This window comes from Pinus tabuliformis, chromosome 1_2, assembly GCF_031772625.1.
Source record: "Pinus tabuliformis cultivar Carrire ecotype Pingquan chromosome 1_2, CPIR1, whole genome shotgun sequence".
NCBI classification, from domain to species: domain Eukaryota; kingdom Viridiplantae; phylum Streptophyta; class Pinopsida; order Pinales; family Pinaceae; genus Pinus; species Pinus tabuliformis.
The window spans coordinates 223260552-223332640 of NC_142298.1; the positions used below are offsets into that span (position 1 = coordinate 223260552).

The following is a 72089-nucleotide window of genomic DNA, read 5'->3' on the forward strand; positions in this document are numbered from 1 at the left end:
TAGGCGCAGGCTTGCTACATGGCCTTTCACTAGCCCAAACATAGTCTAATCATCAAAGTATACTTCCAGGAACTTATGAATAAACTCCTTAAATGCAACAAAAACTGTGCCCAAGAAAATTGTAGGTGCATTCTTTAATCCGAATGGCATTACAGTGTACTGGAAACAACCCCACTCAGTCACGAAGGTTATCTTTCTCCTATCCTCCTTGTCTTTCTCCTATCCTTCTCTTGTGCTTAACAACAACCCCCCCATTTATTATTGTTAGTAATAACATTAATAAATGGGGACCCTTCTAAAAAAATCAAATTTTAGTATCTAGCCATGCCTTTTTATTTTAGAGTAAAATAAGATATGAAAGTGGAACTTTCTAAATCATGCAAAATTACCTTTGCATACTTTAGGCGGATAGAATTTCACAAATGATAAGTTTCTTAAATAAAGAACGACATGATAAAAGGCATAAGCATAACTTTATACCCCGAAAGTCATGAATACCAAATAAACCTTGAAAAGACCCTCTTTAAGGAGATTATTCTCGCATCGCAAAAACAATTACGGCAGACCACCCTTATAAAAGTTACCCCATGAAAATGCGATCCGTGAAATGCAAAATCTTAAAATTCTGATAACCTTCTCACATCACAGTTTTAAACCATGCGGCGTTCCTTGATAAAACATAAGTAGATATTGTGAAATGTGATAGCATCGCATATCACATATCACATCAATTCACATGGTGATAGCTATTAACGAAAACAAGTTTTTGCGATATTGCGATCTATGATATTGCATAGCAAGTCGCAAAATCTCTTTTATCACAACTCAAAGGGCTCATAGTTCTAGGAGAGTACTTCCCGACTTTCAATGTGAAGTTATGAACATTAAGTTAGGCATAACGGTTCATTAGTGGGCATTTATTAGAAAGTGACGACGATTAGTTGTGAAAGGCCATTTAACCTAAGTTGATATCTTTTGAAGTAATTTAGCATTAAAAAATCCTCTGTCACCTTATTTGCATTCTTATATTGATTATTTCTGAATTCACTATCATTTTTATCCTATTCTGTCTCTTTTTGTGACTTTCAGGAAGAACACATAGAGTAGGACATCTGAAATGGTGAATAAAGGAAAAGCTCCCACCTATGAGAAGACAGAAATGACCCCACTATTCATAGACACTACCTATAATCGAGATGCAGGGACATCCACATGGGAAACCATGTATCAGTTATTGGAGGAGGAACAACCGAGAATTATGGAGACAATGGTTATAACAGATGGACACAGTTCTTCTGATGCTTCTTTGACTGAACTTGCATGCTCATTCTTCCACCACATTGGTGCAAGACCAAAGATACTCCCTTACACCAATATGGTTAAGTGGATTATTGATGATGCAGACATATTTGACAGAGAATTCAAGACAACCAGTCAAGAAGTCACCGGGTAATTTACTCCAGACAACCTCAAACTTATGTGCCCTTTACCAGAACCCCAGGCCATCTATAATAAGAAATTTGTCGAGAAGTTCACAAAGGAGAATGAAGACTTGGCAGAATGCATGAAGAATTTGTCAAACAATGAGGAAAGGCTCAAAAAAGATAAAAACGGTATGTATGCCACCAGTTTTCTTTGTTCCCCTTACTCTTTTACTGTCACCATGTTATGTAGATTGTTTGGTAAACCAGATAGCACTAAATTTTCATCAGAATGGTTACCCCTAGTAGATGAAGCTATCAATGCCACAATAATGAATTGAGCACCAATCCTGTTAGATATAGCCACTACAATTTTAAGATACAAAACAAAAAGAATTTTTGCTTCGAGGGTTTACCCTGCATTTTTTATGAGCACCTATGTTATGGATGCAATTTGTTTTGGTTCCAAATTCCCCATTATGGGATGGAAGTGGACTGCTCAGAATCCACTTCCCATTAAAATATATCACAAAGTAATGTGGGAATCTAATTTCATCCCACATTTCTTCAAAATTTGTCACAGAGTTATGCTCTCGATTCATAAAAAGGTTTACAACTGGGATGCCCCAAGGTTTTCCCTAGAAGCTGAGGTAGATATTCTCCCTGTAGCTAGATGGTTCGGGGAAGAATTATTCACATATATCAGAGTGTTCGGAAGTATCGCCTCACCCCATGTTGTACCTTTTTATGTCCCAGACAAATTGATGGCTAGGGAGATAGCCTATAAGACATGCAGCGAGCAAGGAATGAGTAAAATACTGAAAGATTCCAAGAAGGCCATTTGGCCTTAATTTCTTGTAACATGCAGAGCATTTGCATTGCATGACTTAAGGCATGCTTTCAAAGAAGTTAATAGTGTATTATCTTTACAACTAACCAAGTTCCCGGGAAGGCAATATGACCCCTTCGGTATTGTAAAAGATTTTAATATGATGGTTAAAATAAGAGTGTTTTCCCATGAAAAAGATCCCTTTGATGATGTTTTCTTGCAGAAAATCACCATCAAATGTGTTCTGCATATGGCACAAATTATTTTTGACCAAGAAGGTCTCCAAACCTTTGCTAATTACAAAAAACAAAGCTTATCTGAGGTCCCATTGGACCAATTACTCATTGAACCAATAAGAGAACCTACTCCCAGTATAAGCATAAGTGAATATTCAAAAGAGAAATCCAAAACAAGTTCTGGAAATGAATCAATGGAAAATTCTGGCGATCAATTTGAAAAAACATCAAAAACTGAATGTAGCAAAATTGAAGAGTCAATAAAAGACACAACTCAGTCCACAACAAAGTCTAATCAGTAGACTTCAGTTGTGAAAAAGCTGAAGCGTCAACTTCCCTTGCAAAACCGCTCGTGATTGATCTAGAAGGGGAATGGGAAAATTTGAATAAGATAATGAATACAGAGGAACAAAATGTAGAGCCACCAACAAACCAACAACAGACAACCGCAGAAATGGTAATAGAAAGGGCTGTTAGCACTCAGGAAATAGAGCATATTCCCATTGCTTCCACATCTGAGATTGTATTGAGAATATAGGAAATTCCTCCTCTAGATGTATTCTATAGCCCTCAACATAAAGCCATTGTGAGAAGACAAAGAAAGAAAATAAAATTGGATTCTGTGCTCACTCCCAAGGATGAACCTCTAGATGTTCTCAGAAAGACCCATCTACAGATCCATCGACAAATCTCACTAGGCTCTCGTAGGTCACAAGCGCATACGCTTCGGCAACCATTGATAAGGAAGCAAAGGTACAACTACTACTTAAATAAAAATAAGATAGGATTTTGTTATTGGAACAACAATTACAACAGGTCAACATTAATCAACAAGTGGAAATACAGTAGGCAAAACTTCAGCAATACTTCCAGCAAATACAGTTGGCACATCAAAGCAGCTTAGCTAGTAAAGAAGAATAGTTACAGAGCTTAACAGAGCTGCATAAAGATGATCCCAAAATAGAACAATTTGTCACAGAGCCACTTGGTCTCAATTCCCAGTTGTTACAATAGAAAGAACTATTATGCCAGAAGATTTCATAGTGGAATTCTCACTGCGAAATGAGCGATAATATAACAAATCAAGATGTAGAATTATGGCTTGAATATGATTCAATTTTTAAGAAAGTATCAGACTTCTTGAATTGGCAGAAATCCAAAGAAGGGAAAAGAGCAAACATTCCCAAAATTGATGAATCGCACAAAGAAATTTTATTTGTGAAATGGGATTCTCGGTTATGAGAGGCAGAATAGGCAATGGAGTATGCAGCAGCAGCAACAAATAGTGTCATCGAGTCCATAAATGAAAATCTACAGAAGGCTAATCTGGTAGCAGAGACCACCCCTGGATTTCTTCCAAAAGCACAACAGCTGCAAGCAGTATGGAAACAGGTAGCAGAGGAAAGGACAGAGGCAATTAAATAGGTAAACAGGTTGAACTGGGAGGCATATTGGCAATACCTCGTGAAACCTCACTGCCAATGGATGACCCTAAAATGCCTGATTACTTCTACCAAAAAAATAGTGCAATCGCTCACTAATGCCGTATTTGCAGGACAACTAAAAGATGAAGTCAACCAACCTACACTCTTAAAACTGATGCTGGATATTTGCGATTTGAAAGACCACATGCAAAATTAATCATAGACATATTTTATTTTTGTTTATTTTTGCTTAAAATGAGGCGGGTCATTTAAATCTCCTCATCTATTTTTGTAATTTCTATTTTTAAGTTTAATAGACTAGTATTTAAACCCCTCTCATGCATTTAGAGAGGGGTCCAGAAATTTTATAAAAAACATTCTTCAGAACATGCATTTGGCCCCCCACTAAGGAGGTCTTGCTAAAATTAATGGAACGAGAATTATTTTCTACTTGAGTTTAGCATCTTCTACTGAAATTGCATTCTGTACTCTTAGTTGATGTTAAGTGATTTGAAGATAGATCAATATTGCTGAAGCATATGAGTAGGACGAATTACAAATGATACTTCTATCTCTTAAAACTTTTTACTTGTGTGTCAAGCGATAAATCATTTTCAAAGTTATTTATGTATGAAAGTCTAAATTCTTAGTTATCATTATTTCACTTTTGTGTGATTATGATTTATTCTTTATGCTGAATATGTGAATGAATCTTTATGCGATATATCTCTCATATAATTTCGGCTAATGTTTTATAGAAAACGATCATTGTCAAATGGATTCTTTTCTTATCATGATTGAATGATCTTTATTATCAATTACTTTTAGAAATCATTTTAGATCGCATATATGAACGTTACTCCCGGGATAGTCTTAAAGTTAAATGTTTTCTTTGATTATGATAGATCACATATGTTAGTTAGAAGATAGAATAAGTATTCACCCCATAAAACTATAAAAAAGAAAAACATCACCCCATTAGCACAAACATCATGAATAGATTGGGAAACTGGTTCCATCATCCCTGGTCAGAGCCACTATTCCAAACGGAAAAGGAGTTGTCTCAAGGTTCGGAATGGGTGGTTATCCCCCTTGTTGGAGTCCTGATTTTTCAAGCCTTCAACATATTTGGCGCTAGAAGGAGGGCCTGACTATGAATGATAAGAAAACCTACATCTTCACACCATTCTAAGAGTAAAACTCCCTCACCATCACCCTCAACTTCTTGTTCACATTCCAAATCTTTTATCTTTGAACCAGAAGTTGAAAAGAAAAATAGGGAGCACATTACTGAAATCCTAAACAAGCCAAATCATTCTTCTTTAGATTCCTCTGAATTACAAACTTTAATTATTAAGTTACAGGGGATTTCAATATATCAATAAGAATCTGAGTTATCCCAAGGTAGTGTCACTTCTCATCAAACCCCATCTCAATGACTGACTAGAGTGCAAAGTGAAAAGCTAGGAATCCTACTAGTTGAGTTTCCATTATCGAGTCGTAAGAAAGCTAAGAAAACACCCGTAAAATCTCAAAGTGGGGTTCTATCATCATTTTATTCCACCATCCCATCCATATCCTCACATGGTCACTCATCCATCCCTCAACTCCAGATCGTGGTTCATACAAGTACAGGAGAAACATCCTCCTCTACCCAATCACCTTCAACTATTACCACATCTTCTCCTACTCATACCTCGACGATGGCAGGGAATCCACCACCAAGGCCATGGGACAATCCAAGGCTTATAAGAATTCTGACACCTTTGTCTCAATTACCAGCTCATCGTGAGAAATGGTTGCCCAAATTCAATCCTAACAATGGCCAACTAGTTGAGGAACACATAAATAATTTTATGTTAATTGTTAATTTGAATGGACTAACGTAGGAGGATGCAGTTGTAAGATAATTCCCCTATACTTTACAAGGAGCAGTAGGATCATGGTATTTTTCGTTATCATTAGGCTCCATTAATAATTGGGATACATTTCAAGATCAGTTTTTAACAAAATTTGGGGATGATATGTCAACAACAACCTTAATAAATGATCTCTCCAATTTAAAAGTTGAACCAAAGGAACCAATTAAGGATTTCAACTCTCGCTTCAATAAATTATTGAACAAAATACCAACAGCGTCTAAACCTAGCAATGAATTCCAAAATGAATGGTATATTTCTACTTTACCTTCAAATTTAGCCATCTTTGTAGACAGAGCTGCCAAGCCAACATTAGCAGAAAACATGAAAGAAGTGATAGCTGTAGAGAAACGTATCCTAGTTGTAGAAAAGAAGAAATTTGTAGAGGAAAGAAAATCTAAAAATTTGTCTTTTAGAGATGATTCTAAGAAGAAACAATCAAAATATCCTTTTGATCTGGAAGGATTGCAAAAAGTTTTAAAGTCCGTGTCCAATGAAATGGTTGATATAAAGAAGCAAGTAGCAGAAACCTCTTCCAAGAAACCTTTTAAACCCTTTAAAAGAAACCCTCCAACCAATCCTAAACCTCAAAATGCTATAACAAATGCATAATCAAAAGATGAAGAAGTTTAAAATGAAGAACAAACTGACGATGAAGAAGTCGTAGAATTACAAGGAATGTGGGATTTCATTCTTCTAGATGAGGAAGATCAAGATGCATTACCTGTTGCCACTAGGAGTAGAAATCAATTTGATCCTCCACAATCTAGTGCTAAACAAAAGAACCCAATTCCATCTCCCAAAGATAAAATAGTGGGTAAGAAATCCTTGTCGAAGTCTACTCAGACAAACCCGATTCAATCTGATTTGACATCTTCATCTAAAACAATTATCATTTCAGATGAAATGGAGTACAACATTGTTGAAGATATGAAGAAAACTAGAGCAAACATCACTCTTCATGAGCTCAGTAAATTAAAACATCAACAAAAATTTCTCTTGAAAGAACTCAATGCAATACCTACTATGCCTCTTCCCAGTGTTGTGATTTTACAAGGTACTCATGAAATGGGAGACCTCCGACTAGCATGGTGAAGAAAATCGACCCAACTGACATTTCTTTGATTAGCAGAAGTTCCAAATACCATACTCCATTTCTTCTTAATTTTTAAGTTTTAAACAAAAATTTGCACAACTGTCTAGCTGATTCCAGTGCATCATCTAATATTTTACCTAAGATAGTGTGCGCTAAGAAAAATGTCCAGCGTCAGAAATATGCAGTATGAATAGTACAGCTAGATCGGTCACAATTCAAAGTCACCGGAGTGCTTAATTAAGTGACCATAATACTTTCGTCAAACCCAAAGTTATGTCAAGTTATTTATGTACTTGTCACAGACATAACTGAATTTTATGGACTGATCCTCAGTAGGGATTGGTTAGAAAAGCTTCACAGTTACTTTGTGACTGATTGGTCTCATATGTGGCTCCCCTACAACGACAAACCAAATCAAATTAAAGTTGAAAGAGAAAAACATCAAAAGTACATAGTGACAGAGTTAGAAGGAGAAAATGAGACTATAGCATACAACAACAACATAATCAGAAACTATTCTATTGAGTCATTCTTAAGAAATTTCAATGCTCATACTTCACCTTTTTTTAAAAAGTTTGTTTTATCTTGGATAGAAAATTTCTCTCAGATTGACACTTCTAGATGCATCAATTTTGTAGATAAACTTGTAAATAAAACTTTGTTTTGGAAATTATTTTTTGATGGTTATAAATCTAATGATGAGCAGGAGTAGGTTGTATATTAGTGAGTCCAAAAGGAGAAAAAACAATGTTAGCATGTAGACTTGAATTCGATTGCACAAACAATACCATTGAATATGAAGCATTGGTTCAAGGGTTATACAAAGCAATCGGACTTAATATTAAGTATCTTCAAGTATTTGGAGACTCTGAGATTTTCATTAAACAAGTGATAAATACTATTCACTGCCTATTGAGCCATTTGAAACACTATCAATCCTTAGTAAAAGCCCTGACCTCACACTTTACAACGTTTGATATTTCATCTATTCCAAGACTCCAAAACTCTAGCATCGATATTCTTGCTAATGTAGCTTCCAAGCCTATTCCATCAGAGGAATACATCCCAGGTAGGTTCTCAATTGAATTAATTTTTAGACCCTCTATTCTTGATATCATTACCAACTAGAGAGTCTTCAATAATGACCCTGATATCGTGAGTTTTCTGACTTTCAAAGGCTCTTACAATAATCAGATAATTGATGAAGATCAACATGACAAACAACTGGAACAAGAAAACAACAATAACGCTATACCAAAATCCGTGGTCAAGTTAGAAGGCCTGTATGACTTAAAGGACAGATTTAAACGATCTACCAATTCAAAAATCCAGAATTCAACTCTGAGATATGAATTAGTCAATCTGGGGACAAACATGAAACCATAGAACATCAACTTAGGTCTTGGTCTCACATCTGAGGAAAAATTAGCTTTTATCCGATTGTTGAAACAGTACAAAAGTGTCTTCACTTGGAATTATGATGATCTTAAAACCTATGACACTTCTATTATCCAGCATACAATTCCTATGATTTCCAATGAAAATCATATTTAACAGAAATTGAGGAAAATACATCCCAATTTGGAGAGCCAGATTAAGTCTGAGCCGAACAAATTACTAAGAGCCAAGATTATTTTCCTACTAGACATTCCAGATGGGTCTCCAATGTTGTCCCAGTAAGAAAGAAAAATGGTGATATTAGAATTTGTATAGACTTCCGCAATCTGAATAAAGATTTCCGAAAGGATAATTTTCCACTGCCCCCCATGGAACAGATATTACAATCAATTACAGGGTCAGAGCTAATGTCCTTTTTATTCTGCTTTTCAGGGTATAATCAAATCTTAGTCCACTCGGATGATCAATTGAAAACTACGTTCAGAAAAAAATGGGGCACTTATGCTTACCAAAATATGCCATTTGGGTTGATCAATGCAGGTGCCACGTTTCAAAGAGCCATGGACATTGCGTTTAATGGGTTAGTAAATAGGTCAGTGGTAATTTACTTAGATGACATAATGATATATTTAAAAAGACGTAGTAATCATCTAAGAGACTTAAAACAAATCTTTCAACGTTGTCAAAAATATGGAATTTTGCTTAACCCCAAAAAATCCTTATTTTGGTTAAGTGAAGGAAAACTTCTTGGATTCATAGTATCCAAATCAGGAATCCATATTGACCTAGATAGAATCAAGGAAATCTCTGAGATATATTTACCCCATAATAAAAAAGCATTGCAGTCTTTCCTTGGTTAGATCAATTTTGTTAAGAGGTTCATCCCTAACTTCTCAAGAATTGTGTCACCTCTCCAAGACATGATAAAGAAAAACTCTCTCTTCAAATGGGGTCATTCAGAACATGAAGCATTTAGCTTGATAAAACAAGAAATTATAAAATGCCCCATCTCTCACAACTCCAAATTTTTCCAATCCCTTCACCCTATATACATTCACCTATGAGAAATCATATGTTGCCATACTCACACAAGAAAATCAAGATAAGGTTGAAGCCCCAATTGCTTTCTTCAGTTCCAATTTGCAAGGAGCTAAATTAAATTACTCTGATGTTGAGAAACAGGCTTATGTTGTTTTTAAAGCAATTAAGCACTTTAGACCCTTCCTTCTCAAGACTCACACCAAAATTATAGTACCATTTCCAGCAGTAAGAAATCTTTTGGTACAAAGAGATGTGGGTGAAAAGAGAACAAACTAAGTCACAACCCTGCAAGAATATGACATTGAAATTAAACCAACAAATATCGTAAAAGGTCAAGGTTTTTGCAGGACGTTGGCAGAAGCATCGAATATATCAGATTCGCGGTCTCCAGATAGTGAAGTACAAATTTATGAGGTAAGCCTAAAGGACTCTGAATCAAGGTATGTTGATATCATTTTCTACCTAAGAAATGGATATGCCCCTTCACATTTGAGTTACACAAAGAAAAGAGCTCTGAGGCTAAAAGCTAAACAATATCAAATCGTAAATGATGTACTATTTACAATGAATTATGATGTTGTTCTCGTTAGATGCCTTGAGAAATCTGAAGCAGAAAAAGTATTGCAGGAACTCCATGATAGACTAGCAGGTGGACACTATGCAGGAGATGCAACAACACACAAAATCCTACATGCTGGCTACTACTGGCCAACTCTATTTAAGGATGCACATAGTTACGTAAGGAGATGTCAGATTTTCTAGACTGTTGCTGGAAGACAGAAGAATCCATCATTTCTTACAGCCAGTCAACATTGATCAACCATTTGAAAATTGGGGATTATATATAATAAGTGAGATCTTTCCTCATTCTTCTAAATAGGATAAATACATCCTTACAGATACTGACTACTTTACCAAATGGGTAGAAGCAGTTCCACTCAACACAACCAAATCTAAGAGTATCATCAATTTTATAGATCAACTTATAATCACCAAGATTGGCTTTCCTTCTGCCTTAATGTTTGATAATGCATCTTATTTCTCAGGTAATGCCATGAAATTTTTTTCTCTCAAAATAGGTTTTAAACTCAAATATTCTGCTAATTATTATCCACAAGGAAATGGATTAGCCGAATCAACAAACAAAAACCTTACTAGAATTATTAAACAGACTATTGATCAAAATCAAAGAAACTGGCATAAGTATTTAGTGTATGCTCTTTGGGCAGATTGAATAACTCAAAAAGCCTCCATTGGCACTTCTCCTTTTAATTTATTTTATGGGAAATAAGTGGTCTTACCAACAAATCTAGCTATTCCTTCACTAGCCTTAGTTCAATTCATTGAAGAAAATCCTTCCTCATTCATGCAATTAAGATAGTTACAAATTCTTAAACTTGAGGAGAAATGAGAAAAGGCCAGAATCACCCACATGCATCATCAAAAATTCGTGAAAGCTTCTTTTGATTCAAACTTAGTGTCTAGAAAATATTTTCAACTTGGAGACTTAGTATTGAAATGAGATAAATCCCATGAAAAGAAGGGAAAGCACACTAAATTCCAACAGATGTGGCTTGGACCATTCCAAATTGTCAAACTCATTGTCCCATCAACTTTCATGTTACAAGACTTAGCAGGGAAAATGGAATCTTTACCTGTTAATGGACAGATCCTAAAGAAATAGTTTCCATAGAAGATGATCTCTTCTATTTTTCTGTAGATCGTAGTTTTAGTCAAGTTTTCTTTATATAATAAAACAAGTAGAGAAAGTTCACTTTTGGTTTTATGAAAAGAATAGTCTCTCTTTTCAATTTTGTTTTTTTGCTTGTATAAGTAGGAATGGTTATGAAAATTAATCTCCATTTATAAAACATATGGGTAAGTGCTATTATTTTGAAAAACATTGCATGTCCTTCTATTACAACTATCTAAGTTTTGGTTAGAATCAACCTTAGGAGGAAATTTTCCTTACATTAGTCACAAAAGGTGTCAATAACAAAGAAAAGTCTCTCTACAGAAAAGCTATTTTTAACTCTACAATTGGCGTCCAGGAAAATTTTTAAAGAACCAATGACTTCCACCCCACTTGACGAATTTTTAGATTCAAGGAGTAATCCAATTTTACACTTTAAACTTAAAGAATAAGAGGTCTCATCAAGAGTCGTCTTATCATGATCATAAAGATTATAACTAACTGACATTGCCATACTGAATATCAAAACATAGTAATGGCTCGAGATTGTTTCAATCGAAAGACAAGGGGTCTCATCAAGAGCTAGCTTATTTAGTTAAGTTATAGATCAAGTGAATGGCACTGTCAATTTTGGCCACCAAACCAAGACATTGTTCTTTAAGAAATAAAAAGAAAAGAAAAAGCAATAAGTATATATGAGGATTTATATTTGAAAATTGCATCTTTCTCAAGTGGGACACTAGATCATTGTTGGGTAACAAGTAACCCTGTCGAGGCTATAAATGTCTGCTGGCAGCAGAGGCTCTACCTACGACAAATGAGATGCTTTGTTTTATCTTTATAACCAAGTAATGACTGATGTGAGTAGAATGAATGACTCTGAAAAGAAAATAATCAGAATAAAGATAGTTAGAACAAGATGTTGTTATTAGTAAATAGCACTGTTTACCTTATATTTCGTACAATGTAGTTTCATTTTCAAAACCATCTCTATTTTTGAAGTTTTAGAAAATTCAAAAAACCCTCAGAGATAACTGATTTTTCCAAGTGAAACGCCAATCATTCTGCTTATCAACAACCCCCCCATGTATTAGTGTTAGTAATAAAATTAATAAATGGGGACCCTTCCAGAAAAACCAAATTTTAGTATCTAATTGTGCCTTTTTATTTTAGAATAAAATAAGATATCAAAGTGGAACTTGCTAAATCATGAAAAATTACCTTTACATACTTTAAGCGCATAGAACTTCACAAATGATAAGTTTCTCAAATAAGGTACCACATGACAAAAGGCCTAATCATAACTTTATACCCCAAAAGTCGTGAATACTAAATAAATATTGAAAAGACCCGCTTTAAGGAGATTATTCTTGCATTGCAAAAATAATTATGATGGACCGCCCTTATAAAATTTACCCCATGAAAATGCGATCCGCGAAATGTGAAATCTTAAAATTTTGATAACCTTCTCGCATCGCAGTTTTAAACCATGCAGGGTTCCTTTATAAAACATAAGTAGATATTGTGAAATGCGATAGCATCGCGTATCACATATTGCATCAATTCACATGGTGATAGTTATTAATGAAAGCAAGTTTTTGTGATATTGCGATCTGTGATATTGCACAGCAAATCGCAAAATTGCTTTTATCGCAACTCAAAAGGCTCACAGTTATGGAAGAGTACTTCCTGAATTTTGATGTCAAGTTATGAACATTAAGTTAGGCATAATGGTTCATTAGTGGGCATTTATTAGAAATTGAATACGATTAGTTGTGAAAGGCCATTTGATGTATGTTGATATCTTTAGAAGTGATTTAGCATTAAAAAATCATCCATCAAATTATTTTCATTGTTCCATTGATTATTTATGCATTCACTATCATTTTTATCCTATTCTTCTCTCTGTTTGTAACTTTTCTGAAGAACACACAGAGCAGGACATCTGAAGGAATGGTGAAGAAAGGAAAAGCTCCCACTTCTGAGAAGACAGAAATGACCCCCCTATTCACGGAGGCTACCTGTAATTGAGATGCAGGGACATCCACATGGGAAACCATGTATCAGTTATTAGAGGAGGAGAAAACGAGAATTATGGAGACAACAGTTACAGCAGATGGACGTGGTTCTTTTGATGCTTCTTTGACTGAGCTTCCATGCTCATTCTTGCACTGCATTGCTGTAAGACCAAAGATACTCCCTTACACTGATATAGTTAAGTGGATTATTGATGATACAAACATATTTGATAGAGAAATCATGACGGCCAGTCAAGAAGTCATGGGGTCGTTTACTCCAAACAACCTCAAACTTATGTACCATTTACGAGAACCCCAGGCCATCTATAACAAGAAATTTGTCGAGAAGTTCGCCAAGGAGAAAGAAGACTTGGTAGAATGCATGAAGAACTGGTCAAACAATGAGGAAAGGTTCAAAAAAGATAAAAATAGTATGTACACCACCGATTCTCTTTGTTCCCCTTACTGTTTTGCTACCACCATGTTATGTAGACTGTTTGGTAAACCAGACAGCACCAAATTTTCATCAGAATGGTTACCCCTAGTAGATGCAGCTATCAATGCCACAATAATGAATTGGGCTCAAATCCTGTCAGATAATTTAGCCACTGCAGTTTTAAGATACATAACAAAAAGAAGTTTTGCTTCAAGTTTTTACCCTCCACTTTTTATGAGCGCCTATGTTATGGACACAATTTGTTTTGGTTCCAAATTCCCCATTATGGGATGGAAGTGGACTGCTCAGAATCCACTTCCCATTCAAATATATCACAAATTATATTAGAAGATTATATATTATAGAGAAATGGAACACATTAGAATATAGCGAAAATATAAACACAAAACGCATAAAACCAGAGAGACACAAATATATGTGCTTCACCCAGTTTGGGCTACGTCCACCTGTGAGAGAAAACAGAGAATATTACAGCAGATCTGTTGTAGGTTGTGTCTCTTCATTTTGCTAGATAATAAAAAGGAAGGACTGGTTGTTCGGGGTGGACGTAGCCCAAACTGGGTGAACCACATATATCTGTGTCTCTCTGGTTTTATGGATTTTGTGTTTATATTTCTACTATATTCTATGTGTTCCGTTGCTCTGTAATATAAAATTTTCTAATAACTGGTATCAAAGCTGAAGGTCTATTTGGCTGACAAACTCACAGGAGAGAAGGGTTCCCGATTCGAGTGGGAGCAATGATGGAAGATGGTAAGTTTAGGGTCGATAAAGCTAATAGCCAAAACTTCTCGCTGTGGAAGATGCAAATGGAAGATTATTTGTATCAAAAATATCTGCACCTACCATTGGGCGGAAAAACAAAGATGTCGATGGGTATGATAGATGAAGAATGGAACCTTTCGATAGAAAGGCACGCGGAACAGTGCGGTTGTGCCTCGCAACGTCATTCACCTTCAACATTTCGAAGGAAACAACAACAAAGGGTTTGATTAAGGTGTTGGAGAAGCTATATGAAAAAACCTCGGCCTCAAACAAGGTATTTCTTATGAAAAGGTTATTTAATATCAAGATGTCGGAAGGTGGATCTGTTGTAGACCGTTTAAATGATTTTAATAATATTACGTCAATTAAATTCTATTGGGGTAAACTTTGATGATGAAGTTAGAGCTCTGTTATTCTTGTGCTCATTGTCAGAATGTTGGAATGGTTTAGTAATGGCCATTAGTAACTCTGTTTTTGGATTTAGTACTTTAAAGTTTGATGATGTTGTCTGTGCTATCCTTAGCGAGGAAATGCGACAGAAAAGCTCCGGTGAGACATCGGGTAATGCTTTAAGTGCAAAGTCTAGGGGAAGAAAAATGGAAAGAGGAAAGAGCTCAGGATATCATAGTAAATCAAGGAAAGGCAGATCCAAGTCCAGATTAGGGATAGTGTGCTGGAAATGCGAAATGAAAGGACACCTAAAGAAAGACTATAGATCTCGGAAGGGGAAAGAAGGAGATGCACATCAAGAAAACAATCATGAAGTAAATGTGACAGGTGAGGTGTTACAAGAATCTTTGATTCTTTCTTTCGAAATTATTACTGATTCTTGGGTGGTAGATTCAGGGGCCTCATTCCATGCCACACCTGATAAGAAATATGTTCATGACTATGTTCAAGGAGATTTTGGACAAGTCCGTTTGGGTGATGATAAACCCTGTAAAATTGTTGGAATGGGTAAGGTTCTTGTAAAACAAAAAAATGGAAACCAATGGCTACTAAAGGAGGTAAGGCATGTTCTATATCTGAAGAAAAATTTGATTTTAACAGGGCAGTCAGGCGGTGAAGGTTGTGTGACAACTTTCACGGAAAAAGCTTGGAAGGTCACCAAAGGAGCCCTGGTAATAGAAAAAAGCAAAAAGGTTGGTACCTTGTATTTATGCAATGGTATTTCTAACTCTGTTAATGCTTTAACTTCCAAAGGAGTAGATGCAGCATTATGGCATCATAGACTCAGACACATGAGTGAGAATGGGATGAAGATTCTTCACTCAAGAAATTTTTTGTCGGGTTTGAAGAATGTTGATTTGGACTTCTGTGAGAAATGTATTTATGGAAAACATAAGAGAGTCAGATTTCTCATATTTGGGAAAGAAAAGAAAAGTGAAGAATTAGAGCTTGTGCATACAGATGTATGGGGACCTGATCAGGTATCATCTCTCGGTGGCTCTCATTATTATGTTACTTTTATTGATGATGCAACTAGAAAAACTTGGATTTATTGTATTTAGAATAAATCTAATGAATTTGATACTTTCAAGAAATGGAAAACTTTTGTTGAGATTGAGATAGGAAAGAAATTGATGTGTCTTAGATTAGACAATTGAGGTGGATATTGCAGCAAAGAGTTTGATAGGTATTATTCAGAGCATGGAATTCGTAGAGAGAAGATAGTTCCAAGAACACCACAAGAAAATGGTGTGTTAGAAAGGATGAATAGAACAATCATGAAGTGTGCAAGGTGCATGAGATTGCATGCAGGATTGCCTTTACAGTTTTGGGCAGATGCTGTAGATACTGGTGTTTATATAATAAACAGAGGGCCTTCAAGTTCCTTGGATGGTGGTGTTCTAGAGGAAGCATGGATAGGTAAAAAGGTAAACTACGCTTTTTTAAAGCCTTTTGGTTGTGAGGCCTTTGTCCATATTAATAAAGAAAATAGAACAAAGGTTGAGGCAAAATCAAAGAAATGTACCTTTATTGGATATGGTGTTAATGATTTTGGTTATCGCTTATGTGATTATGAAAATCACAAAATCATTAGGAGTGGAGATGTAATATTCAATGAAAAGGTCTTGTATAAGAATCAGTTGCAGGAAAAGAAATACGAAAAAGAAAACAATGAATACATAGTTCTTGATGAGATCACTGAAAAAATAAAGGTACCTGAAAATAATAATAATTAACAACCACAACATCAACAACCACCACAACAGCAATAGGCACCCCAAACATTGAAAGTGGTGTTAGAATATATACTAGGATAAGTATACCCCCTGAACAATACTCTCCTTCATTATATTATTTATTGTTGACTGATTCTGGTGAACCTGAATGTTATGGAGAAGCAATGCAGGTTGAAAGCAGGAAGAAGTGGGAGCTTGCCATGGAAGAAGAGATGGGCTCCTTAATGCATATCAGACTTGGGACTTAGTCAGGTTGCCTGTAGGTAAAACTACATTGCAGAATAAATGGGTTTACAGGTTGAAGGAAGAAGATGGAGGAAAACAAAGGTACAAAGCTAGACTTGTGGTGAAGGGGTTTGCATAGAAGAAAGGTATTGATTTTGATGAAATATTTTCTCCTGTTGTTAAAATGACTTCAATTAGAACTATTTTAAGTCTAGTAGCAGTTGAAGATTTGCATCTTGAGCAGTTAGATGTAAAGACAAACTTTCTCCATGGGGACTTGGAGGAAGAGATATATATGCAGCAGCCACAAGGATATGAGGTGAAAGGGAAGGAGAAACTAGTGTGCAGGTTGAAGAAGAGCTTGTGTGGCTTAATATAGGATCCAAGGCAATGGTATCTAAAATTTGACAAGTTTATGTCTGAACAATGTTATACTAGATGTCACTCTGATCATTGTGTTTATCTGGAAAAGCAAAATGATGGCAGCTATATTACATTGTTATTATATGTGGATGAAATGCTTGTTGCAGGGTCTAATATGCAAGAAATAAATGTGCTCAAAAGAAAATTGGTAAATTCATTTGCAATGAAGGATTTGGGAGCTGCAAAACAAATCCTTGGTATGAGAATAACTAGAGACAGGAAAAATCGCAAATTAAAATTGTCTCAGAATGAGTACATACAAAAGGTGTTGAAAAGATTTAATATGCACAATGCAAAACCAGTTAGTACACCTTTTGCTAGCCATTTCAAACTTAGTAAGGAAATGTGTCCAAAGACCCAATAAGACATGGATTATATGTCTAAAGTTCCTATGCATCAGTAGTTGGAAGCTTAATGTATGCAATGGTCTACACAAGGTCTGATATTGCACATGCAGTGGGAGTTGTAAGTAGGTACACAAACAATCCAGGAAAGGAACATTGGATGGCAGTGAAATGGATTCTCAGATATTTGAAAGGTACCACAAATCAAGCATTATGCTTTGTTGGTTCAAACATTTCTCTACAGGGATATGTTGATGCAGATATGGCAGGTGACAGAGATAATATGAGGAGCACTACAGGATATGTATTTACTGTAGGTGGAACAACTGTCAGTTGGGTTTCAAAAATCCAAAGTGTTGTTGCAATTTCAACAATAGAAGCAGAGTATGTTGCTACCACAGAGGCTAGTAAAGAAATGATTTGGTTACAAAGGTTTATGGGTGAATTGGCTAAGAATAATGATAAGGGCACGTTATACAGTGATAGCCAAAGTAGCCATTCATCTTGAAAAGAACTCAACATTTCACTCCAGGACTAAACACATACAGCTCAAGTACCATTTCATACGATCAGTGTTGGAAGATGGAGAGTTCATGCTAGAAAAGAAACACACTAGCCAGAATCTTGTAGATATGCTAACAAAAGTTGTAACTAGGGAGAAACTAAGAATATGCTCAGTTTCAATTGGTCTTCAAGGATGACGATGAAGATGAGAAACAACCAGGTACAAAGAGGAGTCGTTGTCCAGCAAATGAAGCAACGATGGAGTTGCTACAATCATTCTCCAAGTGGGAGATTGTTGGGTGTGGAGCATGATTATTTAGAAGTGTTTGTTTCAATTAGATGTATACCCTAGGCAACCCCTCTCTTTATATGAGGGCATTGTATTGAGGTTGTATAATATATGTGTATTCTCTGAGCAAGAAACAAAGAGGCGAGACTGTGAGAGAAAATACAGGATATTACAGCGGATCTGTTGTACGTTGTGTCTCTTCATTTTGTTGGATAATAAAAAGGAAGGACTAGCTATTCAGGGTGGATGTAGCCCAAACTAGGTGAACCACGTATATCTGTGTCTCCCTGGTTTTATGTGTTTTGTGTTTATATTATGCTATATTCTATGTGTTCCATTGCTCTGTAATATATAATTACCAGTTGTTAGAAAATTATATATTACAGAGCAATGGAACACATAGAATATAGTAGAAATATAAACACAAAACACATAAAACCAGAGAGACATAGATATACGTGGTTCACCCAGTTTGGGCTACGTCTACCCTGAATAGCCACTCCTTCCTTTTTATTATCCAACAAAATGAAGAGACACAACCTACAACAGATCCATTGTTATATCCTTTGTTTTCTCTCACAATCTCGGCTCTCTATTTCTCGCTCGGAGAATACATATCTATTATATAGCCTCAATAAAATGCTCTCATACAAAGAGAAGGGTTGCCTTCTAGGGAAAAAAACCAGATAAGTTCTACCGTCAGATCATTCGCCTAATGAACGGCTAAGATTGACTAGAAATTACTATACTTTTACAAGGCAATTTTACATCTGTTTTTAGCTTTGGGGGCATGCCCCCAAAACCCTTGTCGGGGGACCGCTGGCCCCCAGACCCCCTAGTTGGGGGGTATCAGCCCCCCTGAAACCCCGCGGAGGGAAAAAGTCCCCCCCTCACCCTCCCCCTACGTGGAGGGGTGTACAAACTTCCTGGGGTATACATCCAGCTGAAACAAACACTTCTAAATAATCATGCTCCACACCCAACAAAGTAATGTGGGAATCTAATTTCATCCCACATTTCTTAAAAATTTTACACAGAGTTATGCTCCAGATTCATAAAAATATCTACAACCGAGATGCCCCAAGGTTTTCTCGAGAAGCTGAGGTAGATATTCTCCCCATAGCCAGATGGTTTGGGGAAGAATTATTCACATATATCAGAGTGTTCGGAAGTATCACCTCGCCCCATGTTATACATTTTCATGTCCCAAACAAACTGATGGCTAGGGACATAGCCTATCAGACATGCGGTGAGGGAGGAATGAGTAAAATACTGAAAGATTCCAATAAGGCCATTTGGCCTCATTTTCCTATAACATTCGGGGCATTTGCATTCCATGACTTAGGGCATGTTTTCAAAGAATTTAATAACGTATTATCTTTACATCTACCTAAGCTCCCGGGAAGGCAATATGACCCCTTTAGTATTGTAAAATATTTTAATACGATGGTTAAGATAAGAGTGTTTTCCCATGAAAAAGATCCATTTGATGATGTTTTCCTGGAGAAAAACACCATCAAAGATGTTCTGCATATGGCACAAATTCTTTTTGACCAAGAAGGTCTCCAAATTTTGATAATTATAGAAAACAGAGGTTATCTAAGGTCCCATTGGACCAATTACCCATTGAACCAATAAGAGAACCTACTCCTAGTATAAGCATAAGTGAATATTCAAAAGAGAAATCCAAAATAAGTTCTGGAAATGAATCAGTGGAAAAGTCCAATGATCAATCTAAAAAAACATCAGAAAATGAATGCAACAAGAGTGAAGAGTCAATAAAAGACACAACGAAATCCACGACGAAGTCTAATCAGCAGAATTCAGTTGCGAAACAAGCTGAAGCCTCAACTTCCCTTGCAAAACCACTCATGATTGATATAGAAGGGGAATGGGAAAATTTTAATAAGATACTGAATACAGAGGAACAAAATGGAGAGCCACCAACAAACCCACAAGAGAAAACCGTAGAAATGGTAATAGAAAGCGTTATTACCATTCAGGAAATGGAGCATATTCCCATTGCTCCCACATCTGAGATTGTATTGAGAATAGAGGAAATTCCTCCTCTAGATGTATTCTACATCCCTCAACATAAATCCATCTTGAGAAGACAAAGAGAGAAAAGAAAATTGGATTATGTGCTCACTCCCGAGGATGAACCTCTGGATGTTCTCTGGAAAGACCCATCTACAGATCCATTGGCAAATCTCACTAGGCTGTCGCAGGTCACAAGTGTCAAGCAGTAAAAAGGGTCTTTTTCACATATATTTACCCTACATTAATTATCAATCCAGGTATGATTTTTTATCTCAAAGAGTGTACTCAGTCTGAGGTGGTCACTTGTCAAGAGTAATGCTAGTAGTATAGTGCTTTTGCAAAAGTAACTAAATGCTGGAAACAAACTCTAAATGTAATGACAAGAAGTTGAAATGCTTGTAACTAAATCATTCATTTAAGAAACTACAGCACTTCATCAGTCAAGGGTGCAGTAATGATAACTCTTCCCTTTGTAAACTGATGCAATTGAAAAGAAATCAAGGAGAAGATCATCAATCTAGGAACTGGACAACAATAGTCAATGTTCACTACAGTTTCAAATCATTCTGTTCACACCAAAGCAATTACTTGAAATGATAATTCAAATAACAGGAAAGGGAACAACAACTAATCTACTTAAAAATATTGAACAACAAAGCTTTAACCTATAGAAATGAATGAAGCAATAATTGTAATCTACAGGAATTAAGCAACAACCTTTATCTCATAAATGATTTGAACAACAAACCAAAAATGGAAGAGCAAACTAAAGTGAGTTATGAAATATAGAACAACAACTTGAATCAAATGTAAATGTACAACAAACTAAATCAAATATTACACACGACGCATCTATAATGAAGGAAGCAGTAATCTGAGTTTCAGCATAACAAATAATAGTCATGGTTCTGGAGAAACAACAATTGCGGTTACAAGGGAACAATAATACCAATAAACAACAATCACACTTGGAGGTAAACCGTAGATAAATAAGTAATAGTACTGATTTATAAATACACAACACTGTTACTCTGTAAACGAACAGTAATGGTAATCTGTAAGGAACAACAATGTTATACAATAATATCAATATGTAAAGGAATGACAATGCAATATAAATTCAGAATGAACAACATAACATTTCAGTTGTAGAGGATAGCCTTACTATTCAAATATGAGTGAAATATAACAGAGCTAATACATGAAATAATAAGGAACAACAGATTACTGAACAAAGTAAATAAGAGAAATCAAACCACACACGACTTGGAATTGGAAAACAATGGTACAGGAAGCAAGTGATCCACCAGGGCCAGGCCCTTAGCCTTCAGGGATGCACTGTTGTGATTACTCCAGAATCAAAGACGGAACAGCAAGAGAGTTTATGTATTAGTCATCAAAATAGAGTTACAGTAATCACTCTTTAAAGAGAGTTGATGATCAAGGTTTAAGTTACAATAGTGAATTTCATAAAACAACAATAATCTACCCCTTGGGCTAGCAACACTGTCCCTCTTTATAGCAGCCGGGTGGAAATACCAAAGATACAGATATTCTTTAAGGTAGTGATCCCTCAGGATCAAAGGATCCTGAGGGATTCACCATACCATTATTTCTCTGTTATCCCTTCATTCTCTTGCACCGATTTGGTATCTCCTCTTCCTTTTCCTAGCTTATATGCTCTAATCTGGATTGCCTCGTTTGGATGCAGTTCCTTGTCAAAGGGACAACAATTGATTTCATCTTGTTTTTTCCTTTGGAATGGCAATCTTCCATTTTCTTCCTTTTCTGCATAGGAAAAAGTAATAATTATTCATTTTACGTTACTCACAAATTCTTCTAAACTTTATCATAATCTTTCACCATATGGCCATTTCATAATGTAAAGAAGTTATGAATTAAAGGAAAAGATAATGAAATAAGTGGCAATTACATACCTTCTCTAATGCCAACAGCAGGTGAAAATGCTTCAGAAACCATTGATAATGTAGAAGAGGTACAACTACTGCTTAAATAAAAAGAAGATAGGATTTTGTTATTGGAACAACAATTACAGCAAGTCAGCATTAATCGACAAGTGGAAATACAGTTGGAAAAACTTCAGCAAGACTTTCAGAAAATATAGTTGGCACATCAGAGCAGCTTAGCTAGTAAAGAAGAACACTTACAGAGCTTAAAAAATATGCATAAAGATGATCCCAAAATAGAATAGTTTGTCATAGAGGAACTTGGTCTCAATTCCCAGCTGTTACAACAGAAAGAACTATTATGCCATAAGATTTCGTAGTGGAATTCTCTCTGCGAAATGAGTGATAATATAACCAATCAAGTTGTAGAATTACATCTTGAATATGATTCAATTTTTAAGAAAGTCTCAGACTTCTTGAACTGGCAGAAATTCGAAGAAGGGAAAAGAGCAGACATGCCCAAAATTGATGAATTGCACAAAGAAATTTTATTTGCAAAATGGGATTCTCGATTAAGATAGGTAGAACAGGTAATGGAGGATGCGGCAGTAGCAACAAACAATGTCGTCGAGTCCGTAAATGAAAATCTACACAAGGCTAATTTGGTAGCAGAGACCACCCCTGGTTTTCTTCCAAAAGCACAACAGCTGCAAGAAGTATGGAAACAGGCAGCAGAGGAAAGGACAGAGGCAATTAAACAAGTAAACAGGTTGAACTGGGAGGCATATTGGCAATACCTACTGAAACCTCCACTACAACAAAACCAGCGATTAGCGTCCCTTTTTACTTCTTTTTTTGCATCTAGAACCCATTTTTGGTGCTATTTGCATCCATTTATCAAATATGGTGCAAAACTTGACACAAAATTTGCATCAAGTTTTGCACCAAATCTTACACCAAGTTTAGCACCAGGTATTGCAATAGGTTTTGCACCACGTTTTGCACCAAATTTTATGCCAAGTTTTGTGTCATCCTTTACACCAGGTTTTGTTCCAGGTTTTGCATCAAGTTTGGCACCTAATTTTGTTTGACATACTTTTGCATCCTCATTTGCATCCACTTTTTGCACCTACACTTGCATCAACTTTTGCATCGACTTTCGCATCCTTTTTTGCATCATTTTTTAAATCATTTTTTGCATCCATTTTTTCATCCATTTGTGCATCCCTTTTGCGCCAAGTTTTACATCGTGTTTTGTGTCTAGTTTTGCATAAAATTTTGCATCTACTTTTGTTGCATCCACTTTGCCCTCTTGTTTGGCATCCATATTTACATCCTCTTTTGCATCTATTATTGTACCCACTATTGCATCTAATATTTTTGTGCCACAATTAGCACCTAGTTTGGCACCTCCTTTTGCACCCACTTTTGATTATAATTTTGCATCCACGTTTGCATCCTCATTTGCGTCTAGGTTTTCATCAACTACTACATCTATTTTTGCATCCCTTTTTGTATCCAATTTTGGACCGGGATTTGCATCGGGTTTTGTGTCTTGTTTTGCATCTACTTTTGCATCGACTTCTATTGCATCCACTTTTGCACACAATTTTGCATCCACTGTTGCACCCATTTTAAATTTCACTTTTTGCATCCCTTTTTACATCTTCATTTGCATCATACTTTGATTCTTTTTTTGCATCTATCATTACATCCACTTTTGTTATGCCACAATTTGCACCATGTTTTGCACTCACTGTTGTATCCACATTTGCTTCCAATTTTGCATCCATGTTCACATCCTCTTTTGCATCAAATATTGCATCTATTTTTGCATCCACTTTTATGTCAGGTTTATGCATTGGGTTTTGCATCTCGTTTTGTATCTACTTTTGCATCTACTTACATTATATCCATTTTTTGCATCCAATTTTGTTTTGCCTGTTGCATCAATGTTTGCTTCCACTTTTACATCCATTTTTGCATCTTATTTTGCATATTTTTTGTCTATTGTTACATCCGCTTTTGTTGCACCATATCTTGCGCCTACCATTGCAACCACATTTGCTTCCACGTTTGCATCTCCTATTGCATCCACTTTTGTTTCATCCATTTTTTCATATACTTTTGTTTCCGTTGTTGCATCCACATTTGTTTCACCACAATTTGTGCCAAGTTTTACACCTACCATTGGACCCATGTTTGCTTCCACTTTTGCCTTCATGTTTGCATCCAAGTTTGCATTGACAACTGCATCTACTTTTGCATCCACTTTTGTGTCAGGTTTTTCATGTTGTTGTGCATCTACTTATGTTGTATCCACTTTTCATCCAATTTTACTTCTATTGTTGCCCCCATTTCTATGTTCGCTTTTGCATCCCTTTTCCAACACTCATCATATTTTCTGAATTGATGATATTCCTTATGGCATTGACAATTATGAACAATTGATGACAATGTCAATAATATTGGCAATGATGAAAATGAAGATGATGGCGATGACATGAATTGTGATTATGATGATAAAGACGATAGTGGTTACAATGACAATGATGATGATGGCAATGATTATGATGATGATGATGCTAATGACGTTGGCGAATCTTCCCAATTTTAGATGTTGTCATTGTCATAATCATAAGCATTATCTTTGGTGTCATGATCATCATTTTCATCTAGGTCATCATCAAAAACAATAATGGCATGAATGATGATGATGCATGATTACAACAATGTCGATAGAAATTACATTAATGATGATGATGGGGATGATAAAAATGATAATGGTGGTGATGATGATGATCATCGATCATCTGTCAAAAATAGAGTTGTTATTTCTCTTACGTATATCAATGTGTCCTAAACAACCCTTTTCTAGCACTGATCACATTTTTTGGGTTGATGATATTTCTTACAACATCTACAATTATGAACAATTGCAAACAATGTCCATAATGATGATGATGATGGCATGAATGGTGATTATGATGATAATGTAATGATGGCAATAACAATGACAAGGATGATGGTGATGATGATGACAATGATTATGATAATGAGAATGACCTTACAATCTTATGGATTCGTGAACAATTACTAGTTTCAATACCATCTTCTGGATACGTATTACTATCATACTTTTTAATTTTTCTGTCTCTCTTGAGGTATCTTACTATAATGGTGTTGTCAACACTAGAAAGATATCTTGTTGTAATGGTGGTTCTAATGTTAGCACTAGCAAAGTTTAGTAGGGAGGATGCTATTACAAGAGGAATTCCTTCTAAGTGACTATGGCATTCAAAATGAGGCTTTATGGGCTGCTTGTTAACACATGTTCTCATGCTCATATAAAATTAATGTGAAAAGTTGCTTTAATTGGTTCCCATGCATAATTGATATTGATAATGGGGTGGTATAAAATTGTAATGGGCATATACGTTAGTTAGTTATGATGGGTCAACAACATTGAAACCATCCAAGTGACATTTCACCTTGGAACAATCGTCGCTCGTGCGAAAACACGAAGTTTATGTAAATGAAAGTTGTGATTGTAGTGGAATTAAAACCATCGAGAAATATCAAAGAAGACGCTGCCTACCAGTTTTGAAAGACAACCAAGGCATTGAACAACTATTTGCGTTAGGATGTAGTGAGGGAATCGAAGGAAATTTGGCAGCCCTAAGTTGCCATTACTATTGCCAATCACACATTCAATAGTAACCATAAAAGGTAGCCACATATAAACAGAACCTCGAGGTGTTGATAGTCAGAATCTATTGTAATAGCTTTGACGTATATATAGTTTTGTGTTTAGATGAGAATGAAGTGGGCTTCATCCAGGGTTCGGCTCAATCCTCGTCCATTCCATGCAGTGGTGTTTAATTCGCCAAGCAAGAGAATATTACGTGAGTGTTTAGAGTTAAATCAACAGAAATCAAGGACGTGTGATTGTCAAATTATTGCTCCTCCCTTATGATTGAGCGCTTGATGCGATGGTCATTATCCTTGGGTGATACTTTTATTCCCCATTTTCTATTGAAAAAGTAGCGTTTTTCTGTTCGATTATGATAGGATTGGATGAATGCCGGTTTGGGTGGATGTAGACCCATGTTTTTTTGTGGTGATCTTCAAATGTCTTGAGGATAAGAAAAAAATCCTTGACCAAGGTCCATGGTTTTGGGGATGAGTTGGTCTTCTAGTGAAGCCATGGTTTCCCAACTTCCATCCTCTCACTATGTTGCCGATGACTACTCTAGTATGGGTAAGATTCCCAGTTTTCCCATTCACTTTACCCATCTAGATCTCTTAGAAAAAGTGGGCAATTTTATTGGAAGATTCGTCAAAGTAGACAGGGAAAGACTTTTGAAAGGCATTTTCACCTATGTTTGCATATGTGTTTAGGTAGATCCCAATGAAGTTTTGCGAGATAAAATTGAGCTCAAGTGGATGGGAATTGTGTATTCCCAACCCCTGGACTATGAAAATACAACTTTTCGATATAGGAATTACCAACAAGATAGACACCTTCAAACTGTCTGTCCCTTTCCAATAGGGGCTTCCTCCTTACAGTCATCTAAGAACTCTAGCTGCAGTTGGAGGGATCTTAAGGAAAGAGAGGGATCCAAAATGTAACACCCCTCCCTTGTGTGTCAAACTTTTCAAACCTAAGCTGAGAAAAGCTAGGTATGATGTGTAATATAAAAAGTAAATACATTATTAATAAATTAATCACTTGGAAAAGCGAGACACCAAGAGATGAGATTCTTGCCAAATCACATTGGTGAATGGGAAATGATAATTCTTTCATGGTAAAGCTTCTCGATTTAATTCTAGATAAGTTGGATGGATTGGAGATAAATATCCATTGAGAAAAACATAAAAGTTGTGCGGGAGAGAAAGGCAATCTTCTATGAGGAAAATCCTCATGGGAGAGAAAGGTGAGCTTTTATGAGATAAGCCTACGCAAATGGATAAAAAGATCCATAAAAGCGAGACACCGCTAATGGAAACCATATCATGAAAGAAGGTATTAAATACCCATTGAATAGATCAATTGGAGGCGGTTGATCCATGGCAAGAACCTCGACTCGGTGGTGAACTGAAGAGTCATTTCTAGGTTGGGTAGCGGTGCTCTGTTTTCCAAGTGTCGTTCTCTCTTTTGATCTAGTTTGACTCACTTGCGTGGATTGTTCTGTATGTTGGTTTCTTACCCTCTATGTTATAAATTCCTTAGCATATGAGAGAATTTGCTTGAGTTTTAAATGCACTGCATGTGGCGTTAATGAGATGATTTTATGGATGCACATAAATGAAATTCTAATTACAGTCACAGTATGTGGATCTTATGTAGAATTGGTGTTAACCTGTCTTTTGTTAAGATAGTGAATAGTCGTGCTTGAGCCGCTATGCAAATTTGTTAACTATGGTTAAGGCTCGACTGTATAAACTATGGTACAAGTTATTTGTGCTATGCATCCAATGCTGCGCTTCTGATTAATTGTGCATAATCCCTAAGATACACATGTTAACGTGTCATGCAACTGTGGCAGACGGATTATTGATTATGTATGATAAATGATTTTGTTTTGAAACGGTAGAGCCTATGGTTCGGGTTATCTAATATATGCATTATGCATTATAGGATGAATTGCATCCATTGAGGCGTTCTAATTATTTATTCGTATTGCATAAGATATATGTCGGTGGTACTTTCGGCCATGACAATAGGAATATGAACATGCTATATGGCAAAGCTAGTTATTGTAAATGGATGACCTGATCTCCATAAATGTTGGATTGAATCCTCAAAGGAGGGATACTCGAATGCGGGATATTGAATAATATTGATTGATTCCTCCTCTGTGATGTGATGTAGGCATGGGTAGAAGTGCTTGTGTTAGCTTTGTTATGAGGTAGTTGTATATGAACGCGTGTGACAACCATTACATCTAAATTTATTACAAGCTAAAATTAGTAAAGGAAACCAATATGTTGCCTTTAATACTGTGGCTAGGAGGTGTCTACTGAAAGAGGACCCAAAGTTGATCATAATTCATGGAACAAGGTACCAATCAACCTTAAGCACAATGAAAGAATAGGATGAAAACCTTAAGCATGACCACCAACTCATCGAATGGCCTTGAGGCTGCAATATGCAAGAAGAGGATGAAAAACATTGACTTTGAAAGCTTTTACAACTAGAGAACCTTAAAACCCCAACTCCCTCCTTAGGACAAGTGTATTTGAGTTTACCAAGAGTTGGCTTCCAACACACCCAACGCTCAATGCCAAACATGACATGGTACACTAAAACACAAAGACCGTAAAACCTTTCAACATATCGACAAAGTACACATTCTTCCTTGAAATACACATTCTAAGGAAACCCACAAATGACTTCTCCTCATTTTGAGGATGGTACCTAAGTTAAATTGGATTGCATAGGGATTTCTTAACACAGGGTTCAAAATTATTACAACAATATACTCATTAATCACTAAATATGTCATTTGTAGGAATTGCAGTTAGGTGGGGAGGATAACACTCCTATCCATTTTTAAAGCTACACCCAATTAATAAGTTCTCCATATGCCACAATAAATGCAATTTTTATGACTATAGTGACACATCCCTCGAGATTTCCTTCCACACCAACACTTTTATCCATGAACTAAAGAGTGACTATTTCATTATTATATTATACATACATGTTAATATAAGCATTAAAATTTGTATTCCTTTGTAAATAATGCTAGTCCAAGAGATACATTTGATCACCTTGTCTTGTATCCAATATCCAATGTTGACCCCTATATCCTTAGATCTAGAGTGAAGGTTTCATTTCTAATGTTGTGTTTGAGCTTAAATTCTAATTAAATATTTGGGTTAGCCAAGGTCATTACTTAACTTAATGGATTTGTAATATACAATGTATCATATTTTTTTTAAGTTCAATTGGTGAGATATGTCTGGGGGATTGAACTTTCGATCACTTGGATACACAAGGGCTTGCCAACATGCTTTTTTCCAATTGTGCTACTACCCTCAGAAAATATACAATGTATCATATTAACATCCACTTAAACCAAATTGAATTTTGGGACACATGTCTCTTTGATGATGAAGGGAATCCAATTATGTGATGTCAAACACATTCCCTCACAAACACTCACAAAGACCCTACACTTTTTAGGGTTCGAACCTAGGTTGTCTGTTATGAAACCAACTCACAAAAAGATAGAAAAGATAGATCAACAAATTAGAAATCAGCCTCTTCGAGGGGGCAACCTCCTTTACATTACACAAAAGAACAATTATTGGATGATACAAATGACAAAGCCTCATTTCTATATATAGGAGTCTAAGGGGTCACAATATAATCAAAGTCAACATAACAATAATAATATAAGGGCACAAAAATAACAATAGTGGGCTTCTATGGGGCACAATAATAACAATATGGGGACAATAAGGGCACAACAATAACAGTAAGGGCCACAATGACACTAGTAATGGGGGAATCACTAGTGTTATAGGGACCTAACATTGTCTATATGGAAACACTGTATAATTTTGAATTTATTTATTGTAGATTTGTACATAGATGGATATTCCTTTCTTTGCATTTATCTTTTAGACTTCTTGCTTTCACCAATTGATTTAGAGCTTATGGAGTCTCAAGTAGCACCAATCCCCTTGCTTCTATTGGATTGAATAACATGATTTCTCTTTTGAAATCCATAATATCTCATTCACATGCTTCCTATTTCTCCCATAAGACTTTAGCACAGACTCCATGATCATGTTTGTGTCCCTCTTAATAACGCACTCCTTGGAAGGGGCCATAAAATCTTTTATTAGGACTAAACTTGGATGTCTCTTCTTTCTTGCCCTTTGATTCTTCATTCAATCATACCACCCATCAACTTGTTATTTTTCCATTTTTCTTATAATGACCTTTGTTGTTGGGAAGGTGCCTTTCAAGTATTTTGTCTTTGCATATAGATACACATAAAATATCATTATTTTAATCTAATGGACGTGGTTGTTAAAATCACCAATATTTAATTAAATATGCATTGTTATACCTTTGCTCAAGTCAACTTCAATTCAAATTCTAACACATGTGTGTATACCCTTCCTTGCTTAGTTTGTATATTGTTGTAAGTCCCCAATATATTTATGTTGGCTTTTGAAAGATCATCTCATCCCAAAATAAGTAGGGGGGATTCAATATTCAAATCCGGCAGAGTGGGGTTGAAGAAATGGATATTGAAGATGGATTCAATTATAGAAACTATCTTTTGAAAAAAGGTTAGTTTTTCCCCAAAAAGAAAGTCCCTCCTTTAAGACCTTGCCACAACTTCCATAGTTGTGAAATTTTACAATAATAGAACCTCTAGAGTAGAGGTTTACCATATACTTAGAACTTAGGTTAGAATTGATTTGATTCTTGAACTCTTTAGATGATGACTAGAGATCATTAAATACATAGTTTGAAGCGTTTGCTTGTAGTTATTAATGAACTTGTTAACCATCCATAGATGAATACTTCCCTTGCACATGTGCTTGATGTTGTCAATAATGAAAGAATCCTACTATGTTTTTGGTATATTCGACAAGACTACATCTTTAAAATAAAGAAGATTCAATTCTTAATGCTTTGCAATCCTGTAAGAGGGAGGGACAATCGAAGTCACGCAGGAGGAGGTATTCCCTTTGTTTAGCGAAACTCTATAGAGATAAAGCACTAAATGCAAGATTAACCCCTTGTTTATGTGATAATTAGGGAATATATATCTATTCTCTCAAAGATTAGTCTTATATATTCAAAAAGAATTTCTCATTTATTCTAAATAACACTTAACACTCTTTATAGAATAATTTCTCACCATTACAATCACAATAATCATTTTTCAAGGCAAAAACTACATCAAAACTTTTTGAATATGCAAGTAGATAATCTCCACAAATGAAGATGAAAACATATTTTGAGCATGTTTAAAGTGGATTAAAATATAATAATAAAAGACACAACAAAAATCTTGATACAATAATAGCTCAAATAATTATCTTTAACAAAAATCTATTAAAAATTACTATAAAATTATAAAATGAAATTAACATTAATAAATAATCAATTAATTTATATAAAATCCCAATTTAATCATGAATAATTACTTAATTCTTTAAGTTCCACTTCAAAGAAAGCATTGACACATCAGCGAGAGAAGGGTGCATTATTGTTTTGGAGTAAGAGAAGGGTGCATTATTGTTTCGGAGTTCTATGTCCGTCGCATCAATATTTTATTTGATGTGCCCAATTATTTTTCCAAAGTAAAACTATTATTCAGGTTAAATAATAGAATGTATAATATTTCACATTCTATAAAATGTATACTATTTCAAATTCTTTGAAAATCCGTTACTGAAACACAAATATATGGCCATCGATGACATGATCGGACGATAGATATTCTATCCCGCCTTTAAATTCAAATCCTCTTGGTAGTTTGGCGCCATTGCGCGCATCCCTCTCAACGAGCTCAGTAGCTCGCATATGAACAATCATGGTTTGCAATCGCATAAACATTGCCCCAGAATCGATCCACGAGCCACCAGATCTCTCTCTGCACGACTTCCAACAGTTCATCTGCGTTTCTTCGTGGTCAAAACGATTTCAGAAAAGGTATTTTTCTGCAAGAGAGTGCTAAAATTGCAAAGCGCCATTATTTTCTTGTCGCCGTCATGAATCCTCTACGCCTTGTCCTAATGAAATTATTTAGAGTTCTTGATTGGAAAAATTTGCCATATTTCAACTTTCTGGAAATATTTCAACTTTTTGCCTTGCAGTTCATTCCCCAATGTCACTTCAGGAGCACGCAGGTAGTGATAAAACTTGGGTCTGGCATGCAACTGATTTCTCAGATGGGGAACTGAAGGAAGAACTCTTTTGCATTCGTCTTGGCTCTGTAGACAGTGAGCACTGTTCTTAGACTCTTCTAATCCTTGTTTGTATCATGTATGCGGATTTTGAACTCTCTGCTATACGGTCTTGTCATTCTCCTGTTGTAAGCAGTACTACCCGAGATAACTCAATTGACAAATGCCATTCCACTCTACTGCCCGAGATAACTCAATTGACGTATGCCTCATGAGCTGCACTGAATTTTTGGATTTCTTACTTGAACTTGCTAGTTTTTAAAGGTCTTCCTTGAACGAGCTCTGCAAAAGGTCTGTTATCCGGGATCTGTACTAATATAGAAGCAGAGTTGAGCAATTAGAGGAGCATCTATGCTTTCAAAATTACCCAAAACTCTCACAAGCCAACTCCGACTGCCACCGACCTAGACTGTTTCATTTATACTGTGATATGCCTCTCCTGTAAACTTTCATATTTCTTTTGAGTACTAAGTAATTATGAAACATCGCGGCAACTGTTGTCAGGAACGGTGGTGGGGAAGCAGTAGAAAAGATGGATTGAAATATTCAACGCCCACTTAGGTCATTACCTTGAGTATTGGGCTCTTTGAGAGCCGAAAACTAAACCAGCCTTAGTTGCTGCTACTAATAGCCGTGTGCAACCTGCCCTTTTATTTTGTCCGAGGCCGATAAGGCAATTTGGTGTGTACTTGATGTATATATACCTCAGCTCAAATATAATTTAGTGGCAACCAGTTCCCTCGTTTGCATAAGTTTGTTAGCGTTCTATAATTGATGTGACAGTCAAATGTTTTTGCGATAATTGGGGTATTGCATTCTTCTTTGATTATTGGTCTGTTTCTTCGCGCTTCCCCTTGGTTTCGTATTTGAGTGGAGGGAATATCGTTTTAGTGTTGCATATATCCACATTAATCACAAATTTATTGACCAGACCTCAAAGTTTTTGATATCAGAGGTTAAGACGAAACCATATTTTACACTCAATTGATCCAGTTGTTAGTAACTTAGTTGTTTGATGGCTTTAATGAAAATTCAATCCACCAGTTTCCCTAATGGCCTTTTCCTGTTCACTAAACTGCTAAACAATCATTCTAACAATCATTCTAGGGAGTGATTAGGAGAGTGCACTTAGACACTTGTTGGGAAATAGTAGCAGTTACACTTAGGAGAGTATCATCATGTGCTGGCAGCCAAACTTATAGCAGTGACTATGCATTAGAGGCCATTGCAAACCTTTCAAGGCATAGTGAGAATGGGTTTTCTGTAAGCATTGAGTTATATTCTCCGATGCTGTCAATTCCCTGAATGACTGGTATCTCTTTTCTCCCTTACAAGCGCTTTCCTTTGACACCTGAGTTTCCCCAGATCAGCATCATAATACGAGATAGATCTCTACACAATTGTTCCGCTGAGAATGTTATTGATGTCCATGTGACATTTTTGTTGTTTTTTAGGGCAGTTTAACTGAGAATTTTGATGTTCACGTGACTTCTTTTTGGGCAGTCTGAAAGGTTCAGTTCAATTCAACGAGTTCATTGCCACCAAAACTTAAACAGTTGAAAGCTCAAAAATATCTGCAAACAAGCTTAAATCCTTTTTGACACGAGTGGATATCTTGTAGGGCTCTGTAATCGTTAGACTGTTTTTGCAAGCTCAGTGTGGTAGAGATGTTGTAATGTAATGTCCTCAAGCACTGTACTATGACTATAAATCAATCTGCAGAGGATGAGCAGTTCTCTGTTCAGTTCCATATGGATCAAGAGGGGTGCTTGAACCTGAAACTTGCATTGCCAAGCGGTCAAAAACAAGTATCTCCTTCTCTTCCTACTAACATCCTGACAGAAAAGGCCAATCTGATGGTGAATCCATGCTCTTATGCTTTGTTAATACCAATACTCTTCAGAGAATGATCCCTTTAATATAGAAATTTGACCTTCTTTCTCCATGACTTCATCTTCTAAAACCTGTACTCTGTGCCACAAGTCAGTTGCCTCATTCCGGATGTTTAGAATAACCTGGTCTTTAGCTTCTGCTGCTTGCTTAAGCAATATATTCTGCTTGATCATATCACTCTTTTCGGCCCTTAGTCTGCACATTTCATCATGCATATGACATATTTTCCCTTTCAAATCATTCATCAGATTTTTGGAATGTATCAATTCAGCCTCAGTTTCAACCTTTTTGTAGTTGGCATTTTGCAATTGTCTATGCACTTGCAGGTGTTCAGTTTCTGCAAAAAGCAAATCTTGGTTTGCAACAATGGCTGTTAACTTTCGGGTTAACTTTCCCATCGACTCTTCACGTTTTGCAATCTCCATCTCAGTATTCAGTACGATGGAAGATTGTAGTAAATGATGCATCATATTGACTAAAAGTTCTAAACGCTCAAATCTTTACATTATTATGGTTTAAATAAATCTAACTTGACATTCTGTGATGGAACGAGCTGCCTATCTTTCGTGGCATTTTTGGGAAATTACATAATTCATGAAAATAGTGTTTTGTAGCATGCATTCCCATGTTCTTTGTTCTTAGATATTCTCTTCTTTCTTTTCCTTTATCTATAATTTGTTCGTAAACCATGATGACCCGAAGTTGGATACAATTGGGAAAAAAAGACTGCAGGAGATAATGGTACACAGAGGCCTTTTATGTACCAAATAACCTGTTGCTAAACTGTACATTCCATTGACAAAGAACTGCTACTATACCATCTTCTTTACTTCCTAGTATAATATCCATGTTTTCTTAGACCAGTGTTTTATCCACCTTGTGTTCATTTCAGGGGAACCACTACCAGGACAGTGCCGACTGGTTACAAGCTCAAGGGGAAGAAAAGAGATGAATTTCATAATCACATTCTGCTTTGAGAATGAGTTCTATATCTTGATGACTTTCATATAATCTAAGACCTCGTGGAGATGGTTTTTCTTTTTGGTTTTTTTTTCACACCATTGACAGACCCTATATTTAATTTGCATGTTTGCATTTTGAACTTCTACAGAATCCCAGTGGTATTACTAGCTTTGGGGCCTCGTCTATTTCTTCTCTTGGTTTTTTTCTTTTCAGACCTCTGATTCTAGGAAATCTATTGAGCACTTGTTAAAAGGAGGAAAATGATCTTGAACCAGATTCTCTCTTAAGCAAGAGAACGATACAAGTGCCTTGTGCTTATAAAATTTTCTTTTATTCTAGTTTAACAGATTATCATTAAGGTTGTCAATCCTGCATCCCTGCAGAGTTTCTGCATCAGGGTTGTGGGATTTTGTGGATCATGTGCACCAAATGTTCTCTAGCAAATAGTGCATCAAGAACAAATAATGCCCTGCGAGATTCTGTGTTTGTTGAATTAGATTCCAGGCTTCTAGAGCTTCATCCTATTTCACCCTACCAGTACTTTCATATTGCCTTGAAGCAAGCCCATGGTTTACTATTCACTATTCCTAAGCTTCATTTGAGTAACATCATAATGCTGCCTAAGTATCAGATGTTGCTGTCTGAGATCAGCCATTTCGACTCTAAGAGCTCTCAATGTTCCACCCATAATGATATTATCCTCTGTATTCTTGGAAAGTACCATCTGCAAGCCTTCCACTCTTTCAGCTAAAGAGCTCATCTGCAACGTGTATAAAAGGGCTTAATACATGATGTATTCTACCATTGATGCTAATAAAAATAATCCTTCAAAATAAAACTCTTAAGCTTCAAAATTACCTCCTCCTCTTTCCGCTGGGCAAGTGTTAGAAGATCCTCATTTATATTGAGGTAATCTGTAACATAGCAATTTAGTTGCCGTGTTTCTTTTTTGGCTTCTTCCACAGTTCCTAGGTCTTCTATTAGACCTTCACCTCGGGTTGGAATTTCTGATGCATCTTCAATGTGTTTTAATGGAGAAATCCCAGCCCACAGTTTTAACGATCACTACCCGATATCAGAATCTATTGGAAGCCCAGATATTTTATATGAGGCCGTTGATTTAGAGGAAGATCCGAAGATGTATCAAATTCCACAAACAAAGAGACTCGTGCCTTTGATCCGAAAACAGTAAGAACCAATTACAGTGATAACATAGGTTTGAATTTCTAGGCACTTGAAGCTTCATGAAATGAACAATGGAGATTGACTGCAAATATGAAGAGGCCCACCATGATGTTTAGAAGCCCCTCGAGCTTGAATCTCCCTTTCAAAATGGCCATACATGAAAAATTTCAAGCCCCTTGATGAAGCATCTTGAATCTCCCTTTCAAAATGTCTTACATTAGGCAGTTACAAAAAAAGATATATGCAGCCCATGTTTCCTGCTCCAGACAAGCCAAATCCCAAGAAAGCTTTCCTAACAACTTTTGGAACATTTTTTTTGTATCCTTAGTCATTAATTGATACATTTTTGGAATGTTTTTCTAAATGAGAAATTGTAGCTTGCCATTTCTTTTAATCAGGATATCAATAGTTTCTTGAAATTTTTAGTTTATTTTTGGAAAACAGTGTACAGTAACTTACAACTATACCTTTGACTTAGGTACAGTGCTATGATTGTGATTTTTATTTTTACAATTGTCTACTGGTTCCTATGCCTCACACTTATATCATTGATGGATTTGCCTAGAGAACCAATGAAAGCTTCCATCAGCCCCTGTTGCCTTTAGCTGGTCTCTTGCCTTTTACTAACAGACCTGGAGCCTATTCTAGCTTGAAAGAGCATTACGATGGACATATAACGTACGGAGTTGTCTCCATCTTTTTATAGCCTTTAAACTCTTCTTTACCTGTGAGTTTTCTATTCTTATCTGACATAACTGCTTGTGACCTTTGGGAAACGTTTCAACTTTCTCTTGTTGGCGTAGTAGCTACAGAGAAGGGTATTGTGTTTATGTTTCTCGAAGATACCTCTGCAAAGTCCATGAGTTTGGAAATTTTCATTTTAGTGAACCTATTGGCTTTAAACCTAGCTGCTTTTTTGGCTTGACAAGTCATCTACATGGGTTTTCTTGTAATGTACAAGTTATACATTAATTTGTAGTATGTACATGGGTTTTCTTGTCATGTACAAGTTATCCAATTAATGTATGCAATGGAATACTTTCAAATGTTCTTGGTATTTGCACAGTCATTGTTGAAAGCTTTATGGTTCATCTGCTTGAGTGATAGTAATTATGTGTTCTACTGCGTCATGGGAGTAATGACTGTGCTGAGAAACTTCCAAAATAAAGAAAGAATAACAAAAAAACACATTGTAGAAATATAAATAAGATAATAAGATTATTATAGAAAACTGTTGAAATATTATTATTAAAAGAAGATATGACAAAATGGCAGAGTCAGGAAGACGTCCCCTGAAGAAATTCTTTTTGCTGACCAAACAATAAAAGTCCAAATCATGTATATATCCACTAGGGTACATGTAGCTGTTATATAGCTTCATGTCCAAACATAAGCATAGTTTAATTGTTTTACATTTTAGTTTTTTTTTTGGGTATATTTTCCAGTTAATTTTGCCTAAAATTTGGTAGGTATCTGTTGGAATTATAACTTTATGCACTCTACAATTCTGTGACCAGCTGAATGTCAAGCAATTGAACCGCGATTTAAATCCTATTTTGTCAGCAATAAGTACTATACTTTGTCTTTATTTAGTGTAGAGAACCAAGCACTTATTCACTTATCAGCATAGTTAAGACTTGAGTTTAGGGTGGCTTTAATTATCTCTGGTAATAGCAAATGATACGGAGGATTGTGCATAACCCACCCCCTTTTTGATTCCAATAAGCAGAGGTGGTCACTATGGTAATCCGATTTCAATTTGTAGTTAGAAAATGGGGTCACAACTTTCCATATTTTTTGTTTTGTTTTGTCTTTTTACATCAAACAATAGTATATTTATTAGAACCATAGTCAACTAAACAAACAGGAAACAATTTATTTGACAGGTGGAAGAAGTGATAGGCTTAGAGCAATTGAATTGTAGGCCATGCTTCTTGACAAATTGATGAACAGATGTCTCCTTACTTGAAATTTAGGTTGGCACCAGGGCACCATCCTGTCCATCATTATACACTAATCTTGTCATTATCTTCTTCACTGTGAATGACTGGCCTGTTCCCTGCAAATAGATCTGGGCATAGAGGAGCCAATCCAAGAACAATAATCTCTAGCACAAGACAATATTAATGATCTAAATACCTAATCATGAAGCTTGAGTTTGATTTTTCTCTACTGGTTCTGAATCTCTGATTGAGGATCTCCCACTCATCATTACCAAACCTTCTCCTTCATCATTGGCATCAGCTGCACTGCTGAGGTACTTTGGTTGGTTGTCATTAGACTTGAGAGCTTGAAGTTTCAAATGATTATAGTAACAGACAGCCAGAAAAGCCAGTCCACACCCACTCAAGTTTATGACTGTAACCTTTTCATTTATTACAGACAAAGATTATGTTATGAGCAGCCAGTCCTTGACAAGACCAGCAACATTCATAGTCAAGGCTGAAGTCTTTCCTATCAGAAGAAACACTGCAAGATTAAGAGCCAAGGCACAAGCAGAAATGTCATGTAATCCAAATCAAAGGAAGAGACCCTGATTATCAGAAATGGGTATTCTACTAAGGCCCAGGGGGTGCTAAGAAAAACAAGGCAACAAGGAGCAACAAAGATGTGATGGGATTCAACTTAATCCCTTTTGATGTTCGTGGAATTTGTATGAGAACCAATTGGGTAGTCTCACATGCAACTGCACTTAACTGGAGAATCACCTCCCATGCATTCATCTTGGCCTCCCCATAAGCTGAAATAGTAACTCCAATGGATATGGCCAACATATTGGCCTCGGGCTCACCTTTATAAGCTTCTTTCTTCAGGGAAACCACAATCAAATACACAACAATGGGAATTAGAGCTTTCAGCATTTGAAATAATGATACTGAGAGGAAAACATAGGCAGAATTTGAAAACCAGAGACCCAAAGAATACACTTATCAATACTATGGGTTCAACGAGCTTGAAGACTCTTACAATAGCAACAGCCAGTGTTGAGTAGAAGCCCATGTGAATCATGGTGGGACTGATCACACTAAAGTTGTCAAGCAATGGCAACTCTAATGGATATGGCTAACATATTGACCATGGCCTCACCTTTATAAGATTCTTTCTTCAGGGGAACTGCAATCGAATGCATATCAAATGGGCACAAGAGCTTTCAACATTTGAAATATCGATACTTTGAGAGACATGCACCAAGGGCTGCATCATTTAGGATTTGTACTCAGTTTAGGTGTCATATTCAAGGGGAAGTTGTTATGCTTTCCACCACTTCATAGATTGTTAGAGTGATGAAACAAAAGAGGCTCCCTCTTGAGGCTAGATTATGTCATTCATATCAGCTGTGTTGTTGATGTCCTAGCTCAACCAGGTCTTGCCAAAACTCTGTTGAGGTTCAAAATTTATTATAAACTGAAATGTATTCACAAGAATTGACCTCATATAATGCAATAATCACAAGATATGCCATACATGGCTGTGATTATGGCTCGCAAGACCCTTAGACTTTGAGCAATGAGGTTCGCAACATCACTTATGATTATGCACTCTACAATTCTGCGACCAGCTGAATGTCAAGCAATTGAACCGCGATTTAAATCCTATTTTGTCAGCAATAAGTACTATACTTTGTCTTTATTTAGTGTAGAGAACCAAGCACTTATTCTGCTCATCTATAGAAGGGACAATGGTTGTTTGCCTATGAGGTATAAGGAAATCCTATAAGATGTTTTGTATTTTCGTATGGAATTGAATCATACCCCTGCACACTGTAACATTCATATATATCATAACAAGTGAAACAACTCTTTAACAAAATGGAGAGGGGAGGTGCAAGTAAAACAACTCTTTCAAAAAATGGAAGCTCTCTCAAATCGGGCAATGATGACTCCAAGGACTGCCTTTTGAGTTCTTTAATTTCCTTCGAACTCTCCTCTCCTTTTAGCAGACATTTCAAGGGCAAAGATAATTGCATTTCTAGCCTTCCCATTTTTTGTTCCTTTCTTGTGGTGGTTTTCCCAACAATTTCCACCCTAAGTAGCGTTGTTGTGGACGAAGTTTACTATTTTCTTATAAATGACATTTTGCTCCTTCCTTCGAACGTTTCGAATAGCTTTAGGTACCATTGTTTCCTTTAGAAATGACGGTTCCATGTTTAATTCGTTGTTTCGTTATGATGTCCTCTCTTTAACCGTGGTGACCTACGTTTAGGTTGAGATCAGCTCCAATGGTTGATGGAAGAATGATTTGTCTAATTGTAGGATGTTGTCAATAGGTTTGTGCAAGGCTCTGTCTCACTAAGTGCCTTACGGAATAATTTTTACCCTTCACAAGTGGCTCCCACTCTCAACCCCTCTCCATTAAATCGACCCCTCTCCATTAAATTTGAACATGACATTTCATGAGTTAAATCCAACACAAACTACTTGATCCACACTAGATAGGTTTATTCTATTGTTAAATTTGAAAATGACATTTTATGGGCTAAATCCGACACAAACTGCTTGATCCACACTTGATAGGTTTATTATATATATATATATATTTTTGTTTTGGTTACACTTAAACTACACAATTGTCATTGTTATATTTTTTTAACTTTATTTTTTCTCACTTTAGGAGTTACTTTTAAAACAACGCATTTTATTTATTCTATTGTTGTATATATATTTTTGTTTTGGTTACACTTTAACTACACAATTGTCATTGTTATATTTTTTAACTTTATTTTTCTCACTTTACGAGTTACTTTTAAAAAAACGCATTTTATTTATATTGGATATATTTTTTAATTCCATTGATTTGTTTGTATCATCATTGGTTGAAGATCAGCGAAAGTAATGTGGTGTCCGTGGCAGAAGATGAGCTAATGCGCATTCTCATATTGATGCGAAACTTTGTGCCTGGATATAAGCAAATTGTTGAGGGTGATTGGAAAGTGGCAGCAATTTCTTACAGGTCATATGATCTAGAAGGGAAAACTATTGGTTCTATTGGTGCAGGGCGTATTGGCAAAGAACTACTTAAGCGTTTGAAGGTATTCATTCTTAGGATCTAGTACTACTTCATGATGTTGCAAACTTCTTTTCAAAAATCAGTGCTCCATAATTCTTACGCATGCATGCTGTTTGTTTCAAAATTTCAATCTAATAATAATAAACATTACATGATGTTGAATTGAATTGCTTTCCTTTGTACAGCCCTTCAATTGTAAGCTTCTTTACCACGACCGTCTTTCTATTGGACTCGAATTGGAAAAGGAAACTGGAGCAACATTGGAGACAAATCTTGACGAAATGCTACCTAAATGTGATGTACTTGTCATTAATATGCCTCTTTCTGACAAAACTAGGTGCGCCTTATCACAATTTCATAAATAATCTCTCCCATTATTCACTCAAACATCAATAGCACCTATATATTTTGTAGAACTTGTGAACAAAAACCTAATTATTGTTTCTCTTGCCCTTTCCTTTTGGTTACAGTAGGGGAATGTTTAACAAGGAAGGTGTTCTCTACCAAGCCTAGCTTTTCTCTCAGAATCTTAACATCCCCTTTGCAAAGGGTTTCATTAGAATGACAACAACCTGCATTTAAAGCATTTCTCCACCCATCCTAATTAGAAATACAATTTTGGGTTCTCTACTAATTTTCTCCACACCCATTTAATCTAACAATGGACATAGAGCATGTATATTTATACTTGTGTGTTGGAAATACCGTTTTATAATTAAATGTTTATTATTTTTGTTTTATTATTATTACTTGAATTTCTTCTTAACAAGTGGTTGTGTTTCTTTTGGTTTTAGTGAAAGTATGGGCTCCAATGTTGGCTCTCTTATTATGGAGTATAATTCATCTTTGAGAATTTTTCAATTATTAAAGTAGGTTAGTCAATTGCTTAAACTATTAAATTTATTTCAAAAAGTTTTTGTTACTTTATAGGTTAGACACTGGCTTGAAATATTAAACTTATTTCAAAATGTTTTTGTTACTTTATAGATAAGACGTAGATTTCTTGGCTCTATGATGAAAATAATGAAGGGAAAATACATGTTAATATGTTACTTGTGCTCTTTGACTGAAAAATACACGGTGAGAGAAAAATGTATATTATGCTAATTGAGGAATGTTTTTCACTTGTCGAACTTATAGTATTGAATTTAACACACTAACACTTTACAACAATGAACTAACAATATTCATGATGAAAATAACAATATGGAAGATTTATCTGCATAATGAAAAAGGCAATATGGAAGATTCTGATCACGTTCCAAGGCATTTCTTAAAATGTGGATGTGACAAAAGGTTGTTGTGGAAGTTGTTGTTTGTATATGGAAAATTTCTTGATCATTGTGTATAATCCTAATGTTGATAGATATGTCTACTAGATGCTTCCAGTTAATGGGGCATTGATTTGAGCATTCAATATATTTTTATTCTTTATCAAAGTATTCTTTTGTTGTATTTGTATTTTTCAATTTATGCCTTACGGCGTTTCCTTTGCAACATCTGGTGCAAATGCTAGTATATCTTACCTCATTTTATGGTTAACATTGTATAACAAAAACATGCGTTGTGTTATGTAATTAATACTAACATGTAATATTGATTTTTTTTGTCAGAATGCTATAGGTAATGATTGCCAAGACGATGATCCAAATTATGTTCAACATATATCAGGAGATGATGAGGATGAGGATGAGGATGATGGTGGTGAAGGAGGAGATGATGATGATAGTTGCGGTGTTGGTGATGATGTGGATCAGAGTAATGAGGATGGTCAAGATGATCATGAGGATGATCTTGGTGGTGGTAGCTAGGCATGCACATGCATTGTTTTTTATGAAGAAATTATTGTGTAGAATGACATTGTTATGTTTAGATGGGTGTTGTGAATTTACCCTATATCAATGAGACATTTTGATTTTGTAATCATACGATGAGTTTGATTTATGTATGTTGTTAATTTATCGTAGAATAACGATATTCATGAAATATTTTGATTTGTTAATCATATTTGAATTTTACTTGTTTTGATTAAAAATAATACTGATTTTATTAGTATTATGTTGCTATTTTATACATGTTTTGAAAATTGTTAATGACACATTGTTATTTTTTTGGATGGATGTTGTCAATTTCTCTTAAATTTCTTTACAAATGATTTTGAATTGTGATATCTGCTTTAATGATATTTAGAAACTATCATATATTTCACTATGAATCTATAAATGGGGTCATATATGTAAAGAAAAATATACTCTATATAAGAAGTCAAATGCGGGTGTAACCATGGATGCAAAATTGAAAGTAAAATTGGATGTTAAACTAGGAATTAATACAAAATGCAAACAATTGACATACAAAGTGTTTTAAATTAGAAGTGAAAAATTGTGCAATAGTTGACACAAAGAAGGGAACAAAACATGGCATACAAAAGGATATCAAATTGGGCAAAAACAAGGACACATAAATGGGCACCAAGTTAGATGCAAAAAAAGACAACTAGATGTAAAATAAGATGCAAAGTTGAGCGTTAAAAAGAAGCAAAAAACGTTACAAATTAATATGCCAAATGATGATGCAAATAATGGTGTAAATTTGGGATGCAAACTTGGGTGCAAAAAAGGAAAAAAAAAAGATGTAAGAAAAGACATAAAACAAGATGCAAAATGGGGCTGAAAAAAGGTGAAACCAAGGATGCCATATTGGATGTAAAAAATGATTCCTAATCACATGCAAATTTAGGCTCGAACTCAGACACAAAATTATATGCAAATGTGGACACAAAATGAGGCAAAAAAAGATGCAAATTTGGATGGTGAAAACGATGTAAAATTAGACACCAAAAAAATGCAAAATTGGATGAAAAAGTCGGTGTAAATAATGGTGTAACATTGGACACAAGTAGACACAAAAAAATGGTGCAAAAAGGGGCATAAAATAGCTTAAAATTGGATGCAAAACTTGGTGCAAAAACAAATACAAAAGTAGACGTAAAAAATGGCTCTAAATTGAATGTACCATTAGACACAAAATAAGATGCAAAGGTGGACACAACACATGACTCAACATAAGATGCAAATATAAATGCAAATTTGGATGCTCAAAATGATGTAACATTAGATGCAAGAGATGGTGTTAAAAATGATGCAAAATTGGATGAAACAAGTGACGCAAAATATGGTGCAAAATGAGATGGGAAAAATGGAGACAAATCAAACGTAAATGTGGATGTAAAAAATGGTCCAAAAAAAGATGCAAAAATGGGCACAAAAATGGATGCAAAATTTGGTGCTAAATCAAATTCAACACATGGTGCAAAGATAGGCACCAAAGCTGGTGCAAAAATAGAAGCAAAAACTAGTGTAAGACTAGATACAAAACCTGGTGTAAGACTAGATGCAAAAACTGACACAAAATGGATGCATAAAAAGACGTTAAATTGGATTCAAAATACAGTGTAAACTTGATGCAAATGATGGTGCAAAAATGGAAGCAAAGAATGACACAAAATAGGAAGCAAAAGAGAATGAAAAATAGATGCAAAAAATGACACAAAACTAGAAGCAAAACCTGTCATAAAATAAGATGCAAATCTTGGTTCAAAATTTGACGCAAAAAATGATGCATAGTTTGGTGTAAAAAATGATGCAAAATCTAGCATGAAAAAGGATGCAAAATCAGGTGCAAAAAAGGACGCTTTAAAAATTGTACAATAGAGCCAGATTTAGCGCCAGGTTGCTCATCACAATTACAAAAAAAATGCACTAAAATCTGGCGCTAAATCTGGCGCAAATCGCTGGTTTTGTTGTAGTGCTCACATCTAATGGATGACCCGGAAATGCTTGATTACTTCTACCAAAAAAATAGTGCAAGTGCTCACCAACATCGTATTTACAAGACAACTAAAAGCTGAAGTCGCCCAACCTACACTCTTAAAACTGATGCTGGATATTTGTTATTTGAAGGACTAGATGCAGAATTAATCATAGACATATTTTATTTTTGTTTATTTTTGCTTAAAATGAGGCAGGGCATTTTAAACCTCTTCATCTATTTTTGTAATTTCTATTTTTAAGTTTCATGATTAGTATTTAAACCCGTCTCATGCATTTAGAGAGGGGTCCAGAAATTTTATCAAAAACATTCTTCAGAACATGCATTTGGCCTCCCACTGAGGAGGTTTTGGTAAAATTAATGGAACGAGATTTATTTTCTACTTGAGTTTAGCATCTTCTATTGAAATTGCATTTCTATACTCTTAGTTGATGCTAAGTGATCTGAAGATAAATTAATATTGCTAAAGCATATGAGTAGGACGTATTACAAATGGTACTTCTATCTCTTAATACTTTTTACTTATGTGTCAAGCGATAAATCATTTTCAAAGTTATTTATGTATGAATGTCTAAATTCTTAGTTATCATTATTGCACTTTTGTATGATGATGATTTATTCTTTATGCTGAATATGTGAATGACTCTTTATGTGATATATATCTCATATCATTTCGCCTAACTTTTTATATGAAACAATCATTATCAAATTGATTCTTTTCTTATCGTGATTGAATGATAGTTATTATCAATTACTTTTAAAAATCATTTTAGATCACATATATGAATGTTACTCCTGGGATAGTCTTAAAGTTAGATGTTTTCTTTGATTATGATAGATTTCATATGTTAGTTAGAAGATAGAATAAGTATTCACCCCATAAAACCCCAAAAAACAAAAACATCATCCCGTTAGCACAAAAATCATAAATATATTGGGAAACTAGTCCCATCATCCCGAGTCGGAGCCACTATTCCAAACGGAAAAGGATCTGTCTCAAGGTACGGACTGGGTGGTTATCCCCCTTGTTGGAGTCCCGATTTTTTGAGCCTTCAACACCTCCAGCGTGATTTTTATCTCGTGGTACCCCAAGAACCTGTTAGTAAAGGAATATACTTCTTAGCCACCTACATTGTCCAACACTTCATCAGTGAATGGAGTTAGGAAAGGATCATGTACACAAGGGTCATTCACTTTTCTGAGATCCACACATATCCTTATTTCATCCTTTTGCTTCTTCTCCTATACCACCATAGGTCTTATCGAGTCAGATTCTTCCACAGGCTCAATGATGCCTGTCGCGAGCATCTTGTCTATCTCTAAACGATCCTTTTCCTTATATTTTGGATTGAGACAGTAAGGTATTTTCTTAACTAGCTTAGCGTCAAGTTTCAACGTGATCTTCATCATATCTAGGTCATTGATTATCCCATTTAGATCTGTAAACTTGGTAGCGAATAAATCTTCATATTCGCGTAGCAATTCAGTGACCTTATCCACCATGGCATCGTCACTTGTTTCGTTTTTAGTGGCGCAGTTATATTGAGATTCTCAACCTATGGTCCTTCAACCTTGTGGTGACCTTCTATTTTAGGGATGTTAATCTTTCGCAGATCCTCGTCCTCTTCTTTAGCAATTATATTATAACATTATAGCTCATGACTCAACTAAGTAGCCCATTTAGGTTGAATCAAGTCTAAAGGATCCTGCGATATCCTAAATATTTCTTCTTTTACCTATTGTAGCGCTTCATCAATATTGTCAAACCTGTCTTCAAAACTAAATGTCATCATGAATCGTTCACGCAGAATATCCAATTCACCTATCCCATGGCGGAGCTCTATTTCTACATACCAGTTCATTGGGACAATATCCAGTGTGTGACAGAACAAGTGCACCCATTTAGGATGGGGCTTCTCTCCAAAAGCTTGGGCCCATTTGGCTAAGTGTGCACGCAGATCATCCTACCCATCATACTTGTCTATCATTTGCATATTCGGCTGTCCAAAGTGAGTTCTCATCATTCTCCTACATTCGCTCCAATCATCAAAGCTTCCCTTATGCGTACCCCACCACCTTGCGGGTGTAGAACGCAGTGCCCAGTCCATCATCTGGAAGTGTTGCTTTTCTTTTACCTCTCTCTCAAATGCATCCATAAAAATATCTACATCATTCAAGCCATCATAACTAGGAAAATTTGTTACCTCTAACAACACATAGTGCAGCGACCAGGTCATCATGTTACAGCTCAGCATAGTTACTTCATGTAAATGATTATGCCAATGCTCTAATTCTTCATCAGAGTCCGAAATTCATGAACTCTTGCAATCCCATGTACTTCGTCCATTTGCTGTTGGATTCACCCAATCTTGGTCTTGCATTGTTATCTTATAGATATAGTCTAAATTGTCATCACTCTCATAATCACAGACTGGTTCAGGATAACGCAATCCTTCAGTAGGATCTAGGGGTACTATTACGTGGAGCAATTTCTTCTCAAATATCGTCTTTCACTTCTTTAGGTTGATTACCTCATTCATATCAGTAGCCCAATCAATTCCAAGGAGTGCAGGATATGGGTTGCTGTCATCCACAATTTCTATTACTTCAAAATCAACCAGCGCACTCGCACCTTCCATATCCACAGTCACCCCCTATAGCCACCCCATGGGAATGATCTTCTACTGATTCACCATCCTTAGTTGAATCGGATACCATTGTAATGTAGGTCTCCCCATCCTTTCGCAAGTTTTTTTAGGTAGGACGTTCACATCTGACCCCAAGTCCAAGATAACCTGATCCATCTCATACTCTCCTATTTGTGCAATCAGTCTCATCTCTCATCCCATCCTTGTTTTATGCTTACCAATCTTTCGTACTACATGCCACTTAGTAGGAGTGTTTTCGACGCATCTATTTATGAGCTCTTGCAGCCCCTTCACAACCTTGCTATCATGCAGTAGCTTCATGCAGGTCTCCAAGAAAGTGGTAAGCATAGAAGGATCCATCTCCTATTCAAGGTCATCCTTTCTTCTTGAGGTGGAGACTTCAGTGAACCTCTTCTTTGCTTCCATGAAGGTTTCATGTGCGCGCTCCAAATCAAATTCAGTTTCCTTTAATGGAGCTTTGTGAACCCATGTATTGTCTTTTGGTTGTTTACCCTTGTCATCTCCTGTTGTGATTCCACTTTGGAGCACTATATTCACGTTTGGATCCTCTTTGCGCACCTCAAACCTCATCATCTGTAGGTTCTGAGTCGGCGAAGGTGGTAGCGCCCCTTTGTCATGTATCCTAGCTATTAATGTGGGACAATCTTCTGTTTCATGATCAAAGAGAATGCAATATTTGCATGACGGATGTGTTGGGTTAGTACAAGCGCAGGAATAATGTCATGGTCCTCTGTAATTGTAGCAAATCAACTATCCTTGACCTCTACCAGGTCCTCCTCTACCTTGGCCTCGTCCTCACCCCTGAAATCTTGTATGTGCCATCCCTGCGCTCTGGTGAGGGGGCCACGTTTTGGCTTGAACCCTATAGGCGAGAGTTCTATCCATCATCAATTCATAACTCCTGTATTTATGCTCATCATGCCCTACTAACCTAAAAAGGTTGTAGAATAGTTGTTACAGTGTTTGTACAAACTTTTGCAACAGATGACAGTTATCCGTGGCATGTTTTCCTACTACCTAACAGATAGTGCACCACAATTCAGGCCCCTTGCTTGGTCCTACTTAAGTTTCTGGACTCAAATGCATTGGTCCTCCTCCTATAAGGTAGTTCACAAAGATAGGACAATGTTCTTTGTCATGCCCCTGACTCTTGCATTTCAGACACCATACCTCTTCGCGCACCTCTTGTCGAATTGTTCTATCCTGCTTCAAGCTTTGCATCTCAAGGCAAATAATTTTCATCTCTGCATGGATCTGTTGAACCCCTAGATTTGGATCTTGCATTGGTGTTTCATGCATCCTCATTTCTATCTCCAAGGCCTCTACCTAAGCTATTATGTTGTGTTGTGACAACACAACCCTTAAGTGTGGCAGGATCGAGGCCACAAACCATTCATGATGTTGTCCATCTGTCTGGTTCATGTTAGATTCGTAGATTGTACATTTCAACCTCTGATCAAGTTCCCAAGGTGTCTTGCCTAGTTTCATTGTGATTTCTTTGAACCCCACAATAGATTATGCTTCAGTTTTAGGCCTACTAAATTCTCTATTTAGTGTTGTCTAGATGTCGGCTACTCTAGCATTCAGGTTATCATTAGCATACTTGATATACCAAGTTAGCACGTGATCTCATAGAGTGCTAACCAATGTCGCCTTCTTCATGTTATCATCTATAACTCCCTAAGCTTCCCATATATCTTTTACAATGAACCGGAATTGGTTCAGATGCTCATTCCCCAAGCATTTCAACAAAGGCAGGTTCACTGAATTTTCCATATTGAACTGCGATGGAGGTGGAGGTGGTATTCGTAGGAATCCTTGCCTTATTAACTGAATATCACTGTGTGGAGAAACCTGCATTATTCCCTCCTCGTCACCTCACGGAGGTGAAATCAACGGACTATATTCAGGACCCTTTTTTCCTTCATTTCTATAATTTTTTCTGCTTCGCATAGCCCTAAAAATCAAGGTAGCTGCATAACCTATTTTTCGCACAATAACATTTTAATAGGTATTCAAAGATTTCACGTACTTACCTCACAATCCTTTGAAGAAGCACCACTCCGCCTCACTTTAGTTGATTGAGGTGTCGACCGCAAATTTAGTTACAAATCCCCCTATGACATGATCAAGCCAATGATCAAGAGCGCGAATGATCTTATCCTCTGATGCTTCCAACCTTCACACTAGCTCCGGGGTCCACACAATAGGACTGTCAAGTTTCCATATTCCTTGGCTATCTGCTAGCTTTGTGATCCACTCGTATAGCTCAATCTGAAAGGATAAAAAAAAAACATCTTGTGGATCTTTGTATACAGGTACCTATCTAGCCACTGTTCCTTTGTCAATCACAGGTTTCTATTCTCTTGTGCTGCAAAGTCGTGGATCTTCCTATCCAACCAGTCTCCTATCTCTTTCTTAGTCGGATTCCAGTGATACGATATCACACATCCCTTATGCAGATTACGGGTCCCGGCAATGGAACCATTTGTTGGCATGAGGGGGCCTGACCCAGGTTCAGTGTTAGTTAGCCAGACAAATCCCTACACTACTAGCCCTTTTGGCATCAGCCCTAGAGCACAGACCGAAGTCTCCACCCAAAGTAGTATGGGGGGATGCAGGAACCAAGTTTTTTCACCCTGAGATGGTCGTGATGTCATTTATTCCCTTTATTCCTGCCTTCGTGTAGTTGACTTCGCTCTAGGACTTGCCAGACGAGCCCTCTATTCCATCCTTCAATACCTCCGCAAAAGGGTTCAGTTGTCCTTCGTGTAGCCCTAACCCTTGATCTAGAACCTTTTGCGCTGCTAAGGCAACATACCGTGCAATTCCTAAACTAGTATATGTGTGCTACTTATATTATTAGTTACTCACAGGTAACACCACATAAATGGATATTCTTATATGCATTCAGTTAGCCAATATAATCATACACATTCGCGCATCACATAAGCATTACAAAGGAAAATCATACATAAAATGATAAGATGCATTAATCAGAACAAAGACGCAAAAATTGAAGAATGCTTCTCTTTATTGATATATTCCAAGTGATTACAGACTCTATTCACCCTGCACACATAGATGCAGGGGACTGTGCACTAGGCTGTGGACTTCTACTCTAGGCCTCTGTGCACTCAGCTGTAGAGCCTCTACCTACACTCTGACTCGAAACATATACTTCATACATCAGAGCTATGACTCTCTTACATTCTGTGTCTCTAAAACTACGTAGAGCTTAGCTCTTTCTATACAATCCCATGGTTTGAGGACCATGGGTAGATCTCTTATAGCTGACTTTGCTTTGCAAAACTAAGGGTGGAAAACCCTTTACGACTTACAACACGTATGTGCTCCACGACCACAAAATGTAGAGTCTTTATAATCTTATTACAAATTTGACTAAAACATGGGCTTTTGGCTCCAAAACTGTCCTTTGGGGGATCCCGTTTCCAACACCATACTTGAACACAATATTTGCAACCAAACTGCTTCCTTGCTTACATGAGTGGCTACCATGTATTCTGCCTCTGTAGTTTATAATGCTAGTATAGATTGTTTCTTACTCATCCAATTGACTGTACCTCCAATTAGGTTAAAAACATACCCACTTGTAGATGTTCTTTGATCCAGATCTCCAGCCCAGTCTACATCAACAAAGCCACGAATATCCAAAACTCTGCCCAATCCTAGTCTTCCTTGGTAGCACAAACCATAATCACTAGTGCCACACAAATACCTGAAAACCCGCTTCACTATTGTCCAATGATCCTTCCATGGTTTTGACATAAACCTGCTCAATACTTCCACTACATGTGCAATGTCTGGTCTAGTAAAGACCCTCACATACATCAGGCTACTGACCACACTTACATATGGAACACGAGACATGTCCTCTTCCTCTTCTTGTGTCTTGGGACATTATTCAATAGATAACTTTACACCTACAGGAATAGGAACCTTTAGCAGTTTACTAACCTGCATATTAAATCTATGCAATATTGTCTCGACATACTTACTTGGGTTTAACCAGAGCTTCCTCTTTTCCCAATCTCTTTTAATTTCCATGCTAAAAATATAGTTTACAGCACCAAGATATTTCATGGCAAATTTGGAGGACAATTGGGTCTTTAAATCCTGGATAATTTCTTTGTCATTTCCAACCAGCAACATGTCATCCACATACAAGACTAGATAAATAATACGGTCACCAATTAATTAAAATATAGATAGCGATATGCTTTGCTTCTAGTGAAGCCAAGTCCCCATATAAATGTACCAAATTTCTGATACCACATCCTTGGTTATTGTTTTAACCCATACAAAGACTTCTTTAACTTTCATACGATTTATTTCTTACCATTCATTGCAAAGAGTTCAGGTTTCTTCATGTCGATATCCTCTCTGAGATCCCTGTGAAGAAATGTTGTCTTCACATCCCTCTGTTGTACCTCAAAATCAAAAGAAATGACAACATATAAAAGTAATCTAACAGAAGCCACCTTGGCAACAGGAGAAAAAATATCACCAAAATCAATTCCTGACACTTGGGAATAACCTTTTTCTACCAACCAAGCTTTGTATTTCTCCACCTTTCCTTTTGCATTTGTCTTCTTCTTTAACAACCATTTGCTTCCAATGGGTTTCCTTCTAGCCTGCAACTCCACCAGATCCCAAGCCTCTTTTTTGTGCAAAGATGCCATTTCATCAACCATGGCCTCTTTCCAGAGTTTTCCATTCTCTAAATATATTTCTTCCTTCACAGTTCTAGGCTCATCATTAGTAATATATAGAGAAAAATTTGAACAGAAAGAAGATGGACTATACCTTTCTGGCTGCCTTCTTTCTCGAACTGATCCTCTCACAACCAGAGTTTGTGGCTTTTCATCTTCTGATTCCTCTTCTAATGTAGAGTCTGATTCTTCCTCCTTAACCTCAAACTCTATGTTCTCAGGTTCCCTTAGATGGACTTCATGTTTAACAACATCTTTCGCCTCTCTGAACACCACATCTCGGTGATACACAACCTTCCTTGTTACTGGGTTCCAAAGCTTATAACCCTTTAAACCATCCTTATACCCAATAAAGATGTACTTCTCAAATTTACTATCCAACTTTGTTCTTTTCTCCTTTCGAAAATGTACATATGCATCACATCCAAATACCGTCATATGTGAAACAGAGGGTTTCTTACCAGTGCATACCACTTGTGAAGTCTTATCCTCCAATGCTAATGAAGGTTATCTGTTGACTAGGTAACATTCCATCTCCACTGCCTCTACCCAGAATTATTGTCCTAACCCGACACCACTGACCATGCTTCTTTCCCTTTCCATCAATGTCTTGTTCATTCTTTCTGCAACTCCATTTTTCTCTATGGAGTAGTCTTCTGTCATGCTATATCACACTTCTTACAAAATTCTTCAAATTCCTCGCTGCAAAAGTCTCCATCGTTATTTGTCCTCATCACCTTTAGCTTCTTCTCTCTCTAGTTTTCCACCAGAGCCTTGAATTCTTTAAACATGTCAAAGACTTCAGATTTCTTCTTGAGGAAATATATCTATGTATTCCTTGAGAATTCATCTATAAATGTTACATAGTACACAAACTTACCTAGTAATGGAACCTTCACAGGTCCAAACACATCACTGTGCACAAGCTCTAATATGTTTTTCGCCCCCTTACAACCAAAGGTAAAACTCACCCAATTCTACTTCCCATATACACAATTTTCATAGAAATCAAAATCTAGAGAGCTATTACTCATACCTTCTACCATACCTTTACCATGAAGTATTCGAAGGCCCTTATCTCCAATATGTCCAAGCCTTTGATGCCACAACATGGTCTTCTCTCCAAATACCAATGGATTTTCTGCTCCGCTTTCAGGAACCACAGAACTGTTGCATCCATCAACAACAGTACTACCTTGCAGCTTGTACAGAGTTCCAATCTGAACTCCCCACATCAATACGAGTGTTCCCTAAACCATCTTGTAGGTATCCTTCTTGAACACTGTTTTTACACCTGCATCATCCAACTTGCTTCTGGAAATCAGATTTTTTGCCAATGCAGGAATATGCAGAACACCCGGAAGTGTTCTAACCCTTTCGCTGTGCAACTTCAACTTTACTTTTCTGGGACCAATGATTTTGTACTTCCTATCATCCCCTAAGAATACATTACCACCATCGTATTTCCCATACTTGTAGAACCACTCTCTATGGGGAGTGAAGTGAATGGTTTCACCTAATTCAATCAACCATGTCTCATGATCTACATGTGTACTTGAAGAATCCAAGTACACATCCCCACCTTCATCTGAGGTGGTTTTCGCCTATGCAGAAGGAGAATCATTACATCCCTTTCCTTTTTCAGGAGCTTTAGATTTACAGTCTCTATTGTAGTTCCCTTCCTTTCCACATTTCCAACACACCACCTTTACATGTTTTCTTGGAGATTTAGATATCCCTCTAGATTTAGATCTCCCACTCGATAACTTATTTTTGTTTCTATTCTGGGACCATCCTCATACAGACAAGCCATCACCATTCTAGCTCTCCATATTTTTCCGTCTAAGAGGATATGAGACCATTTCATCAAACTGCAAGGCAGTTGCATTGCTACCTATTTCAATAGCCAGAATATCCCACGAATCTGGTAGAGAACACAATAAACTGATGCACGTCATCAGAAATTTTAATATCAACATATAATAATTGACTTACCACAGTATTAAATGCGTTCAAATGCTCTATCACCGAGTCTCCATATTTCATCCTCAGGTTATACATATTTTTCTGTAGGAACAATTTATTCACCAAAGACATAGATTGGTACAAAGTCCCTAACTTGTCCCAAAAAGCCTTCATCATAGCTTCCCCTGATACATTGAGCACTACTGAATCTGAGACACAGAATCGTATTGTGCTCTTTTCCTTTCGATCCAACTTCTTCCATTCTTCATCGGACACTCCTGTTGCTTTAGTACCCAGATCTACTATGATCCATTGATCTTTATCCACCAACATATCCTCTATCTTGAGTTTCCACAACTCAAAACTCTGACCATCATATTTCTAAATCTCTATCTTTACACTGTTTTCCATCTTCTTTCACCACCAGAAATGATCCCGCAGATCTCCCACTGAACAGGGTCTACCACAAGCCCGAGCAAACCCCTTAGCAACAAAGGCGTCCCCTTGAAGCCAAAACAACTATGATACCAAATATAGGTTTTAACCCCATACAAAAATCACCTGCATGCAAACTCTTAGAACACAGAAAATAAACAATACAAGAGAATAACAAATAAAATACATATACACAGAGATTTTCCCCTGGATCCCAAAATCAGAATGACCAGCTTCATTTTTCATTATGTTCCTTTCAATTTTATAGTACATATATATACATGCCGAATCGTCCAATACCATGGACTGAAAAATGTCGTGTCCAAAACCATGTGCAAAACCCATTCACAAAACCATAGGTAGGTCTGCCTAACCTAATATAGGTTCCAAAACAAATTTGACCAGAGCACTACCCCAGACCCTGTACAAGGGGGCTACCTGCCCCCCTCAAACCCTTTCCTCACAATCAGCGCAACAAAGTCGAGGCTCTGCCCCCCCTCTAACTCTCTAATTAACTAGGGAGGCTAGTCGTGGAAAGAATATAACACAACCCAACATGTACGATCTATACACAATGCCAAACATACACAACACCACATGTACATAGCACCATATGCATGACTTGTACACAACACCCCCTGCACACATCACCACATGTACCCCATTTACACGACACCACATGCTCACAATGCCACTTGTACAATCATGCACACAACACCATATGTACATAGCACAACATGTACAACATGCACACAACACCATATGTTCATAGCACGACATGTACAACATGCACACAACACCATATGTACATAGTGTTGCATATATAACATGTACATAACACCCTACACACACAACACCATATCCACATAACACCACATATCCGTCATGCACTAAGTACAATATGTAAACAGAACTGCAGAACGCACATATACATAGCACCATCTATATCCATCATTGCATATACAATGCAAGGTATTTTTTAAGATTTACTATTTTCCTATATATAATATTGCAGACGACTATTCTTGTTTGAAAATTCATACTTGTAGAATGTAGATGAATATTCAATAAAAATCATGTAATTTACTATTAGAATCAATAAATTTTTGGTGAATATAATCCATTTAATCATATATATGTAAAAAATAAGTGATCTTTTCACGAAATTGGCGACAATTTTTTTCAGATAATGTCCAAAAAATAGCCCATTTGTGAAACTTTGCCCCTAGAATTTTCCCTAATTCAGTGTTCACACAACGCCATACATAAAACAGGCACACAACATCATATGTCCACAATACTACATATGTTATATGCACACATCACCATAGGTACAATCACTGAATATACAACATGCACAACATATACACAATAGTAGTATTACACATCCAAAACCACATTGTCTCTACTAGGCAAAATTGCTTCTAGTATCTCTACACCATCCTTGCTTATCATATCATGTTACAGATCTCACTGATTTCATTCAACAGATGTATCCCTTAGAGTTACCTGTCATAACATAAACATAGCATGACAGAAGCATACAATATCAATTCATATCCACATGATACTGACCTCGATCTATGAGGCTCCTCTTCCCACTTGATTCCTCATGAACTAGGAATCTCTTCATGCCACTCACTGGCATAAGAAATCATTCCTCCATAATAATGATTCGTGACAACTTTGTCGGATAGTGACATAGATGCATAGATACATAGATACATATACATAAACATTAGCGTAAAACAATCATGATCCTGTTAGAAAACAACATACATACACACATACATATGTATATGAACATCAACATAATCATGATCATAACAAAATTACTAGATAGCATAAGGTCAAGGTTAAGAGAACTCCCTTTATTCATGCATAACGTGCACAACATTGAGAACAATAGTTCCTAAGATAGCCAAGGCATTTGTTACCTTAAGCCCATTTACTTTACCTTTCTTGTTACATGTCTCATGACTATCATGCTACCATCCATTATCCTAATGAACCAAACCAATCCACATGGCTGTCATATTCTTTCCTTCAACTGCCCTTTACTTATGCACTAATCTTCATCTAAGTCTCACATTACCTGATGGGTTTCATTCAGTGTCTCCCAAGCTCCATTAACTTTCCTCTTTTCCAAACCAATTCCCAAGACCCTAAGTACATAAAAGGCAAGAAAAAAAAAACCCAAATAAGAAGAAAACCATGAAAAAAAATAACATTACGACACTGCAAACAAATTGGTATGGCCATACACTAGTCATAAACAAGGCTACAAATCAAGCACAAGCAAAGAACAAATAATTGAAATCACAAGACTCTCAATAGATACCATGACTCAATCCCCATGGTTCCAAGTTCTTCCAAAGGAAAACTCAACGTGAGCCTTCTTCAGAATTTAATGGCAATCTCTTTTCCATGCAATCCCTTGCATCATATTTCCATAAACACATAATTGTGAGTGCATAAATAAACATAATAATACACTAGCTACGTACCTTGTTTTTTCAACCACTTTGCTTGCAAATAAACACATACACACCATCTCTCAAGGGACTCCAATCCTTTGACAAATCTAGCCATAACTAGAACCAACTGTTATACCTATCAAGTACATATTGATGAATATAACACATATCCTCATAATGTCAAACAAATTCAAGGTTAAGAAGACTTCCAATATGCAAAGACTCATTCGTTTGGAATTGTGGTTTCCAAACATAGCCAAGGAATTTTCACCCAATTCGTTTCTTTTACCTTTTCCTTATTGCAATTGAGTCTTACTATGCACTGCCACATCACCCAAATGTTAGTTATATAAACACATCAACTATTACCTTGTCATGCTAATACCAAACATGTCTCCTACAACCTTTTATACATGTCAATCAGATGTTCCAAAGATCAAGGCAACATATCTATTACTTGGAAATCAACCTTCACCAAGTCTAACAACCATGTCATAATAATAATGAACTCACATTCATCAGTCATAATACATAATGTTACACTCAAGTACATATACCTTGTCTCAACACATATGTGGCAGTATGACTATCCTAAAACAAGCTCATTTCATCATGCAATCTCATATACACATACACATATCATGCAATTAATAAAAAATTCAAACAAACTATAAATGTACCATGTTAGATAAATCAACTATATGAAATAATAGACATCAAACACTTAAACACCAAATAGATGACTTAATCAAATAGTGAAGCACAAAATATAAGACATAAGAAAACTCATACCTTGATGTATTTTAGGGGAGGCATCTTGTCTACACAATCAATCTAGATTAGCACGATATAACTTCACAATGTATCACCTCAAACATAAATAAGGTCATGATATCCATAATAGTCACTAGCTAACATGTTCACATCATAAACTCATAAACAATTATCATTCGTACATAATAATCACATCTGCATAGTCAGTCTAGATTAGTATGACATAATATCACAACATATTAACTCATACCTAAATGTCATAACCCTAACCATTTTCATAGACCAATCCAAATTAGTATGATACATATAACATCAAGATGTTAATGTCATAACGCTAATCATCAAGTTAATAATATTTAAAAAAACAAGTTATATATCATGCTCATAAAAAATAGATAACCTAATCTCAAGCTATCAAACATAAAACAAAAATAGCAATTCATACAACCACAAGATAGTATCATTCATGACTATCTAACACGTGCATATGACTACACTAATCATCTAGAATATATCATGTATGTAACCATAACATAAATAGAATAAAATGCATACACATAACCATAATTCATATAACAATCCTTAACCTACATACCTACATACCCAACATACAAACTTGTATGACAACATGCTCATGCCTCGAGGTCGAATGCTACAACTTAGCTTTAATGGTTTGCATCTCCTGCTTTATCTCAACCAACTTATTAACAACATAACATACCAATAATATCATGATGACCTAATTGCATAAAATGACTTCACAATGCATGTTTGACCTACTATACATGCATAACTATAACCATTACAATGCATGCATAATAACATATGGACACTAACATGCATAAAAAATTCATATAAAACTGACATGCATTTCTAACTAAAGCATCCCAACAACAACATCATCGACCTTCACATGTCGAAATCACTATAACCATGATCAACACCACGAAAATGAAACAATCACATGGATTACAAGCATAAGGAACACATATGCAAACGACATGAATGCATGACTAGCACACTGCCCAGCTAGTCCAAGGGGTGAACCACACTCTGATACCACTCTATGATATCAAATATGACCGAAAGAGAGTGCAACCTTCTCTAATACCACTTTGTAATACCCTCCTCCCACATCTACAAAAGTAATCGGTCAACTAGGGTAAACATTTCATGATAAGCTACTATATATGATTTGACTCCCTATGCGTCAGTTAAGGAAGTGGAACTAGTCGAACACATTACACATACCTTCCACATCAGCTACAGAACTCCCAGACTCCATCCCAACCACTCATGTAAGCAACCCCTAAGACCAACTGAAGTTTTAGTGCATCAAACCCCTGGACGCTCCCTTCATATGGACAAGGGTCCATCTGGGAGGCTTTACACTCTCCCACAACATCGGTATGCTTGTGTCTGGGGAGTTTTCTCCTCAGACCTATGGTCGCGACTCTATGATTTGTGCCACTTTTTTAGGCCTAGAGTCTAGGTCACTGCCCAGAACTCAATGATGCCTTTAGAAATAAATTTACACAATAGAACAATGATGTATTTGTGAAAACATTGACAAGGACTAGATTCAACCCCTACTAGCCATGATAGGAATTTCCTCAAACATGTCACTAGTATGTAATCTATAGGTTTAAACAACATATCTGAGCATAGGGGTCTCATAATTATTTGAGAATGACTAATAAGAATTGTTCCCTTATATCATTAGCTTTATTATCATCTATTAGGCCATAGATACATTGTTCATTCATCTACAAATCAAAACATGAGGAGATTCATACATCAGCATTTCCATAATACATGATTATAACCATCATAATGTAGAAATTATCACTGTAAATTAATCTAATTACACAATGTACTAAAGCAAAATACTTAATCTACTTCTCAATCAAACTTGCAGAAAAATAATCAATTTGAGCAAGATCAAATAGAACACATATAACAAAGAAGAAGAATCAATTACACATGAAACACAGAAGAATACTCTGGGGAAAGCCTCAGCTAAAAACCCCGCTATTAGTATTATCATACAAGTGGAGATATCTCAAGATTAGACAAAGCTTTAGCTCTCACAGCTATCCATCTCTCAGTACAATCCCTGTCATTGCTCATAAATAGACTAGACAACTCATATGCCTTTGCCTCTGTCCTCCATGTCTCCTATTTCCTTGCGTTGTTTTGCCTGGGTGCTCCTGTTGTAACCTTATGTGACACTGATCTCACTCTACTGCAACACACCCTAAAACTGCACAAATCACAAAGAAATAATTCCTTATGCATGCAAGATATTTTATTATAGGAAAATTATTGCAACTAATAGTACATTATCCCTACCTTTAATCTCAACTAGGATTTTGTCTAAAATGACATGCATGAGTTATTTATGAGAGATATTCAGTTATCTAGAGTACACTAGTTTCATGCTTGCATGCATTAACTGACTGAACTCACAACTAGTTCCAAAAATTCTTTGGAACTAATCTAACTAGACTTAACTCAGTTAACTGAGCGAACTAATTACAACTCAAATACAACTCATCCTTATCTCCGTAATTAAGGGAAAACTTCCTCAATCAAAGGGATAACTATTGCATGACTTCACAAAGACTTCATGTTTGAATTTCTCCAACTAATTAAGTTGGGATGAATTAATTAATTATTTTTCAAATAGCTGGTGAGACTAAATTCGAATTTTAATTGTCAATTCTAATTCAAGGACAAATTAAAATTGAAATATATCCTGAAATGTTATCTATAGCAATGTTATTTTTAGAATTTCTATTTTTAGAATTTCTTGTTGCTATTTTCAACACATAATAACAACATAAATATCAAGGATACAACAACCATATAATCCAAATATAAACCAATACATTTACACATAATATAGAAAGGAAAGAACCTCCTATTAATGAATGCAAAACCCAACCCAATATGGGACTGACATGTTCCACCAGACCATACATTGGTTGAGCCAAATCTCTCTTCAGCCAATCACCCTCGTGCCATATTCCAAGCATGAATGTAAGACTCAAACCAAAAGAACTAAACAGGGCATCACGAGGCTAAATCACCTCACGCTCACTAATAGAAACCAACATTTACTACAATCCACACCATATCACTAGGTCAAAACAATAAACATGTAATAACATGTTTTACCATAATCTCCACGAGATCACTAAGAAAAGACAAGCATGGATTCCACTAGATTTATCCACCGACAATGTGAGGAATTTTCCTCTCCTACCCTCGCGGGCTATACTACAATCCACATTTCAATCCAGAGATCACTAGGCCCTAAAAAGAGACTCCACCCTGTAGGCTTTACCATATATCATGCCATTCATTGACACAGATTCTTAGGCCTATTCAATGGAAACCACCTATAGGATTTAATTTATACCCCGCCATTAACCGATTGAGGATTCCTACGCCCACCAAGGCACACAATATTTGGCTTTACCGCAACCCATAGTACGATTCAAGGGTCACTAGGCTAGTGGTTGTACCACTATCCACATTCTAGCTCAGGGATCACTACGCCATGTGTTCTTTCATTCGGAGATCCAATTCACTCATCTTCATCCATCCGGTAATCCATCTCATCCAAAACATGAAAACCCCATCACACCATGGCTATTCAAAAATGGCAAGGCTAGGATGAAAACATGGTCACTCCCAGAAAAACCCATGCCCTAACAACAAAGAACCACATGCAATACCATGCATGCCAAATATATCAAGGAAAACACACATACAAAATAATACCTGCAAAGAATCCTGATGTAGCTTCTTTATCCTTTTATTCCTTGCTTGTTATATTTTCCTTTCTTGATCCAATTCCAAAGTTCTCCAAGAAAAAATCTAAGTGTCTAAGAGTGTGTGAGAGAGAGAATGATGAGAGAACTCCAAAAATGAACTAAGAAAAGTTACAAACTGATCCTCAAAAGACATTTTATCAATTAGGCCTCTATTTTCTTCATTTTCCATTATTTTCCTTCATTTTCCTCCTCACATGAAATTTGTTACCTTTCACCTTCCTTTTCTCCTAATTTCCATTATTTTCATAAATAAAGATGCCAAAAAATCCATTTCGTATTTCTAAATTCCTTTGGCATTGCCTTTGCCAAATTACTTAGCCATAATAAACCGAATGAATGCCCACACTAGGATGTTTTTCCCACCAATCAGCTTTGAATACATGTTCCATGATTTTGGTCTTACATATTTTTACATTTACATTATTTTTTTAACCAGGTTTGTTACAACAATTTTGTAGCATAACATAAAATTCAAGAATTTTTAAAATTGGTGTAACATCTGGCAACTTCACAAGGAAATATAGGCAACTATATTGAATTCAATGTCTCTAGTTATGAATAATAGGAAGAAAATAATAGAACCAACCCAGGAAACCCCTCTCATTGAAGGTACAAAAAAACACTCACCTATCGATTTGAAATTTTCGTAAAACAAAATTTTCAAGCGTATCGTTTTCCTAAAGCGACATGTAGACATCATTTCACATATTGTTTCAATAATGATAGGTCAATACTAATATCATGCTTTTATAATTCAATAATATAATGGTTACTTAGTTGTAGCATTATTGTCCTTATCTGTGAGAATTGCAGCGAAGCCAATTAAATTTATTATTTTCTACAAATATTTAAAATGATGTATATCTGACAATTGAAGTAAAACTTTCAAAAGGATATTATAAATAGTGGAAAAGATAATAAAAGTAAACAAACAAGAAAAAAAAGTAAACAAAGAAACAAAATAAACATAAAAGAGAACAAAGAAATAAGAGAAGGAAAAAGATCAAGGTTGGATTGACCTTGAAGCAAGATCAATAAAATGCTTGATATGAGACCCATTTGTAGGATATGACCATAGTCTATCATCTTCATTTTTTAAAAGTATGAGTTACTTATAATTAATACAACTATTTCAAAACGATTGATCCATACTTTATGAAACTTAGTATGCTTTCCTTTGTTTGCATGTGCATAATCCCACAACAACACTTTATTGTAGCATTAGCATCTTGTCATGACATTTTATAACAATAGATATTTTCTTTTCAATTCTATTCAAACCTAAAATTCATTGTTCATCAAGAGCTAATAAAATATGACATCTATTAGTTAAATTATATTTTTTAAATTCTTCACCTTGAAAATCTAAGAAAAATGAATCTAATTGTAATTCAACAAGCATAATGTCATCATGTCCATATACCAACTTGAAAGGAGTTACATCGGTACTAACTTTAGTAGTAATTTTATTTGCCCAAAGGCCATAAGGAACTAACAAATGTTAGTGCCTTGGATTATCAGGGGTGATCATTTTAAGGATTCTAATTAAACCCCTGATTGTAGATTCTGCTAATCCATTTCCTTGGGGATAATAAGTTGAAGAAAAGGTACATTTGATACACAATTTACTATAGAAAAGGGAAACTTTGTTGGAAATAAAACCATATCCATTATAAAAAACAATATGAATAGGAGTCACAAACCTGGGATGCAAAGTTTCTTCAATGAATTTGATGACTTGATCCTCAATTGCATTTTTTAGAGGAACTGCTTCAAACCATGTAGTGAAGTAGCTTGTAGTAATTAGAATAAAAATATTTCTAGTCGAGGATGGAGGATTTATTGGTCCAATGAAATCTCACCACCATTTAGTGAAAGGGAAAGTTAAAACTATAGGTTTTAGAGGAATAACCAAATAATTTAGCCTTCCTACTGAATGTTGGCATTTGTTACAAGATTTTACAAATTTAAAGTTGTCAGGAAAAATATGGGGCTATAAGTATGCGGTCGTCAAAATTTTACATGCGGTAGCCTTAGCAACAAAATGACCTTCTACATTATCATATTATTGTGATTAACCATGTAATTATTTTAGAATATGATTAGTAGATTTATCATCTAAACACCTTAACAACATGCCTTTAGGAGATTTTCTAAATAAAATATTAGGCCTACAAATACATATTTTGAAGCATCCAAACCTATTTTCCTTGTTGGCGCTTTTCCTAAATTTTCTAGATACTTTTGATGAATCAAATAAAAAATGATGTCATGATACCAAGGGTGTTGATCGAATTCACATTATTCACCATGGTTAAAGAATAATTTAGCAAAAATGTTCATTATGTAATTCAACCTCCTTTTTAATGCTTGAATTTTGGGCCAAATGTAAATCCATATCTCTCCCTTTGATCGTATTAGTAGTTTTCATCGCTAAATTTTGTTCTTGAATTTTTTCAACAATTAGGTTAACTTTCTAGATATCAAGTTTTGAGACAATGAGCGTTTAACAGTTGGTAATAGAGTTTTGACTTTAGTTTACTTTCCAATAGTTAGATGTATAAATTTTTCAATAGATTTTACTAAGGAATGAGCATGTTTTTTTATTAATGAATACTTTATCACTTCTTCAAAGAAACTCTGACTCAAAAATATTATAGATTTTTCTATCCCTTCATGGTTTTTTTTTCATTAAAATAGAAGAAATTGCTTCTTCTATAGCATTTGCGTAAATAATCAAGTCCTTAGTAAAAGGAAGTGTAGCTAAGACAAGAGTTGATGAAATAAGATCTTTTATTTGTTGAAATTTTTTTTGGGCAAATGAATTCCAATTCAAATTTTGATAGTTTCTCAACATGTGATGGATTGTTTCACAATATTTGCAAAATTGGGTATGAATCTTATTACGAAATTAATCTTTCCCAAAATTGGAGGCTATATATCCAAGTAATTTACTATATTTAATACCAAAAATTGATTTTGTAGGATTTAAGGATATCCCATATTTTCTACAACATATCAATACTCTTCTCAAGTGATCAAAATGATCACTTCACTATCTTGAATATATTTTTAAATCATCTAAATACACTTGGATTATAAGCCAAATAAGATCACCAAATATTATATTCATAGCTATTTCAAATGTTCCCCCACCATTGATTAGGTCAAATGGTGTGCAATTCAATGGAAAAGTTCCCCATTTCATATTAAAGGTTCTTTTATTTCTATAATTTTTCTTCAAATAAGTTGGATTATAGCTAGAAAATATATCTAATAAATACATCATACTAGAACCAATTACCTATTGTAAAATCAACTCCATATTGGGAAGTCAAAAATTGTACTTTATACTAGATTTATTTAAGGAACAAAAATCAACACATAGAAGAATTTGAACTTTCCTTTTTCTAGCATGAACTAAATTAGCTATCTAGTCATAATATTTAATTGAATAAATAATATGAGCATAAACTAACTTATCTAGTTTATCTCTTATAGTTGCTTTAGGGGATGGATTAATTTTCCTTTTTATTTGTCTTACAGGTAAGCAATCATTTCTAATAGGTATTGCATGACTATTTATATAAGGATCAAAACCTCTAAGATCACTGTAAGACCAAGAAAAAATATCTTTAAAGTAATGAAAGAGGCCTAAAAAATTGATTTCATTGGTAGAACAAGGCTCTAAAACATATAACGTTTTTTGGATCTTTTACAATTTCGATATTAACTTTAATAGTTTCATTGATTTTTTTGTTGGAAGTTTTATTAGATATATTGGTTTTCATGGCATCGCTAGATGAAAATGTATCTTTCAAATGGAAAAGTGTAGGTTTTAACCCCGTAAAAAAATTACCTGCATACAAATTCTAAAACACAGAAAATAAACAATGTGAGAGAATAACACATAAAACACATATACACAGAGATTTTCCCTTGGATCCCAAAACCGAGACTACCAGCTTGATTTTTCATTATGTTCCTTTCAATGTTACAATAAATATTTTTACATGCCAAAGCATCCAATACCATGGACCAAAAACCAATACTCCTTGTCTTGATTGACCTCAATAGCAATTCTATCCTCTAGGTTAATGTCTTCATTCAACAGGATGTGTTCTTCTTCTTCTTGTAATGCCTTCTTTATGCCCTTTGTTCTTGGACTTTTTCTCTTACCTTTCCCTTTTTCTCCTTCAGGCTCACTTGACTCTATGATTTCTTTTCCCTTGCCAAATTGTTGCAATAACTTGGTTTTCTCTTTTTCCATTATCAAATTCTTTTCTTTGAGCTAACTATTCTCCTCTTCAAGGAATGAAATGATGTATCTAGCACTCGCCATGTTGAATGTAAGCTCCTTGATCTGATAGTCTTTATCTCTGATTGCCTGTTGTATGCTTGAAGACTGATCATCTGCCTCTAAATCAACTAGCTCAAACTGATGCTCAACTTTTTCTTTATCTTGTGCTACTGATCCCTGCTTTATTGATGTAGAAGGCTTGGCCCCTTTCTCACCATGAGAAGAAAACACTGTTAGGGTCCCACCCTAACCCCCTTATTTATGTCATGGAATCACGTCATAGTCTAGAGTCAATAAAGCCCATATTAATATTTGTAAGTGGTTAACCCGCAATTAATGACGGGACCACAGTTAGTTGCAAATGGGCAGTAGTATTAGATAGATGGTATTAATAAAACCCACGGTATTGGCCCGTGGTATTGCATGTAGGAGTAATATATAAAGGATAGAGACTCCCTGCGAGGAGTATCGTGTCTTGTTTTTGTAATCGAGCTCTGCTCTATTGGAGGTTGCCCCCTCGAAGAGGCCTGTGAACATTTCTCTCTGAATAATAAAATCATTGCTATTCTGTGTTCTGGGTATCTTTTCTTTGCATATTCTGTGTTTGGGTATTACTTTGCAGGTTAAGAGCATAACAAGTGGTATCAGAGCACTTTCCAGGGCTCGGTGGGATCTCCAATTTTTAGCAAAATGTTTTTTAGCTAGAGACGTGTTCCGGCGTCTTTAAACCACGGGATCTGTCGTTAAGCGCATAAACCTGCGGATTTGGGGAGGCATGCACGCAGGAAATACAAGAGGTGGTCACGTCTGTTGGACTCCCTTGTAACCCCTGTGGGTACCCCTTCGAGTAGTAGCGCATTAGACAGAACCACGCACGGACTGTCTTCCACGTACCCTCTGGGTATATAGGAAGCCCCCTAGGCTCCCTTGAAACCTCGCCATAGATAAACCTTCGGCCGTCTTGTGGCTACAGTACACTGAGAACAGCACTCGGAGAGATTACTCGCCCGTACGATAGGGTAGTCGGGTTGTACGGCTAAGGATACGGTCGATCCTCCTTAGTTAGCGCCCTGAAACATTGGGCCGAGTACTACTGTCAGACCCTTATGTATATTGCGATCTGTAGCACCTGACACTCCTCAAGACCATAGTTCCCTTTCTATCGGGGGATCACACATCATCTATTCCAGATCAACAGGTGCAAAGAAGTGCAGCAGTAGCAGACATCAGTCTGATAGCTCCATCAGATCAGCAGCAGCAGTGGTTCCACCATTCAGATCTCTCAGATCCACCAGATTGGAGTAGTTGTGAAGGGTTCCTGTACCTGGATAGAATTTTCGCAGGACTTTTGGCGGCATTGACATTTTGAGGATTTGGCGACTGCAGTATTGATCAGGAAGGAGTAAAACTCCGTTAGGAGTTTTCCCAAAAAAAAAAAAAAAAACTCCTTCCGGGGCGCTTATTGGTGATCTAGCCCATCAGAATCAGGACGACGAGCTGAGCAAGGTGGTACCATTCAATTTCTCAATAAAAATTTTTAGGCGGTCCCAATTTTTCATTAGGTTGGTGTATGGTAGAAACTCGCGCTCAAGCGATGGCCAATGAAAGGATAGACAAAATTGAAGACCATGTGAACTCCATCCAATTTGCGGTGACCGAAATCCAACATGAGATTAAAAGAATAAGTATCCAGATACAGAATGCACTCTCAAAGGGCAAGGAGCCAGCCCACGAGGAGGCGAATAATGGCCATGAATACCATGAGGGTGAGTCTAGCCACTCTCCTCACGTCTGGCACACCCATCCACCACCCAGTCAGCGACCTCCCAAGTTGGATATGCATAAATTTGACGGTTCTCACATGTCCACATGGCTAGCAAAAATGGAGCATTATTTCAAATTGAATCATATCATAGATGAGGGGACTAAGCTTATGGTGGGCACCATGTACTTGGACAATGAACGATGGCAATGGGGGGAATGGCATCAGCATTGCAATAGACATTTTCAGAATTGGGCCCAATTTGCCAAAGCTCTTCGAAATCGCTTTGAACAGGAAGACTCTTTTTTGGGGCGTCTCACTAAGCTCCGACAAATGGGTACAGTGGAGGAATATATTACTGCTTTTGAAGCCTTAGCCTTCCGCACTAAGGGTCTCACAGATGAGTTCTACATGGAATGCTTTATCAGCGGTCTTAAAGAAGCCATCAAAGCTCAGGTTCTACTCCACCACCCTCCCACGTGGACAGAGGCTTGCCAGGTAGCTCGTAAGGTGGAACGTGCATTAACAGCCCAATCCAGCCGCCCCAACTTCCCCGCTAAAGGTCGTCCCCCACAAGCTCCCAACACGACTCAGACACTTAAGATTCAAAAGGTGTCACCTGCGGAAATGGCCGAAAGAAGGAAGCAAGGACTATGTTACTACTGTGATGAAAAATATTCCCTGGGTCATAAATGCAAGGAGCCGAAGTTTCTTCAAATAGATGCCACTAACTACAGCTCCACCGAGGAAGATCCACCACTTGAGGAACCGGAGGCGATCGAAGAAGATAACCAAAAGGAGATTGTATCTGATGAACCAATTATTTCGCTAAATGCATTGGCAGGAATTTCTTCCCCTCAAACTCTCAAAATCAGGGGTTTTCTTAAACATCGCCCAGTAGTAGTCTTGATTGATAGTGGAAGTACCCATAATTTCATCCATCAAAAGATCGCTGAAGCAGCGCATTTTTTTGTCCGGGCAGTTTCTAACTTCCAAGTCCAAATTGCAGATGGGGGCACAATGAAATGTGAAGGTTGCTGTGAAAATGTCAAACTTCGAATGGGGGATTATCAGTTGAAAACCCACATGTTTGCAATACACATGGGGGGTTGCGACATTGTCCTAGGCGCGGAATGGCTCCGCACTCTTGGGCCAATCAAAATGGATTTCCAGGAGTTATATATGAGTTTTAAGCAGAACAACTCCACACATACCCTCCGTGGACTACAGGCGGGAGCCCCCTCTATCATCAGCTCGCATAGGATGGAAAAATTGTTAAAAAAGGGCCATCATGGAGTGGTAGCTCAATTTAATGCCATCCAGGTAGTCGACACCATGTCTCTGCCAATTCATCCTGAGATGCAACAGATTTTAAATAAACATCGGACGGTCTTTGACAAGCCTCATGAGCTTCCACCCTCGCGAGGGGAACATGATCATAGCATCACATTGGTTCCAGGGGCCCAACCCCCAAATGTGCGGCCATACAGATATCCGTTCACCCAAAAGAATGAAATAGAAAAAATCATCAAGGAATTGTTGGAAGCAGGCGTCATTCGTCCCAGCATTAGTTCTTATTCATCCCCAGTGGTCATGGTCCTCAAGAAAGATGGGGAGTGGCGGATGTGTCCCGACTTCAGGGCCCTCAATAAGTTGACAGTCAAAGATAAATTTCCCATCCCGGTGGTTGACGATTTGCTGGACGAACTCAATGGGGCTCAATTCTTCACTAAGTTGGATCTTCGCTCAGTCTACCACCAAATTCGCATGAAGGAAGTCGACATTCCCAAGACGGCTTTCAGAACTCATGAAGGCCATTATGAGTTCCTGGTCATGCCATTTGGTCTCTGTAATGCCCCCTCTACTTTTCAGAGCCTTGTGAATCACCTCCTCAAACCATATCTCAGAAAATTTGTCCTTGTCTTCTTCGATGACATCCTCATCTATAGTGGCACTTGGGCGGCACATCTTCAGCATGTAGATCTACTCTTGCAACTGCTCCGTAAGCATAAATTATTTGTCAAGATGTCTAAGTGTTCATTTGGCATGGAAGAAGTTGAGTATTTGGGCCACATTGTGGGGCGTGAAGGTGTCAAGGTGGACCCCAAAAAGATCCAGGCAGTGCAAGAATGGCCTCAACCTAAGACCTTGAAAAGCTTGAGAGGATTTTTGGGTCTCATAGGCTATTATCGTAAATTTGTCCGCAACTATGGCCGCATAGCGAAGCCCCTCACTCAACTCCTAAAGAAAAATTCCTTCCTCTGGAACGAGGAAGCACAACAGGCATTTACCGCTCTCAAAACCGCCATGTGTTCCACTCCCGTCTTAGCACTACCTAACTTCACCAAATCCTTTGTCATTGAATGTGATGCTTCGGGTACAGGTATTGGAGTGGTCTTAATGCAGGAAGGGCGACCATTGTCCTTCACCAGCCAACAACTCAGTGGGAGGAATCTGGGCCAATCTACCTACGAGAAGGAAATGATGGCCATCTTACATGCAGTCGAGACCTGGCGACCTTACTCATTGGGGCGACGTTTCCAAATCCACATAGATCATCACAGTCTTAAATATTTTTTGGAGCAACGCCTATCTTCCCCACAACAAAATAAATGGTTAGACAAAATGCTGGGATATGATTATGAGATCATTTACAAGAAAGGGAAAGACAACAGTGTAGCAGATGCATTGTCGCGCCAATTTGAGGAGGAAAGTACTCTGCTCGTAATTTCCCTCCCCATTCCAGACTGGATTGAAGAGGCTCGCAGGGAATGGTTTTCACATCCTGGGCTCTCCGAACTCATTTCTCAATTGCAGGTAGATCCTAATTCTAGCAAGGGCTACTCGTGGCATAATGATATTCTTCGCTACAAGGACAGAGTCGTAATATCACCAACATCCACCCTCAAAAGTCGCATTTTGGCAGAATTGCACTCATCTCCCATTGCAGGACATTCGGGCTTTCAGAAGACGTATGCTCGCACCAGAAGATCATTTTTTTGGACCGGCATGAAACAGGATATCCTTACTTTTGTAGCAGAATGTGACGTTTGTCAACGCCACAAAGGGGAAACCGTCAACACACCAGGCACATTACAACCATTGCCCATTCCGGCATCAATTTGGACGGAGGTCTCCATGGATTTCATTACAGGTCTTCCAAAGTCTGGGAACAAGTCAGTCATCATGGTGGTTGTGGACCGACTGTCGAAGTATGCTCATTTCTGCGCCCTACCCCAACCGTTTACACCAACTTTGGTTGCTCAAACTTTCATGGATCAGATCTTCAAATTGCATGGCATGCCCACTTCTATTGTGTCCGACCGCGACCCGATCTTCACCAGTAATTTTTGGCAGGAACTCTTCAGAATACAAGGCACTCAACTCAAACTCAGTACTTCATATCATCCGCAAACAGATGGTCAAACCGAAGCCGTCAACAAATGTCTAGAAACCTACCTTAGGTGTTTCACTTCAGAAAAGCAACACCTTTGGGTGCAGTGGTTACCTCTGGCTGAATGGTGGTATAACACCAACTATCATGCCACCACCAAAATGAATCCCTATGAAGCAGTCTATGGTCAACTTCTGCCTTCCCCTACTTCTTATCTCACGGGGTGCTCCAAAGTACAAGCCGTGGATCAACTCCTACAACACCGCGCAACCATGCTCGCCCATCTGCGCGAGAATCTTCATCAAGCTCAGAACCGCATGAAGCGACAGGCCGACCAACATCGCTTAGAGCACCAATTTCAAGAAGGGGATCAGGTCTTTTTGAGGCTGCAACCATATAAGCAAACATCACTCAAAGACAAGGGTTGTCAAAAGCTCTCTCCAAAATTCTACGGACCATACCAAGTACTTCAGCGCGTTCGAGAAGTCGCTTACAAGTTGGCTTTGCCACCTATAGCAAAAATCCACCCAGTTTTCCATGTATCGTGCCTCAAGAAAGTGATTGGGAACAATTGCCGAGTTCAAACCAGTCTACCTGAATTGGACAAAGAAGGGTCAATCTGGCTTCAACCTGAACAGATTCTAGACACAAGGGACAAGCACCTGCGCGGCCGCATGATTAAGGAAGTCCTCGTCAAATGGA

At 36.7% G+C, this 72089-nt stretch overlaps 1 protein-coding gene across 3 annotated transcripts; it reads left to right on the plus strand.

The window, feature by feature from the left end:
- Window positions 1-31708: 31708 nt before the first annotated feature.
- Window positions 31709-43276, plus strand: LOC149205221 (formate dehydrogenase, chloroplastic/mitochondrial-like). Of its 3 annotated transcripts, XM_089394956.1 has the most exons (4): window positions 31709-31903; window positions 41018-41227; window positions 41391-41542; window positions 42819-42960. In XM_089394956.1, the coding sequence occupies exons 1-4, from the start codon at window positions 31775-31777 to the stop codon at window positions 42826-42828; spliced, it is 501 nt and encodes a 166-aa protein (XP_089251082.1). In that variant the 5' UTR covers window positions 31709-31774; the 3' UTR covers window positions 42829-42960. The 3 variants fall into 3 exon arrangements, with proteins under 3 accessions (XP_089251082.1, XP_089251081.1, XP_089251080.1); XM_089394955.1 differs by lacking the exon at window positions 41391-41542 and having other exon boundaries at window positions 31712-31903; window positions 41023-41227; window positions 42819-43276; XM_089394954.1 differs by lacking the exon at window positions 41391-41542 and having other exon boundaries at window positions 31715-31903; window positions 42819-43276.
- Window positions 43277-72089: the final 28813 nt, after the last annotated feature.

Bases quoted from the DNA above. Each gene is read 5' to 3' on its own strand.
- LOC149205221 (XM_089394954.1), top strand. From the start codon at position 31,775: ATGAACAATCATGGTTTGCAATCGCATAAACATTGCCCCAGAATCGAT. The intron at 31,904-41,017 runs GTATTTTTCTGC...CATTGGTTGAAG, and splicing joins TCAAAACGATTTCAGAAAAG to ATCAGCGAAAGTAATGTGGT. The intron at 41,228-42,818 runs GTATTCATTCTT...TTTTTTTGTCAG, and splicing joins AACTACTTAAGCGTTTGAAG to AATGCTATAGGTAATGATTG.